At 37.0% G+C, this 72,089-nt stretch overlaps 3 protein-coding genes and 1 long non-coding RNA gene across 5 annotated transcripts; 2 read left to right on the top strand and 2 right to left on the bottom strand.

The window, feature by feature from the left end:
- Positions 1-36,892: 36,892 nt before the first annotated feature.
- On the bottom strand, positions 36,893-42,244 carry LOC130243599 (receptor tyrosine-protein kinase let-23). Of its 2 annotated transcripts, XM_056475828.1 has the most exons (4): positions 41,945-42,244; positions 41,566-41,821; positions 41,340-41,462; positions 36,893-38,063 (listed from the first exon to the last, which is right to left on the bottom strand). In XM_056475828.1, exons 2-4 carry the CDS (start codon positions 41,624-41,626, stop codon positions 37,960-37,962), a joined length of 288 nt encoding a protein of 95 aa, XP_056331803.1. In that variant the 5' UTR covers positions 41,627-41,821; positions 41,945-42,244; the 3' UTR covers positions 36,893-37,959. The 2 variants fall into 2 exon arrangements, with proteins under 2 accessions (XP_056331803.1, XP_056331801.1); XM_056475826.1 differs by having other exon boundaries at positions 41,566-42,244.
- A 580-nt stretch (positions 42,245-42,824) lies between these two features.
- LOC130243998 (uncharacterized) lies at positions 42,825-54,703 on the bottom strand. The gene is made up of 4 exons (XR_008839183.1): positions 54,479-54,703; positions 53,605-53,734; positions 42,969-43,057; positions 42,825-42,866 (listed from the first exon to the last, which is right to left on the bottom strand). It is a non-coding gene; the product is annotated as an uncharacterized LOC130243998 (long non-coding RNA).
- A 3,595-nt stretch (positions 54,704-58,298) lies between these two features.
- LOC130243032 (uncharacterized) lies at positions 58,299-61,085 on the top strand. Its single transcript, XM_056475068.1, has 5 exons — positions 58,299-58,440; positions 58,821-58,973; positions 60,033-60,176; positions 60,316-60,468; positions 60,898-61,085. Exons 1-5 carry the CDS (start codon positions 58,299-58,301, stop codon positions 61,083-61,085), a joined length of 780 nt encoding a protein of 259 aa, XP_056331043.1.
- Positions 61,086-62,095: 1,010 nt separating this feature from the next.
- Positions 62,096-69,160, top strand: LOC130243030 (serine/threonine-protein kinase pim-2-like). Its single transcript, XM_056475054.1, has 7 exons — positions 62,096-62,147; positions 62,818-62,964; positions 63,627-63,721; positions 63,873-63,923; positions 66,038-66,419; positions 67,129-67,293; positions 69,063-69,160. The coding sequence occupies exons 1-7, from the start codon at positions 62,096-62,098 to the stop codon at positions 69,158-69,160; spliced, it is 990 nt and encodes a 329-aa protein (XP_056331029.1).
- Positions 69,161-72,089: the final 2,929 nt, after the last annotated feature.

Below are 72,089 nucleotides of genomic sequence, written 5' to 3'. Positions count from 1 at the left end.
ACAATAAACTCTTAATCTAAATCAAGATTTTTATTGTCATTAATTCATATCAGAATTCAATTGAAAATCTAATCGTTCAAAATCCAAACATTGGGAAAATCACCTTTTAAATTGTCAAATTAAGTTCTTAGCAATGCATATTATAAATATCAAACACTGACTTTTTATAAATTTACAGTAGCAAGCCAGTTTATAATCTTAATGAAACATGAACATAATATTCTCATGTTTTTGTGTCAAATTTCATGCCTGTAGCCGGGGACGGGGTGGGGGTGTCCTATACATGAGCTCATTTGTCTTATTTTGACTGCTACACCATCATAAATTGTAAAAAAATAACCCATTAAAAATGCTTCAAGACCAAGCCGAATCATCTGTTGACCGTCACATCAGTGTGACTTCAGATAATCAGAGCAAACTATTATTTTTCATGAGTCCAACATCCAGCTGTGCTAAACACATTTACAAGTAACTTTTATTCTGAATCTTGGACCTTATTCTTGAAACAAAACATGACCAATAAAAAGGTGTGAAGCACCAAAAGTGGCCCATATTCAAATTCATTCGAATACTAATTTGGGTTTTGTTCTTATCCATGAATCTTCAATTAAATGTACAAGAAAGGCTAGAAAAATCATGAAGCTCTTATTGTTATTATGTTTAATAACAATATTATTGTTATTATGATTTCCTTTTTTATTATTGAAATGGCTGAATTCTGACTGAGGAAAGTTGAAGATGCTGGCCAGTTTGTTATTTGCCTAATAAATGACAATAGGCCACAGTTTTTAATTTAAAACTTTAACAGATTCATATTTTTAATGATATATGATGTAATAACTTTAAAAAATAAGTATTTATTTATATTGCTTTAATCTAAATCTTTAGGAAATATTTTGGTTCATTGAAATATGTAGTTATGATGACCATCCGACAAGCCAACCCAGCTTAAAATGTCACTTAAACGCAGTGTTTAAGCCTCATAATTAAATAATGAGGCAAATAACAGCAAAAAGGTCCACAACCAGCCCTTTCACCAGGCTGGCTACGGGCCTGCATTTATCATTTTTGTTTGTTTGCACAATTGAATTACCATTCATTATTAGTACAGTACAGCCGTCCGTGTATTAAAATGAACATGTCTAAAACGATTGTCGAACGGGTTTTTAGCTGTGTAATATTGCATGGTCGTAAGTATGAGTACAAAATAAGTACCCAAGTTATTTCTAGGGTGTAAAAATAGAGTTTTAGTATCAAAAATCTAATATATAAAACAGGTGAAACGTGTTCTTAGTGTCTAGACTTACCCGTCAAGGTCCAAAAACTCTTTATTTCTGCTAAAAACTCGACAGGTCGTGAAGACATCGTCTGAAATCGCTCAACTGTATTACTCGATGTGTTTATCGATCGACCGGGAGCAACTTTCACAAACAACCTTTAATTACCGTTCCTGAAGCTGAGTTTGGAGCGTTAGAACGCGTTCTGCTGTTGCCAAGCAACGCGTCTTCGAGGAGGGTTTTATGTGACCTTTCACCCTATAAAGCAGCACGTGTCATATTTAATACACAAGTTTATAAGATCTGTATTATAGGTATTATATCAACCTGATCATTCTTTGGCTTGAAAACCTGTTGTATATAGTTTGATACCTGTATTTTGCCCTCTTGTGGATTTTCATGACACTAAAGGCAGTTGAAGGGCTTTATTGACCTTTTTAAAATGGCCGCTCTCATTGAATTACTCCCAAGCTTTTGAGCTGGAAACTTTTCGTTAATTTAAAGTTGTTACAGTAAGAATACAATTTAGAATGTTAATAGTTTTATTAAATAAAGGTTTTCTTGATTAAAACGAAGCATAATTACTTAATAATTCCATCTTTATGTTACAAATATAAACAAAGAATGGGGGGGGGGGGTGTACTTTTAGACGGCACACTTTAACATACATCACAAACTACTTAAGCAATTATTCAGTCTATTTTTGTCATGCATCCCTCTGCAGTCTTCATAAACAAGCTAATTAAATAACAAAATAATCTTCCATGTTAATTAATTTGACAAGTAACTTTGTATTGTAGGATAACTCATTTTTAACATTCAAGTACACCAAGGCACATTTTTGCACCCGCACTGTAAAATATTATTTGTTAGACTTAAAAAAGTAAGTTACCTGGTTGCCTTAAAATTTTGAGTTTAGCATTAAAATTAGGCATTTGAAATGTTTCTTCATCTATTCAACATTTTAAAATCATAACATTTTATTATGAAAACTGTTTACAACTGATTTTGTTCTCCCGTGCTGAAAATTATATTCTATGCTTTGCAAAAGTTCATGGAGTAAGAAACAAACTCTTAAGTGTTTAGTGGATTTGCTTACCCATGCTTAAACTGACTGATATATTCATGTTGTTCATTTAACTTTAAGGACTAAATCTCAAACCAGTGTAATAATAAGAGTTATAACGTTTATGTTTTCAAATCTTCCATTTATGTCTAAAATACTAGAAAAAGTTGTTTCTGCTCAATTATGCTCCTTTCTGCAGATGAACAATGTTTTTGAAGTGTTTCAGTCAGGTTTCAGAGCTCATCACAGTACAGAAACTGCATTAGTGAAACCAACGATTTACTCTTAGCTGCTGACCAAGGGTGCATCTCGTTATTATTTCTACTCGATCTTAGTGCAGCATTTGACACCATTGATCATGGTATCCTCATTAATCACTTAAAGTCTACAGGTGTCCAGGGACATGCCCTACAATGGTTTAAGTCATACTTATCTGACCGGTACCAGTTTGTGAATATTAATGGACAGCCTTCAAAAGTCAGCCCAGTAAAATACGGGGTGCCTCAAGGATCAGTTTTAGGCCCTTTGCTGTTTACAATATACATGCTACCCCTGGGAGACATTATTAGAAGACATGGGATCAGCTTTCACTGCTATGCAGATGATACTCAATTATATATTTCAACTAAACCTGACGAGACGTCTAATCTGTCCAAGCTAACTGAGTGTATTAAAGATGTTAAAGACTGGATGACCAACAATTATCTTCTCTTAAACTCAGACAAAACAGAATTATTACTTATTGGGCCTAAATCCTGTACACAGCAGATCTCGCAACTCGACCTACAATTAGAGGGATACAAAGTTAGCGTTAGCTCTACTATAAAAGATCTGGGTGTCATATTAGACAGCAATTTAACTTTTAAAAATCATATATCCCATGTCACAAAAACTGCTTTCTTTCATCTCAGATGCAGAAAAGCTAGTCCATGCTTTTATGACTTCTAGGCTGGACTACTGTAATGCACTGTTTGCTGGCTGCCCAGCATCCTCTATTAACAAACTTCAATTAGTACAAAATGCAGCTGCCAGAGTTCTAACCAGGTCTAGAAAATTTGATCACATCACCCCAATTTTATCCTCCTTACACTGGCTGCCTGTTAAGTTTCGTATTGAATTTAAAATATTGCTTCTTACATATAAAGCTTTAAATAATCTAGCTCCTGTTTATCTAACCAATCTTCTGTCTCGCTACAATCCAACTCGCTCTTTAAGGTCTCAAAACTCAGGCTTCTGGTAGTACCTAGAATAGCAAAGTCGAGTAAAGGAGGTTGAGCCTTCGCATTTATAGCTCCTAAACTCTGGAATAGCCTTCCTGATAACGTCCGAGGCTCAGACACACTCTCCCAATTCAAAACTAGATTAAAGACCTATCTGTTTAGTAAAGAATACACTCAGTGCATCACTTAGCGGGTTTCCACACAAGTTCTGCATCTTGTTTATATACACTATGAACAGCAGCTACGCTAATTATTTTCTTCATTCTCCATTTCCACCTTGGGATAGTCTTCCCGAGGTCCTCAGACTATGCAGAGTCACTGATTCGATCCAAGACCAACGACAAGATGATTCCAAAGTTTCCATATCCTGGACCAGGCCGAATCCTGAGCAGCTACTGTGATGGTCATGGAGGAGTGGAGAACATGAGACTGATTCCTGTGACGCTCCAGAGACAGACGAGTCTTCGCTGAGGCCAGCTTCCAGCCTCCGTCACTGAGACTACAGCTCTGCACAAGACGTTTGGCCAGCGGAGAAATTAAAATGGTCGTGCCCAACTGAGCCTGGTTTCTCTCAAGGTTTTTTTTCTTCACTTCCGCCATTAGTGAAGTTTTTCCCTCTCCGCTGTCGCCACTGGCTTGCATGGTTCGGGATCTGTAGAGCTGCGCATCGTTGGATTTGCTCTTCAGTGTTTGGACTCTCAGTAGTGATTATTAAACCACACTGAACTGAGCTAAACTGAACTGAACTTAAACACTACAAACTGAACTACACTGTTCCTATTTACTGTGACCTTTTATGTGAAGCTGCTTTGACACAATCTACATTGTAAAAGTGCTATACAAATAAAGGTCAATTGAATTGAATTAATAAGTTGCTTACCCTTAATGAGAAGGAGAAAATTTGTTTGATGATAAGCAACCTTAATGTAAGCGATTGTTTTTCTTGTTCTCGCATAACACTTCATATTACACAATTAACATCACTCTCATTGAGTTAGATATAAAAACAGTCCGCTAGAATTGCAGTTTAACACAACCTGAGTTTGTTTATAATGTCTGTAAAAGAATGTATATTTGAATATGTTGCAGAACAGTTGTAAACACTTTTTATTATAAAATGTTATGAATATCAGTCAGTTTGAGCATGGGTGAGCAAAATCCACAAAACACTTAAGAGTTTGATTCTTACTCTGTGAACTTTTGCAGAGCATGCTTTGCCACCAATTTTCAGGATCTCTTTAGAGGATGTCAAATGTATACTTGATTTCCTTGAGATAAGTGATATTCAGGGCATGAAGAATCCCAATTGGCACAGCAAAGACATTTGACATCCCTAAGGCCATCGTACAACCTCTTCCTCTTACACCACAGCCACATTCATTAATTCTTTTGGAAGAAAATTAGAGGTGTTCTCCTCTATGACTATCAATAGTCCAACATTTATCACTGCCTCTTCTGCCTCATTCAGACTAGCAGCAACTTTGTAGCTGCCTGTCGCTCTGAATGGCGACCTGCTTCAAACGCAGGTCTGTGTAGGTCTATGCAGCATGAATACAACCAGCCTCTGAGCGAACTGAGAGAGGTTCATGTAAGCTCTACTGGTGCTCCTATTGGCTGTCGCTCAAAAGTTGCTCTTGATTTGCATGAAATTGAAGCATTCTCAACTTTGTTGCGTCGCTCGACATGCCTATCTAGTCACCAACAGTTGCTGTCGCTCGCATAGGTGGAGGTTGCCGGAAGTCACTCACTCTCCATTGAACTGAACGGTCGATTGTCGCTTTGCCGCTGCGAGTCACTTGTAGTGTGAATGAGCCTTTGCTCATCAGTTGTCTAACAGAAAAAACAACAACTATGAATTAGAAAAAATAAATAAATAAATAATTCACAAAATGTACACAGCATGTCAGTCAAAAATGAATCAGTTTTAAACAGAGGTGTGCCCACATCAGAAAGCGTGTATGTGAATAACTCAGTTTCATTAAAGGTAAATGTATTTTAAAGAGACAATTTGCTCATCCTCCATATGTTCCAAACCAGTTTCCTTTCTCTGTTGAACACAAAGTTAGAAAACAGCCACTGACTTCCATAGTATTTTTGTTCCTACTATAGAAGTCAATGGCTGTTTATTTTTCAACATTCTTTAAAGAATGTTATTTTTTGTTCAACAGAATTTTTTTTTTTTATAAAAGTTTAGAAGTACTTGAATGTGAATAAATAAAAATGTAAATGTTTAGGTGAACTCTCTCTTTAATGTTTTAATTACTTAAATAAATAGTTCTTTAAATTAAAGACATAACATTTAAAAACAGTATAAAAGTTATTTTAGTTATTATAGTTTTCAGTTATTTCAAAGATCTTTACAGACTAGACACCTTCTCCTTGGGGAAAAAAAACATTAAAGGGCACCTATGGTGAAAAATCTACTTTTCAAGCTGTTTGGACAGACGTGTGTAGGTATGGTGTATAGACCATCATATTGGGGTGAAATAGACACACCCAGTCCTTTTTTTTTCAATTTAGCAACATAAAAACAGTGGACCAATTGGTGCGGTTTTGAGACTGACTGCAAATAGGCCTTTTTCACACTTCCTGGTTCCGGTAAGCGAAACGGCTTATCACAACATCTGGTTCCAATGCAACGGAGTATGATAGAATGGCAGAGTCGTTTCGACTCAAAAACTCAAACAGGTTTGGAACAAGCGAAGGGAGAATAATTTTTTTATTTGTGGGTGAAATAAAATTATATACATGTCTAGATATGCAAGGTTCCCTTTATGAAGTCCTATTACCAGCAATGTGATGTCAAAGTCACAGAAAAATCATCATGATCCTGAGTAAAAAAAAATGTTTTTTTTTTTAAATACTTACCCTAAACTTTCCTTCTGCAGAATATTTGTTGGTCCTTTTTGTTATTGTGTAATCTGCATCATTTTGGCAAACAGCTTCATAAGTCTGAAATGTCACATTAAAGGATTAGTTTCAATAACATTGCTGTAACAATTCAATGGGCGATATGCTGTTTGTTGTCAAAAGACTACAACCATGTTCCACATTTAGTTTTCTTATCAACTTTGTGAATCTTGACACACATTGATCATTACTGCTAACGTTATACTGATAACATGTTAGGCTTCTGAATAATCACACTGTCTGTGTTTAATTAGAATGGCGTTAAAATGCAGATGTTAATACATGAGCACGGGCTTTTGAATTACTGCTCATGTCCAGTAGAAAAAAAAAAACTAATGATTTGATTTACATGAAACGTTAGTGTGTCGATTCTCTGTGTATGCAATAATGACCTACCTGACGCCATCTCTCCGCATGCTCGTGCTCCTGTTTGTTTACAGTGGGCGTGACCCGTGCCTGGTTTGGACAGAACCGGTTGGAGTGACTGAAGCTGCCCTCATCATTGGCTAAAAAGCTTGTCACACAATGAGAACAGTCACACATTTGCACTGTTACGGAGTTTCACCTAAATTTATATCGTAGCCTTTATTTTGCCTTTACTATAAGAGACCTCACCCCTCCCAATTGTTTTTACAGATTTGCTCAGTTCATGTGATTCACATAACATTATTTCAGAATGAAAACGGAAAAAAAATAAAATAAATATATATATATATAATTTTTTTTTTATTAATAGTTAATTTGTTTGTATTACTATTTGTTGCAACTATAATTACCACAAATCACCAGTACTTTATGGTTTAAAAACACTATATATAACAATATAAAAACAATATATGACTTACTATGAATTACTATATTTAATGTGGGAAATCATTAATAAAAAAAAGTTTTAAAAATTAAGCCAATAAAATACTATCAAACCACTGGACATTTATTAAATATTTCCATGTGGTCATGTCATTGGTCCATGAACATTTCCTGCTTGCTATCAGACTACTTCATAACTGTAACAAGAGGCAACTCAATCATAACTTAATGTTATAACAGCAATCATAACGTTATTTATTAATATGTTGCTCTTTTTGGATTCTCGGAAGCTTTAGAAATTAAAACTGTGAAACAGGAAATTTGTTAGGACCATTGTTTTTGTTTACAGGCCTCAAAATGGTCTATACATATTACCTTGCTATTATTTCCTTCATCATAACGAATCCATTATATTTAAAATTATTCTGTCCAATTAAGATCGTTTATATATCTCTGAAAAATGTTTTAGCAATGTCAGCAAATGAGTATCTGCTATTGACTCTGTCAGATAAAAATCACTGATTATCTATGATGACTGATAGAAAAATGTTCAGTCTATTATTAATGTTCCCCATTCGCCCGTCTCGATTGCCATATTTATGAAATAGTTTAATATTATTGTGTATTACGCCATTTGTAGATAATACATGTAAAAATGTATTGATGACAATGTCTGAGATGATGTTAATAACGTTACCATCTGTCGTAACCATATATAGTTTGCCTAGATCGTGTGTGCCTGAAACGTGTGTGGTTCTGCGGACCTGCAGCTGGATATTACTGTTGGTCCCTTGCTTATGGTGGGCGTTGAGGCTGGGAAAGCACTTTCTCGTGTGACGGCGCTAAGTTAGGTGTGAGTGGTGTCATATAATGGCAGGTTTCAACGCTCAAAGATTAAAATAACACGTAAAAATTATTTTAACAATTTTTTCAGCAACATCGGACGCTTCACAGGCTTATTAAATGATATATGCAGGCCCGTAGCCAGCCTGGTGAAAGGGGTGGTTCTTTTTTCTCAAAAAGTGGACCTTTTTGCAGTTATACGCCTCAGTTTCTATTTAAATATGAGATTTAAATTCTGCATTTTAGCAACTTTTTTTGCTGGATTACTGAACACTACATATATCATTAGGAAAAAATAGAAATCTGTTAAAGTTTTGAAGTAAAAAAAAATAGCCTACTGTCATTTATTAGACAATAAACTAACTGGCCAGCACAATCAACTGTCCTCAGTCACAATTTGGCCATTGCAATAAAAAAAATTATTAAAACATAATAATAATAATAATAATAATAATAATACTTTAGAAATGTTCCGAATTTTTCTAGCCTTGTTCTTTTTCAGAAATAAGGTCCAAGATTTAGAATAAAGTTACAAATTCTGGACCTTTGTCAGTGAGGGCCTGAAGAGTTAGAACACGCATTATGCTTATAGTAAACAGGTTTTTTTTTTTTTAATTAGAATTTTGGCTGTAAAAGCGCACCTACCTGTACAGGTGTTTCAGGCGCAGGTCAGATTTTCTCCAGGTCATATTTTATTTTTGTTTATATTAATTTTGTCTAAAAAAATGATTAGACCTGTCCAGTTTCATCTGGAATGCATCCCAGATCACCTTCTGAAGTGGTTTGAGCGATCGCATTTATATTCGATCAGAATAAATCGAATAAAGTGACCAAACACCCTCAAAAACACAGACGTGACGGGATTAGTGCCTTTTGCTGTGAAGTGACATCTGACGGCTGAGGACTCAGCTTGCCATTAAAGCCTTCGTCGGACAGTTATTTGAAAAAAATAATGTCAAAAATAGGCAAAGGGAGGTCATGTACTGGACAAGTCAAAAATTATACAGGACGTCCCGGCTAATCCGGCCAGTTAGGCTATAACCTCATATAGGGGCAGATTTTTATTTGTTAGGAAGTAATTTTTGCCTTACCCTGTTTGGCAGTCTTTTTGAACATGTTCAATTTTTTGCGATAAAGACACCGCTGCCTGCCTTTTCTTCCTTCTTGCTCTATTCGACCCACAGCGTTACTCAGTATGGATGTCGCATTAAAGATTCCAATGTTATCACTCAGTAAGTGGGTTGTCACGTGACTCGCGTCACATTATTGTGGCTTTGGGGCTCTATGTATGGAACAAAATCAATGCCAAAAGTATTGAATTAAAAAGCTTGTTGAATAGCACAAACTGAAAAAAATAATACACCGTATTAACAAGTTCTTGCATTTTAATGACTTAAATTGCAGGGTTTGTATTTTTAGGTCCTGAAATTTAACATAGCTGTTTATTTAAGCTGTGAATAGTTCAACTAAAAATATTTCAAACATGTTTTCGTACTTATAAATTCAATAATTCATTTTCAATTTCCAGGATTCACTTACAAAATATTCAATACCCTTTAAAAATACGATGTATAATATTCAAAAGGTAATTTTCACTTCATTTTATTTCAGTTCAAATATTCGCTTCCATAAATTCAGTGGCTCAAATTCGACTGTTAAAATTCAACATTAGATCCGGGAACTGCAGGAAAAGCAGTAGATTGCAGATTGAAGATCGCCAGCTGCTTTTCCACCAGCAGGTGGAGATGGAATAATTTAAGATTTTTTACCCAGTAAATAGACGAGAAAAAAGCTAATAAAGAGACAAAAGTAGCATTTAATATTAATATCAGTGTCTTGGACATTATAAGTAATGAAATGAGTATGAGTAAAATAAGTAAATGATCTTCTGGTCATTTATATTTGCCCTTATGTAACAGAAGCCAGTTGGTGATCGCGTAAACCTCACTCCTCGGATTCAGCGACAGACGTGCCATGCACAGACTCTTAAATGGGCAGGTGCTCATTTACGCTACGTGGTAGGGATGTGACGGTCGCGTGATTCTCTGGGGGGGGGGGGTGTTGGGGGGGTGGGGGGGGGGGGGGGGGGTTTAATAGGTATGATTAATATAATAATGGAAACACTCTTGTGTTGTCATGCTTGGCCAAATGTCACGACTTTCACTTTTCACATTCATAACTATGCACAGGCCCAGATATCATCTGAAACTTCAGAGGTGTTCCCATCAAATATTGGCAGCCATCCAGCATCTCTCAACCAGTATTTGACGTGCGGTGCTGGCTCTGACCGGCCACCAGAGCTCGCGGCCACTCGTTTGCGTTTGCCGCGTACAAGCCGCACAGGTATAAAAAAACGCCAAATATTTCATTCATTCATCAATTCATTCATTCTCCTTCGGCTTAGTCTATATTTTAGAGCTCGTCAATCATTTTAAATAATAAAGTAAAAAAAAATATATGTATATATATTTTTCGTTCATAATATAAAAATAAAGGCGTGCAGTAAGCCTAGGCTACTACATAACAATAATAACAATTAATCTGGACAAACTAAAGACACCATGGCAGAACCCCAAAAATTAGAAAAATGAAAGGCAGGCAGTGTTAAAAAGAAATACTAATTTAGAACCAAGGATGACTTATTCAAGCGCAGTAGCCTAAATAAATGTTATAAAATAATAATAATAATAATAAAATAATAATAACAACAACAATAATAATTTAAATAATGAATAGCCTACCCCAATCCTGAAAAAAAGCTGCGTTTAAACAGCACAAACACTTCTAATAACCCCAATGCTTATGCCATATATTAGAGGGTTCTGTATTAATAACTGAAGACGCTCCTTTAATGCATTTGCTCGCTATGTTAAATTATTTTAAATTACACGTCCCATCCATACCCAACCCTAAATCGTACCTGAACACTGTCTTTATCTAACACTATCTGTCCAACAGTTGCAAGTAAACTGTTTTGTGTGACATTCTCATAAAATCTCTCTGGTTTTGAATTTTGTATGATTATTTTATTTCCTTTCTCTTACGTTTATATTCTTTAGCAGCCAGTCAATATTACACTTTACATCTATGGAAGAATGAGTTAATAAAGATAGAGAATGTAACATCATATTTATCAAAAGACGGTTTATGTGCATTAGAGATGCGCGGATCGGGCGGATGACGTGACGAAAAATAATATTTTAATTAAATTCGGGCGGGTGGCGGGCGGTTGTACCAATCAAATAAAAAAAATATGTATAAATTGTTAAGTATGATCTGACCATACCTACATCCAAAAAATCGAGCACACTTTGAAATAGTCAATTTTTCATCAGGTAGTAATATGTCTAGTCGAGTCTATGAGCAACAAGTGCTGTGAGCGAGCGCTCCTTCAGTGCAGCAGGGCGCGTTATAGAGGCCAGGCGCTCTCGTCTGAATCCTGACACTGTAGATGCTATTTTATTCCTGCATAGTGCCAAGAAAATTCAAACTAGACCTAAGGTCAGACATATTAAACCAATTAGCCTATGTTATCTAGACTACACATAGCCCATGTTTAATATAAACTTTTGAGTTCGGTCAGCTGATAATTTTACGTTCATATTGGTTTAGCCTGTTCTATTCTAGACATGTTGTGTATTAGTTATTTGGCCTCGCTTTTACGTTCTGAGGCTTAAGGTTATTTTGCCAGAATTTCTTTGTCGCAAGCGTAGTATTTCATTATGCTTCAAGTTTGTGGGGATGATCGTAAGTTCATGGGTTATTGGGGCATAGACTTGTCATACAGGCAATTTAGCCTGGTCAGACTTCATGTTCGCTCAAAGAGGGATGGTATATATATATATATATTTGTTAATTGAATTTCTAATTGTGGGGGTGACTGAGCCTATAAGGCTTAACTACGATATGACGTTTTTATTTTTATTTATTTTTCAAACGTTTGCCAAAGCATGCGACTATAGCCTATGCCTACATTAAGATATTTATTTTAATATTTTTTTACTGCCTGTTGTTTCTTTTGGCATATAAAATAGGCATTGTCTGATAGAGATATCAATAGAGGTTCATCTGTGTCGCAGAATTGGTGTTGTTTCCGATTTCTACAAGCTCAATAACTTCCACAGCAAAAAAATAAATAAAAAATAAATAAATTAAAAAAAATGTAGAAAAACTGTGCCCATTAATTAGATGTGCAAGGCAAGCAGATAAGTTTTTGGGGTTGCTATGGACAACTACAAATGTGAACATTATTAGGCTATAATGTAAATGACTTATTATTCTATTTGCTAAAAATAAAGTGAAATAGGCATTTAGTAGTAGGCTAAATAGCAGCATGTTGAAATGATGTGTCAAAATGCGTTTTCTATTAGGCTACTATAAAAAAATGTACGGTACAGTGCGTTTAATTTAGACTATTTATTTTTGTCCCTGTGCGCCGATCGGAGACGGAGTTCACTGCTGATATTCGTGTTGGATATTCTGAGAGCTTTATAGGGTGCTTCTCATTTCTTATTTGTGCATCCTCGTTTCCTTTCCTTGCTTTCTTTCCTCGTGTCTTAGCTCCACACCTCCGGGATGCGAGGGAAGGACGCAAGGAAAAGACTCGAGGACCAAAGACACGTCCTCGTATCGTTTAGCGTCACTTCAAAGCGTCGTCAATTAATGCTGGATTTGGCTTGCACGTTTGGATTAACTACATGTCTACATTAAAGTCATTCTCTATTCTCTAATAATCAATAAAGAAACATTCATTTAATAATAAAAATGAATAAGCCATTCAAATAAAGAGCCCTATCAGCAGATGGCGGGCGGGTGCGGTTTTAAAAATTGGTCAGAAATATTGGTGCGGATGGATGGCGGACGGATGATGAGTTTTGTGATGCGGTTGCGGATGAAATAAAAGCCCATCCGCGCATCTCTAATGTGCATGTAACGCCACTGGTCCGAGCAGGGCGCGAGCTGGCGATACCGGTATGGGAGACAAATGCTGTGAGGAGATTAAAGATAGTAAAGTCTAGATCAGATATGTTGCCAGCCGGAAGTGCGATATGCACATTAATAAAGCAGCATTTTTTAATGAAACTGTGTAACACTAATTAATATTTTTACAGTACTGTGATGGTTGGGTTTAGGGTTGGGGTGGAGGTAGACGTTAATAAAATACAATAAATGGGAAATTTTATAAATAATAGAAATAATTGTCATTAACTTCTGGCTGCAAACGTATCCGATCTAGCAACAACCGGCTAAATATTGCAGAACAACATCTGTCGCTGAATCCGAGGAGTGTGGTTTACGCGATCACCAACTGGCTTCTGTTACATAAGGACAAATATAAATGACCAGAAGATCATTTACTTATTTTACTCATACTCATTTCATTACTTATAATGTCCAAGACACTGATATTAATATTAAATGCTACTTTTGTCTCTTTATTAGCTTTTTTCTCGTCTATTTACTGGGTAAAAAATCTTAAATTATTCCATCTCCACCTGCTGGTGGAAAAGCAGCTGGCGATCTTCAATCTGCAATCTACTGCTTTTCCTGCAGTTCCCGGATCTAATGTTGAATTTTAACAGTCGAATTTGAGCCACTGAATTTATGGAAGCGAATATTTGAACTGAAATAAAATGAAGTGAAAATTACCTTTTGAATATTATACATCGTATTTTTAAAGGGTATTGAATATTTTGTAAGTGAATCCTGGAAATTGAAAATGAATTATTGAATTTATAAGTACGAAAACATGTTTGAAATATTTTTAGTTGAACTATTCACAGCTTAAATAAACAGCTATGTTAAATTTCAGGACCTAAAAATACAAACCCTGCAATTCAAGTCATTAAAATGCAAGAACTTGTTAATACGGTGTATTATTTTTTTCAGTTTGTGCTATTCAACAAGCTTTTTAATTCAATACTTTTGGCATTGATTTTGTTCCATATCTATGGGACTCGAATTACTGGCCATAGTTATTTAAATGACACTTTATTACAACATATATTAAATATAAGTATATGTTAGTAATTATATAATAATATAAAAATCATATAATAATATAATACATAAATTACATAAAATAATTAAAAGGACAAGTTCTGGACCTTTTGGACGTGGGGGGTGATTTGTTCGAACCACCCGAACCCCCCCTGGCTACGGGCATGTATACGTAACGTTCAGTCTCAAAATGTTATAAGTTAAAAAAGCCTCAGAGGAAACCATAACCGAGGCCGTTAATTACTTTTTTTAATCCACTATTTGAGGCAAAATTATAATAGAGTTCGATTATTGACTACTGCTAACTTTATCTGCAATACTTCAAATCACTAAGACAACCCAGACAATAAAAACATTGATTTTTTAAAAGGACTTACCATAAAACTTGCTCGTCTTTGCTCGCCTCTGAAGAGAAGAAAATGGCGCCTTCTTCAAATGCCTTCTGTGTTGACTCCGGAGCATGTGCAGGGTAAACAAAGACTCATGAGTCTAGTGAACAATCTATTAGTTAAATCAACCAAATTTTTATGTTAAATCAGTGTGTTACCACCATGCTATTATTTTAATCAACATAAACTAAAAATCTTTTGTTATCTCAACTACATTAGTGAATCTAAATTGACTTGATAAAAGAAAATACACTGTAATAACAAATCATGGAAATATTTTTTTATGGAAATCATGGAAATACAGTGTGTAAACTTTAACAAATACAGCTGAAGTATTTTATTTTATTTTTTTGCCTTCCTGTCAATTTAAAATAATTTTTCACAAGTGGTCTTTAACAAACCAAGCCTATTTTCACAGTATTATTTCCTATAAAACAAAAATAATTCCTCTGGAGTCATGATAAGTCTGATTTCTTATAGTTTGTCTTGAATAAAAGATTTTTTTTTTTTTTAATAAATAAAGGTCAGTTTTATTAAGCGTATTTATATTTTTTGATTATCTACACAACAAACCAGTTTTACAATAACTTGACTAATTATTCTGACTTTGTTAATCTAGTTAATTACACTTTAATCTGAATAAAACTATCTTGCAAAATTACTAGTAAAATGTTTTGCACCGACTGTCACCTTGGGAAACACAAAAGTAGTTATTAGAAATTAGTTAGTTAAACTATGTTTAAAAAAGTGCTGTAAATAAATCATGTGTTTAAAGACTTGAGCTTCATGTCACGACTGAAAACAAAAATGAATGAAGACAAAACTAAACGGGTTGAATATGACTTTTACACGAGTGTTACTGAAAACTGGATATTATTAATGTGTTACATCTGTTCTCCGGTACTTGCAGACTGTTTGTAAATTCAAGACTGCATTTCTTAACATAAAACTATGTACACTCAATTTCTGATTAATAATAACCTCTGCATAGCCGAAGACTTCCTGTATATTAAAAGTTTAAAAATTGCTATTGGAAACAAACGTCTAATATAATTAACAGTGGACATTTGATAGTTTTTCACAACATGAGAATGACTGAAGCGGAGTCTTTTTTATTACCCGTGTCAATTTGGGCCTTAACTTCTGATGAATATGGGAAACTGATGCGCGCAGCACCATCATTAGCAATGTTTCCATCCAAAAATGCTAATTAAATTTATGCACAAAACTGGAATTTCGCGTAAAAGATGTGCGAACGTTGGCACAGCCCTTTTCGTGTATGATAACAGGTAAATAATCTCAAATTACACAGAGGTTAATAATATACTTCTCTTCTCGGTTTACTGTTAAACCGGAGTGCATTTATTTACTTACGCTCTTAAATGGAATGCAGGTAACACATGACATAGGCAGTGTGACCGAGAGCGGGTGAGAGAGGCCTCAGTCATATTTCCGTCTGCCACCAATGGCTAATCTCTCTTCTCCAAGGCGTTTTAGTTGTGACACAAAAATACAAGTCCACAAGCCCCCACCCCAGTGAAAAGAACCCCCTTACTGAACATCAGTACACCATCTTAAGGTGGTTTTTATTTTATTTATGAACTTCCTCTACATTTCCACCTGCTGTAGAACTGAGGCTGAGTAGGATGCTGTAGGCTCCATATTCCTGTTTTTGATTCCATCTCATTTCCTAAGCAAAGATGCTGATGGATTGTACACTGTACTGCCACTGCACTGCCATTACATATTACTAGAGGATTGTGCAGTATACTATTTTCAATGATTGTGGAATTACTCCCAAATATACATAATAATGCATAATTTCCATCCATACTCCAAGCATTGACCACTTTCTTCAATATTAATACATTTTCAGGTCTAATTTCAAGCAATCCTAGGCAAATAACAGAGAAAGCACCAATGAGAGGCCACATTTTTACGTCATGTAGATTTCTTACTAAGTATTTTACAGTATTTCAAAAATACAAAACACTTAAGTATTTTGATACCAAATATTCACCCATTTTCATAAACCCTGTAAAATACCAATAACAAAATACAATTTTGTATTTGAAATATATTTTTTTAAAACACTTGTATCATAGATACTGCTCATCCCTGGATACAACAACCCAAAACAGTGTTTAAGGTGATTTAGTGAATTGGGGAAAATAGATTGGTAAACGGAAAGTAATAATTAAATCTAATCCCGCTCATTCTTGTTAGCTTTACACAGTTTAAGCTTTTTTGTGCGAATTAAATTAATTATATTTAACACGTAAACGCGATAAGTCATCTAGTGTAAACAGTCACTGAACATCGGAGTAGGAGAATTGTTTACATCGATCAGCGCAAAAGCAACGCGGAAGGATGCTTTCTTGCCCTCCTCGCGTGCCCTCCACAGCTTGTCTCGCGCTGCCCAGTCATCTAGTGACGAGGCTCCGATAGACTCAGTCTGTTTTCAGAAATCTGCACCCCAGGTAATGTCACGAACGCGGCGCAGTATGAGGAGGATTATGACCATCAGCGCGTTTGGGACCCACACGGTGAGCAACATCAACACTGTCCTGAAGAGCATCTGGAACGACCTTTCCTAATATGTTGATAGCTACATATCGGACATTTTCTCCATGTTTTTTGGTAACACCATGTAGTTTTAAACAGCACTTCCACCTGTAGCGCTTACAATCTTGTACACTTGCGTTCAGCTATTAGTTTTCCTCTCTCAGCGCGCCGATCTCTTCTTCACATGACTAAGAGCCTCTCTGTGCTCACTGACATGCAGAAGAAGCTGTCGCGCCGTCGCTGTCAAACTTTTCATTTGTCTGGAGGTCGTTTCTGAGAGCTCAGCTACAACAACCTCGTTTTTAAAGTTCGGACAAGTGTCAAAGCATTGTGATTCCGTATCACATTTTAAATTCAGTCCAGAGCAACAGGCCGATGCAGAGTCATCAAATTAATCAGCCGTGTTGGACGCGCCAAAAAACACTCATGCCAGGCCTTGCCTGATTAACTTTATTCTTGCTTCGTTTCCCCAGGCACAAAGATGTCAAAAGAGTAATATAATGTCCACACGTATTTTATAATGTCATCACCAGTGTTAATCAGTAGGTTAAGATACTATGGCGTCCGGAATGGGTCAATAACCTGACGCTGCAACGTGCACTCGTCTCACTGAACGTGACGTCAGCGTCTGCCGAACGTGACGTCAGCGTCTGCCGAACGTGACGTCTGCGTCTGCCGAAAGTGACGTCTGCGTCTGCCACTTTAATGTTCCGCTGCCTGAACGTGACGTCTGCGTGTCGTCTGCCACTTTACTGTTCCGCTGCTTATTCCAGCTTTATTTTACCTATTAGTTCTCTATTATTGTTTTCACTTATATCCTCAGTTATGTTTAATTTGCAATTGAGTTATTTTTACCATTTTTATTCACAGCTTTTTATTTCAACTGGTATATATTTATAAATATTTATACAAATGATATAAACATTTTGGTATGCCATAATTAAATGTCAATTTAAATAACATAAACAATATTCGTACAGTTATAATTTTATGTAGTTGTACAGTTTGTCAAGTTTTGACTGACAGGTGTTCTGACATAATTATACAAAAAAATTACACCTCAAAAGTCAAGAGCATGCTCACTTTATTATTATTATTATTATTATTATTATTATTATTATTATTATTATTATTATTATTATGTACTTTTATAGCCTAAATGTTTTTGCAGGTACATACAAACTTTGTATTAACAGGTACAGAAAACATGGAAGGGAATCGACATTTTAGAGTCAAGGTTTCTCTTAATTCTCCCATATCATCACATATCAAGTGTGTTTAGCACCTGCAGGAAAAGCAGAAAATCAGCCCCTGATGTACTGACAAAGGCCCCTGATCTTTTGGAATGTGTTGCACTTAAATATGTTGTATCACATTTATTTTATCTAAGTAACGTTACTGAAAATTACCCCATACATCACAAACATTCCGCGTTTGTGTCGGGTAATTAAATCGTCAGCTGTTCAGCAGTACCTGTTTCTACCGGCAGGTGGGAGTGGCACTGTTGTCACATGGTTTTAAAAAACTCCGCTACTGCACTTTATTTATTCATTGTTTTAAGGAGCTAAAGTTGATGAGGTAATAATATTTTTTTCTCTTTTGCGAAAGTGAATAGTTCTAACTACTGATGAAGCTTAATATTTGTTTCCACAGTATAAAATGTGTGTAGTTTTGTTGAAATAAAATAACTGTAATCAATCATACCAATGTAAATACATGCGAATTAGTCAGTAAAATCTAAATTGTACTAGCTTTCTAGATATGAAGTAGATATCTAGGCATAGTTATCGAGATATGATATGGCCAGTCACTTCTGTTTCTGTAATTAAATCACAGTGAATTAATGGATCTAGCTTATTATTTTTATAGCTACATTCTACTGTAACATGCTATGTCAGTTAGCAGGGGATTATAAATCGACTTTCTTATTAAAATACCTAAAATGGCTGTAAGAACACATAGTTGAACTAAGAATTATTAGCCCCCCCCCCCCCCCCCCCCCCCGCCCCTTACCCCTAATTTTTTCCCCTAATTTCTGTTTAACAGAGATTTTTTTCAACACATTTCTAAACATAATGGTTTCAATAACTAATTTCTAATAACTGAATCATTTTATCTTTACCATTATAACTGTAAGTCATATTTGACTAGACATTTTTAAGACTATACAGCTTAAAGTGACATTTACAGGCTTTAAATGCAGGGTAGGTAGGCAAGTTATTGAATAGTGATGGTTTGTTCTGTAGACTATCGGAAAAAAATAGCTTAAAGGGGCTAATCATTTTGACTTAAAAATGTTTTTTTAAATGCAAAATTGCTTTTATTCTAGCTGAAATAAAACAAATCAGACTTTCTCCAGAAGAAAAAATATTATCAGACATACTGTGGAAATTTCCTTGCTCTGTTAAACATAATTTGGGAAATATTTAAAAAAGAAAAGAAAATTCAAAGGGGGATAATAATTCTGTATAAAACATTCATTGTCGCAGTCGTGTAAATGATCAAAGTTTTGTCATGTTTATTCAGATCTTATTTTTATTCAACTACAGCAATAGCTGATGCCTTCATCCATATTAGGGATTTCCTGGACTGTTCATCTTCTTTGTGAGGCATATATAATTTCTGCTCAAGTATGAATGAAACGGGCATTACATGAATTTAAAGTGCTACAATGCCCACATACACCATTTTGAGGAAAACTGAAAAAAAAATCCCTCTAAAGTAATTTGTAGTAAACATATTTTTAGCATATATAGTGACATTCTGCCACCTACTGGCGATTTTACTTTAACATTTAAAGCACGTTTTCACACACACACACACACACAAAAATAAATAATAAAAAATAATAATAATATAATAATAATAATATATATAAAAATATATATATTTCAAATAATAGTAGGCTAACGTTTTAGGATTATACACTGTTTTGGTTATTTATTTTTTATTAAATGGTCGGGGTTTGGTTAATAGAAAATATTATTACAATTTAAAATAATTATTTTCTAGTTTAATATACTTTGTTTATTTATGTGATGCAAAGTTTAATTTTTAACATTTTTATGTCGCCTGATAATTCAATGGATTAACGTTGTGCTATTACATAAGTTTTTCAATGATATTTTTACAGGATTGATTGATTGATTTGAATCCTGGCAAATTATTATCAAAAAAATAAATACTATCAACATAACATTATTGCTGAATAAAATATTAATTTTCTTTCTAAAAAAAAAAGAATAAAATAAGTTGTTTTTTTCTTCAAAGAATCCTATTCCGTTTTAAACGTAAAATGAAGACAGGTGCTTTAAAAATAACACAATAATGGTTAACGTAATTTTCTATTTTTCTAATATTTTTACAGCAAAAGTATCAGATCTAACAGGCGATTGCGATCGATGAGTTGGTCATCACTAATATGCTGTAGGCTACATTAAACATGTAAAAAAATAAAACACAATAAGACTCAAATGTAAAACGAATTTAAAAAGGATTTTATAAAACTAAATGACATGATTATACTAATAAACAACCTAAACTTTACTTCCGGAGACATTTGTTATTTATCTTATACATTTATATTCGTTTTTATGCTATCTTGAAAACAAATATCATTATATATTAATATATTTATGTTTAATTTGCAGAACATTATTGTATATTGTATAAGTTATACACTAAAACTGCTCAAAAATATATATTTAAAAAAAAAAGGTAGACGCAGACGTCATGTAACAAGTCAGACGCTGATGTCACGTCCATTGAGAGGAGTGTATGAAGGGCAAGAAAATTGTGCACTGGCTCACACACTGCACTGAGCCGTGTGAGCAGCGTGTTATGATACGTGTTAGCGAAAAAATAAATAAATAACTTCACTGCTACACGTGAATCACGCGTAACGTCTGGCTTGACACTTCACTGCCACACGTGATTTACGTGACGTCTACATGACGTCAACGTGACGTCAACGTCACGTCTGCGTCTTAAATTGCATGGATTTAATAGCAAAAAAAATATTTTTTTAAGACGTCAGTGAGACGTTCAGTGAGACGTTCGGTGAGACGAGTGCACGTTGCAGCGTCAGGTTATTGACCCATTCCGGACGCCATAAGATACCACTTCACCTTTTACACCCTGAAGAATAAACGCGAATACCTGTACCTACGGCGCCGCCATCTTGGTCTTTCTCTACGCTACGTCATCTGATGAAATAGAACGCGTTCTGAGCTGCGAATGTCATAATTATCCAGACGCCTGACAGAGCAGACAGACTTTGAGAAGCTCCGCATTTGGACACTCAGACAAGGCGAACGGATTTACAATCAGAGAATTAATTGCAGTAAATTGATTCATATACTTAAGAGAAAGTTATCTACTGATAAGAATATGGAACAAAGTATGTTTCATGTTGCTGGTCCTTCGGGACGAAGCAGGCCATCTTCTACGCAGAGAATAGGGCCTTCTATTGGTTCTGGTACATATTACATTTTAATGCATTTTTATTGAGTGTCTGTTCAGGGATAACAAGAACCTGTCTCAAATTAACATGTTGGTTTTTTATCTTTCAGTGCAAGAAAAGTATGATGTGAGAGAAAAAATAGGAGAGGGCAGCTACGGCCAGGTCTATATTGGATACCGAAAATCGGACAGAAAACGGGTAAGTCTAATCTCCCTAGTCCAGTTTAGATGATATCAACTTCGAAAAAATCATGTTTAATTGCTCACTCATGTTTGATTCTCCTTTTCATCCACAGTTTGCCATCAAGGAGACTGATTCCAATATTGACAGCGATGTGGTAAGTCTATAAAGATCATCCGTGATTCATATTTGAAGCTTCACAAATACACTTAATAGATGAGTCTGTTTACGGCTGTGGTAATATGTACAAACTTTATACAAATATGTCAATTATTTAGTGATTCACTGCTGTTTTCTGTTTATGTACGGTTATGATGGGAGTTTTATCTGTGCTCTGCCGAGTTTTGATGCTGAAAATTCAACTCTGCAGTTTAACAGTGACTTTATTAATGGCCTTTATATTTCTATATTTAACAGAAAAAGTACTGGCAGTTTATTTCCAGTAATCATACATATCAAAATAAAGAACATGCACAATATTGTTGCATCCAACATGCCATGAATAATTATTATGTCCACTTTTAGCGTGTCTTTAAGAATATTCAGATTGTTGAAGACTTAATAGGCTATTTATTTTTAAACATGAAGATTTTCTCATGTTAATCTGGGCTACGACATTGAAAATTCAGTGACTATTTTTTAGCCTTGTGTTTGTTAACTCTGCACAATAAGGTCCTTGTTTACATCAGCTAATTTAATTAAAGTAGTTTAGTTTATACTTAATTTTAGTGTTAACTATTGTACTTTTTGCATGTATTTAATAAGCAATACACGTTATACCTGTTAAAGTAATCTGTTTCACTGCTTAGCTCAATATCTTGATAATACCAAAGCTTTCGCAATTGATCACAACATGAAAATCTTATACCGTCAGAAGCCTAATTACCAGGTTTTTACAGCACAATTGACAAGACCAGTACAGGTAATATATATCAAGCTCCCATAATGCAATTCAAAAGCATAAACACACACAAAAAACATGAATCACAAAATACAGAAAACTGCTGATTTAAAGATTTTCTTTTACCGTTATATTAAGAAACAGGATTATATGTTGTTGATATGCAGCTAATGTGCACTTTATCTTTAGCCTGGCTATCCTGGAGAGCTACCAAAGGAAGTGGCGATGATGACCATTTTGAGAGATTCCCCCAGCCCGCTGCTCGTCAAACTCGAGGAGTGGTTTTTGGTGAAAGAGCAGAAATTGCCTAATGGGGTAAGTCTATTGATTCAGTACATTTCATGCACGATGCACTGCAAGAGGGTTTGTCTTGTTTCTTATTGTTGTCTTGATTTTGTAACTAAAAATTCTTAAATCCAGAAGCGTTTCTGGACAAGAACATAACTTTTGTCTTGTTTTCAGAAAAGCACATGGGTTAATAATATGCCGGTGCGGTAAGCGAAATAAACTCGTTTCTACTTTAAAATCTATCCTGAATGTAACTGGAAGCCAGTGTAAAGACTGACCTGAGGACTGCTGTCATGTGCTTGATTTTAATTGATTGCATTTGCTTTCAGGGAATGCAGAAGACAATAGCGTTGGTGATAGAGCATCCCAGCCTGTGCAGAACACTAGCGAATTTCCTGCAGGAGCACAAATACCTGGAGGAGAGAGACGCTCGCACACTGATCCAGCAGATTGTGAAAGCGGCTCAAGCGTGCACGAGGCAGGAAATTTGTCATTATGATATTCATAATCGTAATATCCTGGTCATGGGCCCACCTCTGCACATTAAGCTGATAGATTTTGGATGTGGGATGCACATCTTCCATGGTAAGTCTGATTATTTCAGGAGGAAACGGTAAACTTTCATTAGTCTCTAATAATCAGTTGAATGGGGTTTTAGCTGATCCGTTTGCTCATCTCTTCCTGACAGATCCAGAGAATCACCCACGGCCAGATATAAGGATATCTCCAGAGAGAGCAGAAAAAATGACGGTGAATCAGCTGGTTGACATCGTGCAGGATATAGCAAGACATTGTTCCAGCATACCTACAGGTAAGAAGATGACTCTAACTAACACTGTTCAACCCTCCTGTTGACTTTGGGGTCAGAAATGACCCAGGCCCCATTTTAATAGCAGAAAAAAACCCTTTTTGAAAATACCGGTAAATTCATTCTGGCAGTTTTCCGGAAAGAGAAGATGTAACATTACCGGTAATTTGCCAGAATACTGTGCTGTGTGAACGCAAAAGGAAAATTGCTGGAAAGAGCACGTTCCCGCTTGGAACACGCTGACGTGAGACGTCTACTCCAGCCAATCAGAACACTCAGACGCATTCACATCCAAGCTGTTTATCAAAATAAAAGCCTTTGAATATTTTTCCAGACACATTTAGCTGCTAGATGGTAGTCAGATCACGTTTCTATGTTCCTTCTTAATGGCAACTGTGGAAATAATTATCAATAAGATGCTTATGATAAACCGTTGTCAGCCAATGAGCGCCAACACACACACTTATTATGTACCATCAACAAAAGCCAGACACCTTCTGTGTTTACAAATACAAGCACAGCCGTTTAGAGCTCATTTATGGTTGATGTCAGAATTTACCGGTATTTTGGAATGAATGTGTAAACGGTCTTTTCCAGAAAAAATCCAGAACATCTGTGCCTGTGTGAACAGCGCTCTTTTGAATTTACCAGTAAGAGGTTCTAAAAAAGGGGGCTAATGTTTTTCTTGATCTTGAGGTTTGGTGACATTTCTAAAATGAGGCAGACATTAGAAAAAAACAATAATTTTCTACTTTTATATTTTCTTGAAGGCTGAACACATTTAAGGCACAACGGGGGTCATTGGGGTCAAATTTAAGCTGTGAAAAGCATTTTTACACAACAAAAACTACTGACACACACACACACATATAATAAGAGTCTGCTGCTTTATCTTTTATGAATACTGTCTTGCTAAACACTGTTTACACTCCTGAAGGTTCATTTATCATGATAAAAATCCCCCTTTACTGTAGTTAGAGTCGAGTGTTGTTCACTGAGTGAATACTACTGTAATACTGCACACTAATAAGGGAAAACCTGAACATTCTTAGAGTGTGTGTGTTTGTGATGAAGATCAGCTTGTTTCTTTGTGCTAAATAGATTTGAGGTTTAAAATTAAACTGATCTGCTTTATTTTAGAGGTTTAGAGACAACAGAACGGTTAAGTCCTCTGTGTGTGTGTCATGTTTTCACACATGTCAGTTGTGTGTCCACGATTAACCAAACTTCTCTCTTTACTTGTTACAGAATTCATGGCATTTATGGGTACCTGCTGGTCCCCTTTGAATGCTGAAGGAGAGATCCAGCATACAGTGGAGGAGATTCTGGATCAGCCGTGGCTAAGAGACTAATGAAAATAAAGACAATTCATGAACATGAGGAGTTTATGCTTTCTACCCTGACACAGGACCTGTTTTAGAGGAGATTATAGAGCACAAGTGGTTCAGCATGAAGTAGAGCCCATCAGCAGCAGGAAACAGGGTTTCAGACTTCCATTTATGTCAAATTGTTTTGCTGTTTTCCACTTCTGCTTCTCAGATTCTGCACTTCCTCCTGTGAGTGTTGCAGTCAGAGCTGCATGTAAATGAGGGCCGGTTGAAGCGTCCCCATTGGTCCACCGACAGCTCCTCCTCCAGCCAATCAGACGAGGAGGAAAGTTAATGTCACTCTAATGGCTTACCATGAATCATATTTTGTTAGAATGTGGAAGTTTGAATACTATTAGACACATTTTTTATAAGGAGACTACTTTGATGGACATTTTTAAAAAGGTACCATCAGGAAGAATCTTCAATTATTTTTAAATCTTATTAAATCTTAAATTTTATTTATTTCTATCCTATATATTTGTATAAGTAACTTTTTATTGTAATACAAATTTTTGTATTTTACAAATAGTTTTTATCATGTAATATTTTTATGTATATCCATTTTGCCATGAAATAGCCATAAGCTGCTGATGTGGCAATAAATAAATAATAAATCACTCTAACGGCGGCCGATGCGCACAGGCGATGCCGGAGATTGAGTGTTAGTTGCTAATGTTCAGCTGGGGTAGAATCTGTCTGCGGCAGGACAGCATTAATTGTTTCAAATAACTAAGTTATAGTTATTGAGTAAGTTAGTGATAGTTACAGGTTTGATAGGTAAACATGTTCGTTAATGAATTATAATCAGTCAGGGTTAGGGTTTAGGGTTAGACATACAGAAAATAGAGGAATAATCTTTCAGTAATGAGGCCAAATCTCACCTCTTTCTTTCCTTTTCTGCTTTCCCAGTTCCTTGTAAACATTTTTAGGGTTAGGGTGTTTGTTAGGGATAGGTTAGGATTAGGCCTTTGTTTATAGGGTTGTTTTAAACAACTTTTATCTATTGTTTTGCTTTATGTCTGGTTTCTTTAGTTTCTCCTGTCTGTCCTCTTCTCCATCACTGTTGTGTGTTCACTGCACAGATTGTTATTTAAGAGAAATTAATTATTATACACTTCTCTGTCCTCGCCTGTGCACATCGGCCGCCATTAGAGTGACGTCAGCTTCCCTCCTCGCCTGATTGGCTGGAGGAGGAGCTGTCAATCTAGAGCTAATGGACCAATGGGGATGCTTTAGCCTGCCCTCATTTGCATGCAGCTCTGACTTCGACACTCACAGGAGGAAGTACAGAATCTGAGCAGCAGAAGCGGAAAACAGCATAATCTCAGAAATCAATGGAAGTCTGAATTCCTGATGATTTTATTTGGTCACTGACCACATGTGTGCTGCTCTTCCTATCATTTCTGTGAAATTGAGAGCGGCCTACGAACCCCATGGAGTGTGTTGAAGTTGTTTTCTGCTGATCAAACTGTAAACTATTGTCTTCAATAAAGTGTATCTCTGACTCCTGGTCTTTGTTCATCACACCGGCTCCTTGCATTAACATAACTGAAATCAGTCAGCGTAGTGATACAGGACTGTAATGCACTTAAAACATGCCTGAACTACTACAATTTAGCCTTTCTACAACAATATTTAAGCATCATGAAATGTTTAAAGCACATTGCCTTGCCATTTGTAGGATAATGTGAAATATAAGAGTGTGTTGACTGTGATTTGAGTTACTGTAATTTCTACTAAACTACCGTCAGGAGTTTTTCAATGTCTTATCACCAAATGTTGAGGTTAGAATGGAAATGCCTTCATTTCACAACAGATTTTAACAACATTTGGAAAATATTGTAAGTTTTGAAGAAAATTGTAATGGAAACACACTTATGCTTCAGTTTGTGCTAGTATTACAATGAATACTCTGCCATCCTTTACTCAAGTGAAGATATTTTAAGGATTGCTGCTAGCTGCACTCATTGACATCTACAGTATTTTCTTCGCTACTAGAAGTCGACGGGTGCCAGCTAGTAGCATTCTTCAAAATATCTTCACTTGTGTTCAAAATACTTGAGTAAACGAGGTAAATTTAGTTATTGGTGAATTGTCCTTCAACCTTCAGGACGTTCACGGCTCAGTTTCATACTTTGTTAGCGATAGTAGAACCACATATTACAAAGAAGACCAACAATTTAGATCTGGCCTACTACTTTACACCACGCTTGTTGACGCTGCAGGGAATTGTGAACTTCAGCATCTGGCTGTACCAGCAGGTTTTTGGGTTGTGGGTAGTTCTTGAGCGCGTTACGTCTAGGAACGACTCCATTTTTGCATCATCAATCTTCTCCATCAATCCATCATAGTTATTTGATTTGTTTTTACCAGCAAAGCTCACAATGACAGTCACAAAGCTTAAGTGGTAAAATGTAATAATGCAATATACAATTACAATAAAATAATGAGCTAAAATTAATCATAAATGGGGGTGAGTTGTGCCAACTTAACCCAGCCCCTTTAGCACAATTCACCACAGCCTGATAATGAAAGACTAGCATGATCCAGCAGTTTAGAACATCCTGCTAACTGTATAGACTTACTGTGTAGCCTACTAAAGTACTAAAACTTGCATGAGATATTCTCAAACTTGTCTATAAATGTTTAGACACAACAATTAAATAAACTTGATCATAAAATTTGCTTTGAAAGGCAAAAAAACTGTTTTCAGAGCTCAAATGTAATGATGGCAACACCCACACTCTCTGAAGAGTTTAGATGCAAAAACCTCTAAAAGATATTTGATATTTTCTTCTAAAATTAGCATTTTTCTCTGACTCCTGTGTGTAGGCTCAGTAATTTCACTTTTATAGTGCTGAATAAGTTCTTTTCATTGCCTTTCAAGTGAAATAACTGAACATAAACATAAAAAAAGCTGATTTTAGGAGAACATTTCCAACAGCATTTAGAGGTTTTTGCATCTGAACTCTTCATCTATTTTCAGGTTAGTACTTATTTTTTAGATATCAGTATCTTTTTTTCATTAAGCGTGCAAGACGCTCCAGCCAGTGTACACAACGGTTACTGGCCCGATCAAGCCAGTGCTGCCCTGTCACAAAAGTTTGGCTGTGACTGTCTGTCAATTGCGTGCAAAAACAATCATAGGGTGCTTTCACACATAGACGTTTGTTTCGGAAGCTGTCTCGTTTCCCCACGGTTAGCGCGATTTGTTTGGCATATGAGAGTCCAGCATATGAGGATCCACACCAAATCAATCAATAAAACATTACTAGTGAATTCTTTTTTTTTTTTTTTTTTTACTAGTAACATGTACTGTATTATTTAATAAATGTGTACTGGTATCTTTTAAATAAGTTGTAGTATCTATTTCATCAGTTCTAGTATCTAATGAATAAGTACTAGTACCTAATGAATAAGGACTAGTATCTAATACATGACTACTAGTATCTATTTGTAGGTACTAGTATCTAATTATTAACTACTAGTACATAACAATATACATAACAATATGTACTAGTCCCAGCTGGAATACACACTCTCATATATAAAGGCACGCGAGCTGTCACTGAGGTACCTTTTCAAAAGGTATAAATTTGTACCTTAACAGTCCATATTAAAACCTCAAGGGTACATATATTAGTATCTAAAAAGTACAAAAGTTTTCCTCTGAAAATGTTTAGGTACTAATATATACTTTTGAGGTACCAATATGGACCCTATAAGTACAACCCAGTGACCGCTCGTGTACCTTTATTTCTGAGAGTGCATATACTCAAAACTCAATAGTTGATATCTCAATTACTGAGCCCAAAGAAATCAATGGAAATATTTTTAAATTTATTACTAGTAACAACAGAATAGTTACTAGTCACTATTACAATAAGTTCTAGTATCTAATAAATAAAAACTAGTATTAATTCATAAGAGACTAGTATCTAATGAATATGTACTAGTATCTATTGAATAAGTACTAGTATTTGTTTAAAATGTTTTATGCAGCAGATGCCCTTCCAGCTGCAACCCATCACTGGGAAACACTCATACACACCCATTCACACACATACACTATGGAAAATTTAGCTTACCCAATTCACCTGACCCGCATGTCTTTGGACTTGAGCACCAGGAGGAAACCCACACGAACACGGGGAGAACATGCAAACTCCACACAGAAACACCAACTGAGCCAGCCGAGGCTCGAACCAGCGATCTTCTTGCAGTGAGGCCACCACCACCCTGCAGCCCAAAATAAGTACTAGTAACAAGAAAATAGATATCAGTGCGGGTTATAGAGTAAATGTTAAAACGGCTTTCCATATAAGTACCAGAACCTATTAAAATAAAAACTACTATCTAATGAATAAGCACTAGTACATTTTTATAAAGCGCTAGTATCTAATGAATAAGCACTAGTATATTTTTATAAAGCGCTAGCATCTAATGAATAAGCACTAGTATATTTTTATAAAGCGCTAGTATCTAATGAATAAGCACTAGTATATTTTTATAAAGCACTAGTATCTAATGAATAAGCACTAGTATATTTTTATACAGCGCTAGTATCTAATGAATAAGTACTAGTATATTTTTATAAAGCGCTAGTATCTAATGAATAAGTACTAGTATATTTTTATAAAGCGCTAGTATCTAATGAATAAGCACTAGTATATTTTTATAAAGCGCTAGTATCTAATGAATAAGTACTAGTACTTAATGGAATAAAGATACTAGTATTTAAATAAACAAGTACTTGTAAACATAATGGATACTAGTGTGGGTTATAGATTAAAGGTCAAAACGGCTTGCCATAGTGTCTCTCTTCTTTGGAGGATGGATGGGTAAAATGGAGGGCTCTTCAAAAGTATGTGGTCACATAACCAATTTCTTCTATGGTTTTCTAGAAACAAAGGGTGGAACAATAAATTTCTTCTGACATAAATCATCACCCTCTCCCCTGTGTTTAATTAAAAAGAGCTTACCTGTTGTCGAGACGGATGACCGGAAGTTCCGGAAGATAAAGGTGGAGGAACGGAATCTGTGATGCAGCTTTGAGGAATAGACATTTCACTGTCCGTTGTGTACGAGAGAACTGTGTGAAGAGACATGTTGAGTCAATGATCGCAGAAATGTCCTCTTGGAGTATCAAAGGCGTTATTGACCGCCATTGAGAATCTCGCGAGTTGTGAACAGCTACCGTCACCGCGGATTGTGGCCATTATTACGGTAAAGTAAGAGAAAGACACGTTCCAGATAAGGTAAAACCTAACATTATTATACGACGCCACAAGAGTCTGAACTTTCTTAAAGAAACCGTATTTTTGAGTGTGTAACGCAAGCTTTGTGACAAACTACCGTTATTCCTCTTTAACGGACCGTTATGTTGCCTAGTTACGAGTCCTGTCAATCATCTCCTCAGGTCATTCTCGGCAGCAGGATAATTATGCATTCAGAAATTAAAACGCGTCTTTTTAGAAGTTCACATTGCTGTTTCCTGATCAAATATATCGCGGAAAACGTTGTTTAAACATTTTTCCAGTGTACAAACATCTTTGAACTTGAAGCCTTTCTACTTGAGCGCGAGTCCGCCATCTTTGTAGTTTACCATCTTACCTGCGTTTGTAGTTTATATGGGGCGTCTGTAGACTTGGATCCAGGCTGATTCCTGGGGTTCCTGACGCGTCCAGTAGGGGGGGATGAAATATACATGGCCAAATAATACATTTGTAGCAAAGTGCATAGAATCACCAAGAGGCGCCACTCTGTTGCTATTTTGAAAACAGCCACTAGATGACGTTAGTGTCACGCTGCGGTCATTTTGAAAGGAAACTTCCAATAAAACAACAGCACGGATAACTAACACTAGACAGAATGAATTAAAATATTGAGTTAAATATGAGTTAAAACATTATAATGCATGCTCTCAGCATAAATGAGTACACCCCCTTTAACATTTTAAATAATATCTCAATGAAAACAGACAATTTCCAAAATGTTGACAAGACTATGTTTACTATATCTGGTATATCTAAAATATCTTTTTCACTTATGACGTAAAAGTAAGTTTAATAAAATAACTTAAATTAAAGTGATGCAACAATGAGTATACCCCACAACAACTGGAATAAAAAAATGATGAATTTATGTTGGCGCCAATAGCCTAGTGGTTAGTGCGTTGACATATAGCACCCAGGTGCTTGCGGCAACCCGAGTTCGATTCCCGGCACAAGGTCCTTTGCCGATCCTTCCCCTATCTCTGCTCCCTATACTTTCCCGTCTGTAAATCTCCACTGTCCTGTCAATAAAGGTGAAAACCCCTAAAAAATTATTATATTAAAAAAATAAATGATGAATTTATGTGTCAGAATTCAATCATTTTGGACAAAGGGGCTTTTTAAAGCTTTATTAGTCTGTTTTTAACAGACCACACTGGACATTTTTTATATACTATTATAACATATAGGTCTAATAATGCAACAAAAACGTCAGTCTGTTATTAAAACATGTTTAAAGTCATGTTAATTTAATTTAACATGTCAGTATTAATTTGTATTATACCAGTGCTTAAACTATTAAAGTAATTTCACCTAAAAATGACTGTTTAAAACAGGGATGTCCAGACTCGGTCCTGGAGGGCCGGTGTCCTGCAAAGTTTAGTTCCAACGCCAATCAGAAACACCTGGGCTAGCTAATTAAGCTCTTACTAGGCCTTCTAGAAATATCCTTGCAGGTGTGTTGAAGCAAGTTGGAGCTAAAATCTGCAGGGCGCCGGGCCTCCAGGACCGAGTTTGGACACCCCTGGTTTAAAAAACCCCCAAAACAAATATGGTTAAAAAATAATAAACAAGTCAGTAAATGAACTATTAAAAGTGCTGATAATCACCAGTCTTTGATTGTAAGTGTTGTATTGTCATCTTTCAGGTTGTATTTCAGCTTTAACGCGCTTTTAAATTAAATTAATGAAAAACAAAGCAGCTGCTTGCCATCGCGACAGCAGTAAGAGCCAAAGGACGGCCGATCGCTTTCACTCCAAAATGGTGGAATCGCGGGGCTGTTGCTGTGCGCTGCTGTGGAGCGTTCTATTGAGTGTCGCCTCTTGGTGATTCAAAGCTCTTTGTTTGAAGTAAACACTTCCACATTATTAAATGTCCTATTCATAGATATACTGTTTTAATTTTTTTAGCTAAATAGAAAAGCCAAATTAATGTATCAGAAAGTGAGTTTAAATATACACACGATACACTCTATACCAGGGGTTTTCAAACTTTTAGGACACACGCCCCACCAAGTTTGTCCAATTTCACTCGCGCACCCCTCCCTCAAGCCAAAGTTATAATGCTCGCGCAAACATCATTCACATATTACTTGCTGCGTTTAAAGTGCGTAGAATTAATTACATTAAAACATAAATATACAGCTTATTTGATTCAGTGTGATGGCTGAGCCTGTTTCTGTGTGGACAACATGCTAATCTGTGGTCAGATTCCTGACACGACTAACCCTCAATCATCTTCCACTGTCAATAAGCGTGAGCCATAGCATACTTGCTTTTGATGTACATACAAACAGAAAATGCTGCTTACAGAGCCCTGACGGTGTGATTGAGTCCAACATTGAGTGAGTTAACATGGGCAACAATACTTTAATACGATTAATACAATACTCTGATTAAGAGTCTACCATGTAAACAGCGATTTCTGATGACCTTAATCTGACTAAAGTCATAACTGAACTAAACAGAAATGGAATTAAGACATGTGGAGTGCAGATATTAGTGACATTACTGAAGTAAACACTGCAATCTAACTATTACCATCATGTAGGACTTTTCGCTGTATCCACACACACACACACACACACACACACACACACACACACACACACACACACACACCACGAAATGCGGAAGTTTCTTTTCTTTCCATTCGATGTGCGGTATCAATAAGAGCAACACTCTTCCACCAGTCCTTCATATTCACGTCTAATACCCCAGTTTGTCATGGGGGCATGAATAAAATGTTCATGAGTGAAAGTTAAACTGCCGAACTGCAGTTAAAGTCGAGAAATTGAAGATGAAACACCCAAAATTACACAAGACTCTGCAGGAAATGTGAATAGCCTGGTGACGCAACTCAAAAAGTAATTCACGTAATTATATTATTGTCTTATTCAGATTAAGGCAAATAACAATTACTGATGTCCATGTAAGCGTAGTCAGTCGTGTCTTCAAAGAAAGTGAAAGATCCAGAAGGGCATCCTGCTGATTTGATTCTGTTTTGTCAGACGGCTCACTGGTTTGACTTTTATTCACCGCCATTAGTTTTAAAAAGTACCATACAGGTCTATCTCTACAGGTGCCTGATAGTAACGTTAATCATATTATTCCCTCTAGTGAACGCATAAAAATCTGCATCATAATTTACTCGAGTGCCCCCTTAATAGGTGCTCTAAAAAGCCAGCTCCATGATGTTTAATTATGGGTGGGTCGTGTGTGTGTATAAGTTCAATCATTGGTTATACAGACCTTTAACTACTTTGCCTAAAACATTAAAATGTTCAAACGCTTTAATTAAACTAAAGTGAAACTGACTGATCAATGGATGTTTGTCATAAATATAGGCTGTATAGATAATATAGGCTGCTCCTTTATTTTTGATTATACAGTTAACAAAGACACATTATTAAAACTGAATATTTCACTTTTATTTATATTACGATTGTATTTAACAGACCAGTTTGTGTTTGGCTGCGGCATATAGCAGACCCTGAGACACATCGCTTCACCTCAAAGTTTATTAGTTATTCTTGTTTATTTTGTAGATAACTGACCCACAAAAACTAAGATACAAATTGTACAAAAGGAAATTATTTCCAAAAATATTTTTCTTCCAACAAAAATATATGAAGTGTACATTTTTGTGCGTCCCGATCTGCTACACAACTGTGTAGTGTTTGTGTAGCTCCACGTGAAAAGAAGGATTTAATTAATGCTCCATTGTAATTGCTGCTACACAAACCCCTGTGATATAGTGGCTACATTTTCTATAAACTTCTTTATACAACATTATTATATGCTATAGCCTATAGCCAGTGGGGGAAAGAGTACTGAAAAAATCATACTGGACAAAAATTTGTGGATGTGTGTAAACGTAACATTCTGTAGTGCATCTAGTTATTGTCCAGCAGGCACACAATGACATAAGACGTTAATATTAGGTTAGATTTAGGTTGTCACGTCAGGTGACCAAAATTCATCATCTAAGTACATTATTTTGATGTCCAATAATGACGTCAAAAGATGTTGATTTTGGTCGATTTTAGGTTGTTAGAAATTGACCAATTCAACGTCGACCCAACATCTAAAACCAACGTCATATTGACGTCAAATACTGACATTTATTCATCTGGTATGGCAACCAAAATCCAACGTCTGATAGACGTCATAGTGGTAACGTTCACACAACGTCAAGCTGTAACATCATTAGACGTTGATATTTGGTTGGTTTTAGGTTGGACATTGACATCGGCCTGATGTTGAGTTCTGACTTCAACTCGATTTTCATTTCCAAACAAAATACAACGTCCCCATGATGTTAGGGTACAACATCAATCTGACATTATGATGAGGTCTTGTGCCTGCTGGCTGTTTAAGGCCATTTCAGTCATCATACAGTAAACATCCGTCATCTTCTTATCAGTGACATGCATCTAAACAGTGTCTGGGTCAATGAGTGTAAAGATTTTGGACATCTTCTTGGGCACTTTTAACACTTCCAAACAGTTTGCTGTAATTATAAAGCGCACATGTCTTGAGGTAGTTCATGTTGATGTGATTTACCTTCTATGTGTGATTTGATTGGACAGGAATTACAGGACTGATTTGTCTAATCCCCATAGACAAGAATAAATAAAGTAGTGACTGCAGATTGAAGGACAGTAGTGGAGTAAAAGTACAGATGCTGCACTAAACATGTACTCAAAGGAAAGTAAAAGTACACATTATTAAAACTACTTAGTAAATTACAATTCCTGAGAAAAACTACTCAATTACAGTAATCTGAGAATTTGTAATTAGTTAATTTACACCACTGCCTACAGCCTACTTTAAATAAGTCAACATATATGCGATTGTTGCCTCATCACTGCTGTCACAGCATGTGCGTCTGTTTATAGCTCCTGTAAAAAAATGACCTACATTTGACCAGCCTTTTAGCAAACTCTATATTAATATACTGATATCCCTGTGCCAGTTTGACACTGTACATTAAACTGAGGAGAGTTTAACTACTTCACAACACTCCGTCACCTGAACTCAGCGCGCGAGAGAGGAGAAAAGTGCAGCGCTGAGGTAAAATCATATTCTCAAGTCATAATCTTTGAAATAATGACTTGTATTAAACATGTTGATAAAGGGTTTATGATATAGGAATAACAGCGGAGCATTCAAAATGCTTATTCTCAGAGGAGCGATTGATTTGAGTTAGTAGACTTTATTAAAATGAATAAGGCTAAAATAAAAACAGCCTATGCTGGTTATTAGAAAGGAGTCAGTGTTTTCATTTTGTAATCTAAATTTGTAATTTAAGTGGAAAATATTCAGGGCAGGCCTTTTATTTAGTTTATTCTGTTTATTCTGCAATCCTGGAAGATTTACGAGCAAAAATAAATAATAAACTAAAAATGGCGTCTCATTATGGCGATGATGCGGTAATCGTCACAACCCTAGTATGCAGTTTTAACTGATCTGGGATGGACGCTTCAGAGACCAATATCTGATGGTTCTACAACTACATCTGCCAAATTCATACAAGCCGATAACTCTCTGTAACAAGCTGTTGAAAGATTCTGGAAACTGGACGATCCAGTGCATGTAAACAATATCTCTATAGTCGACTAACAAGTGGTGGAGCTGTGGAAAAAACAAGCGGTCAAAGAGAACGGCCATTATACACTTCCCATACCTTTCAAAGAACACTCACCTCGACTTCCATGCAACTATGCATTCGCTAAACATCGGCTGAACCTTCTGGGAAGGAGGTTAAAGGATCCAAATCTGCAACAAAAGTACATAGATGGTATCTGTGACTCTCTGCGTAAAGGCTATGCGGAGGTTGTTGACATCAACAGAGATGATAGGTGTGTGTGTGTGGTACCTTCCACATCATCCAGTGCTACATCCACGAAAGATTAGGATTGTCTGTGACTGTGCTGCACGATACCAAGGTGCTTCAGTAAATGACTGCATTCACCAGGGCCCAGACCTTACTAACAAGCTGCTAGCTGTTCTTCTAAAGTTTAGACCAGATCCCATTGCTTTAAATGCTGATATTGAGAGCATGTATTACCAAGTTAAGGTCCCACCTCAGGAAAGAGATGTGCTTCGTTTCCTGTGGTGGGAAGATAATGATCCAGACAAGCCACCTAAACACTATCAAATGTAAAGTAGAAAGTTACAGAAGACAATTGTGAAAGGTTTTCTGATGATGCCTTGAAAACTGAAACGAAATTTCTGTCGATGACTGTCTGAAGTCAGTATCAACTGTGAATGACGCCATTAAACTCACTTCTGAACTCTAAAAGATATTCTGTGTATTGTTTTGTGTTCACACTTATTGTCAGATAAACACACAGATAAAGTAGTTCAGGCATGTTTTGAGTGCATTACAGTCCTGTATCACTACGCTGACTGATTTCAGTTATGTTAATGCAAGGAGCCGGTGTGATGAACAAAGACAAAGACCAGGAGTCAGAGATACACTTTATTGAAGACAATAGTTTACAGTTTGATCAGCAGAAAACAGCTTCAACACACTCCATGGGGTTCGTAGGCCGCTCTCAATTTCACAGAAATGATAGGAAGAGCAGCACACATGTGGTCAGTGACCAAATAAAATCATCAGGAATTCAGACTTCCATTGATTTCTGAGATTCTGCTGTTTTCCGCTTCTGCTTCTCAGATTCTGCACTTCCTCCTGCGAGTGTCGCAGTCAGAGCTGCATGCAAATGAGGGCCGGCTAAAGCGTCCCCATTGGTCCATTAGCTCTAGATTGACAGCACCTCCTCCAGCCAATCAGGCGAGGAGGGAAGCTGACGTCACTCTAATGGCGGCTGATGCGCACAGGTGAGGACAGAGAAGTGTATAATAATTAATTTCTCTTAAATAACAATCTGTGCAGTGAACACACAACAGTGATGGAGAAGTCGTCATGTCTAACCCTAAACCCTAACACATTTAACTATCAAACCTTCAGTTTTCTCCAAACAAGCACAGGATCTCCACAACATTATCAATAAGATTATTAATGTCAATCAAATCTATTAAAGTCATACTCTAAAATACATTTGTGCCCATAAACACTGTCTAAATCCCCCAGTCTTTACTAAAATGCTGTTATTTAGCAAACCCTGCTGTTCAAAATGTTTCCATTAAACTACTTGAACTACTTGTTTATGTTAAAGCTCATCTGCAGAAATCCAGCGCTCGCTTGTAGAACAAGTGAAAAGAAGAAGAAAGCAGAAAGGTGTGAGCAGCAGCACTAGAAATAATCCTCATCAGATCTGAGAAATCCACACCTGGGGTCAAATATGTCTGTGGCAGGAGGCTCTTATTTCTAGCTTATTGGCCCATATAATCCTGCCCCGTCAGCGCCATCTACACCATCCTATCCTATCTCTGTTAAAGAGAAAAAGCCTTAAAACCGGCCCACGACAACAATTTGACATAAATGGAAGTCTGAAAACCTGTTTCCTGCTGCTGATGGGGTCTACTTCATGCTGAACCACTTGTGCTCTATAATCTCCTCTAAAACAGGTCCTGTGTCAGGGTGGAAAGCATAAACTCCACATGTTCATGAATTGTCTTTATTTTCATTAGTCTCTTAGCCACGGCTGATCCAGAATCTCCTCCACTGTACGCTGGATCTCTCCTTCAGCATTAAAAGGGGACCAGCAGGTACCCATAAATGCCATGAATTCTGTAACAATTTAAGAGAGAAGGTTGGTTAATCGTGGACACACAACTGACATGTGTGGGAACATCACACACACACACACACTCTATGAATGTTTGGGTTTTCCCTCATTAGTGTGCAGTATTACAGTAGTATTCACTCAGTAGACAACACTCAACTCTGACTACAGTAAAGGGGATTTTATCATGATAATCCTGCAGGAGTGTAAAGAGTGTTTAGCAAGACAGTATTCATAAAACCGCAGTGTGTGTGTGTGTGTGTGTGTAGTCAGTAGTTTTTGTTGTGTAAAAATGCTTTCATAGCTGGCAGCTCAAATTTGACCCCAATGACCCCCGATGTGTTCGGCCTTCAAGAAAATATAAAATGGGGCCTGCGTCATTTCTGACCCGTAAGTCAACAGGAGGGTTGAACACTGTTAGTTATGGCCTGTTTACACTGACTGGTATGGTACGGGTCAGTACAGGTCACCTTTATCAGGCTTGCATTTCCACTAGTAAGGGTACTCTTTTGGTGGGTGTGTCTATGACAGAGTTTCAGTCGACGTCATTCTCGCTTGAGGAAATGTCCACAGTAAAGCTGTAGGGTCTTGCACTTCTCACAACACAGATGCTTTACACTCATAAACACTGTATAAATGTTTATTACTAATCTTTCTATGAACGCGAGTTGATTATAACTGCAGATCAGTGTGAAATAGCCTTCTGTAACGTCTGCAGTTATATAAAATAAATAAATAAATGAACATATATGAACACATACAGACCCTTAAGAGAGTCGCACACCAGAAGTGCCGCGCCACACAGCGTCATGCATTACAGAATTCTAAACATAGGTTTCTATCAGGGTACACACACCGGCGCGCATGTCGGCGGCTGTCCGCAGCACCCAGCCACGACTCTGTTCATATTTCTGCCGCACCACAGAGTGCCATCTGATTAGTTTCATTTTCAATAGCATGCGAATGTGCGTCTCTGGTGTGCAATACCGTCAGCTGTCATGTGAGCGCTGTGTCGCGGCGCTGAGTGGCGCATCCGGTGTGTGATGCCCTTTACAGCCTCCGATATGTTACCAATTACAGATAAACTACACACAGCAGACATTTAGTCCTTATTTGGGTTCAAAATCAACATGCAACATATAGCCTACAGTCAGTGCAAACCTCTCATCTGTAATCTTCAGCAGCACATGTAGCCTCTGAGAGAGTAATTCTGTCATTATGAGTTCATAATAGTCCTGAAGGTGATAATAAACACGACAGTTTGTTCATGATTCAGGTTGCTGAAACTATTTGCTCCTGTGTTTTGTCGGGTTTCTCCTTTGTTTGCGCTTCACTCTTGCGTTTGTCCTTTTCTTTCTGAAAGGATCAGACGTTGAAGATACTTCAATAATCATGTGCACGTTATTATCATCAGCTCAAGAAGTTTGTTATATCAAATATAGACGCGATCGCGAGCTCCCGGAAGCAAAAACCCCTCGCACTTTTAGATGGCCTCGTAAAACAACACCAGGACACGGCAGATTTTGTTTTCCTTGGCTTTGTGTCTGTACATCAAGACTATGACAAGGTTTGTTTGAGCTTGGGTCATCCATGACGTGTTATTATATGCATATAGTATTACAGTGTAATGTCTCGGCTGTGTATAAAAACATGGCGGTTCCTTTGTTTTTATTCTGGCTAGCTCCACACGAGCTTGTGACGTATCTCTGTAACCAATCAGCATTCAGCTGCGCGAGTAGCTCCACCTTTTGGTACCCTTTCTTGTGTTTGGTACCCTTTCGAAAGGGTGCCGAAAAAGTGGTACGGTACGGTTCGGTCAGGGTTGGCAAAAAAAGAAATTTAAAAAAATCTAGGTTTTTTTATAAAGTTTGACCAATTTACGATTTAGATTTTTTTTTTATTGTGTAACTAGTCAACTTAAAACATTACAACAGCATGACTGAAGTAACATTTCCTTTATAAGCAACTTGAAAAACCATCTGATTAAGGAACATTGTATTTTTAATGGCCATGCCATACATAAATTGGTCAACAAGGTGTAAATAAATGTAAAACAAATTCACGAGTTAAATATCATCGCAGAAAAAAAATAAAAAATAATAAATGAAAATAAAAAATTATACACATACACACACATGTATATGTATGTGTGCGTGTAAATATTGCAGTTGCAGGAATACAGAGGTATTTTTTGCAAGTTTTGCTGAGCCTAGGAAAGATTGGCTGTCAGCTCGGCTTTGACTTCGTCTTCTTCTGATTGAATGACAGGTTGTAATGCTGCTGCCATTTTCTTAAAAAGATACAGTGGAAGTAAAGGACTGAACATGGAAACTGTAATTTAACCTAATGCGTGAAGTTGTGGACGTATAGCAGGAGCAAATAGCACCAGATGTGTGTCTAATATAAAATAATATATTTATTCTATTTTTCTTTTTCCTCCCTTTTAAATACCGATCATTTGATGCGCTTTGCACCACTCTCTGTATTATGCTGCCTGACTGGGTTTCAACTAGGTCCGCTACAGGACGTCCTGGGGGCGGGTACTTTTACTTTTCATTGTTACAGCTGCTCACCTCTGCTCGTGTTCAAACCAAACTAAGATCAGCGCGGTTTAAACCAAGATCGGTGCGGTTTTTCAAATGGCAGGTTTTTACATCCTTCATACATGTTGAGAGATCGAGTTGATCGACTTGATAAGGGAACATGTCTTGACAATCCACACAGACATGACTTAGTAAAGCGTAAAGTCATGAAGGATTTGACTTGTTGCATTAGTCTGACTGTAAATCCCCTCGTCAGGCAGCGCTGAAGCAGTGTGAGAGAGTGGACCAAATGCAAAGGTATTAACAAAAGAAAAATACACAACTTAAGACACTTAAATGCTTGTATTTGTTGTATTTGCACCAGCTCTGTGATGCATGCTCAAAACTTCATGCATTGGGTTAAATTAGGCTGTCCAGTCTCTGTTCAGTCCGTCACTACCATGATTGAAACCCAGACAGGCGGTCAGGCAGAGTAATACAGAGAGTGAACCAAAGCGTATTGGTGCAATTATAATGCATCTAATATTTTTATTTATTTGTTTTTTTAATCGCGATACCTCGATTTAATATAAAATTAAATCGTCTTAAAACGTAAATTCGAATTAATCGTAAAAATAAATAAATAAATCGCCCAGCCCTAGGTTCGGTACATCTTTTGACAGTGGAAACGGTAATAAAAGCGTACCGCACTGTACCGTACAACTCAGTGGAAACAGGCCATTAGAGTCATCTTCTTACCTGTAGGTATGCTGGAACAATGTCTTGCTATATCCTCCACGATGTCAACCAGCTGATTCACCGTCCTTTTTTCCGCTCTCTCTGGAGATATCCTTATATCTGGCCGTGGGTGATTCTCTGGATCTGTCAGGAAGAGTTGAGCAAACAGATCAGCAAAAACCCCATTCAACTGATTATTAGAGACTAATGAAAGTTTACTGTTTCCTCCTGAAATAATCAGACTTACCATGGAAGATGTGCATCCCACATCCAAAATCTATCAGCTTAATGTGCAGAGGTGGGCCCATGACCAGGATATTACGATTATGAATATCATGATGACAAATTTCCTGCCTCGTGCACGCTTGAGCCGCTTTCACAATCTGCTGGATCAGTGTGCGAGCGTCTCTCCTCTCCAGGTGTTGGTGCTCCTGCAGGAAATCTGCTAGTGTTCTGCATGGGCCGGGATGCTCTATCACCAACGCTATTGTCTTCTGCACTTCCTGAAAGCAAATGCAGTCAATTAAAATCAAGCACATGACAGCAGTCCTCAGGTCAGTCTTTACACTGGCTTCCAGTTACATTCAGGATAGATTTTAATGTAGAAACGAGTTTATTTCGCTTACCGCACTGGCATATTATTAACCCACGTGCTTTTCTGAAAACAAGACAAAAGTTATGTTCTTGTCCAGAAACGCTTCTGGATTTAAGACTTTTTAGTTACAAAATCAAGACAACAATAAGAAACAAGACAAATCCTCTTGCAGTGCATCGTGCATGAAATGTGCTGAATAAATAGACTTACCCCATTAGGCAATTTCGTCTCTTTCACCAAAAACCACTCCTCGAGTTTGATGAGCAGCGGGCTGGGGGAATCTCTCAAAATGGTCATCATCGCCACTTCCTTTGGTAGCTCTCCAGGATAGCCAGGCTAAAGATAAAGTGCACATTAGCTGCATATCAACAACATATAATCCTGTTTCCCAATGTAACAGTAAAAAAATAAAATTTCACAAGGCTTACAAATAGTCACTGAATTTTCAATGTCGTAGCCCAGATTAACATGAGAAAATCTTCATGTTTGAAAATAAATAGCCTATTAAGTCTTCAACAATCTGAATATTCTTAAAGACACGCTAAAAGTGGACATAATAATTATTCATGGCATGTTGGATGCAACAATATTGTGCATGTTCTTTATTATGATATGTATGATTACTGGAAATAAACTGCCAGTACTTTTTCTGTTAAATATAGAAATATAAAGGCCATTAATAAAGTCACTGTTAAACTGCAGAGTTGAATTTTCAGCATCAAAACTCGGCAGAGCACAGATAAAACTCCCATTATAACCGTCAACAAACAGAAAACAGCAGTGAATCACTAAATAATTGACAGATATTTGTATAAAGTTTGTACATATTACCACAGCTGTAAACAGACTCATCTATTAAGTGTATTTGTGAAGCTTCAAATATGAATCACGGATGATCTTTATAGACTTACCACACCGCTTTTATCTCCATAATCAGTCACCTTGATGGCAAACTGTGGAATAAAAAAAAACGAACCAAACATGAGTAAGCAATCAAACATGATTTCTTCAATTTGTTGTTGTCATCTAAACTGGACTAGGGAGATTAGACTTACCTGTTTTCTGTCCCATTTTCTGATACCGATATAGACCTCGCCGAAGCATCCCTCTCCTATTTTTTCTCTCACATCATACTTTGTTTTCACTGAAAGATAAAAAAACAACATGTTAATTTGAGACAGTTTCTTGTTATGCCAGTACAGACAGAATAAAGTAATTTAACCCTTGTTCAATATGACTACCTTTTTATTATGCTTATGGCTGTTTTTGCCATGTTCTGAGAGCTGAGGGGATTATTTTGATTTTCACAGACACATCAAGGTAAGCATGCAAAAGTCTCTCCCTCACACACACACACACACACACACACACACACACACACACACACACACACACACACACACACACACACACACACACACACAATACTCCATATAAAAGCCATTAACTCAGCTTGTTTTGTACTGCAACTGATAATCAACAGCAAAAATTACAAATGTTACCTCTTCGCAACAGGGAGCATAATGAAAATGGTGTCAATTTGCCCTGATTTATTTTTATTTTTTTTTACTTTTTTTGAAAATTTTCAAAACATTTTCCCAAAATATGTGTCAAAATAAAATTTGTCATCAAAAATCATTCCATTTGCTAAAACAGAGCAAGTTGATGCCAAATTAAGCCTCAAAAGAACTCCTGAGTGGATGAAAACAACCCAACAGCAAACGAAGGGTTAAACATCAAACGTCACAATAAATACAATCCGAAAACTACAGGACTATACAAAAAATACATTAAATTGTAAAGTTACCAGATCCAGGAGAAGGCCCTATTCTCTGCCTGCTTCGTCCCGAAGGACCAGCAACATGAAACATACTTTGTTCCATATTCTTATCAGTAGATAACTTTCTGTTAAGTATATGAATCAATTTACTGCAATTAATTCTCTGATTGTAAATCCGTTCGCCTTGTCTGAGTGTCCAAATGCGGAGCTTCTCAAAGTCTGTCTGCTCTGTCAGGCGTCTGGATAATTATGACATTCGCAGCTCAGAACGCGTTCTATTACATCAGATGACGTAGCGTAGAGAAAGACCAAGATGGCGGCGCCGTAGGTACAGGTATTCGCGTTTATTCTTCAGGGTGTAAAAGGTGAAGTGGTATCTTAACCTACTGATTAACACTGGTGATGACATTATAAAATACGTGTGGACATTATATTACTCTTTTGACATCTTTGTGCATGGGGAAACGAGGCAAGAATAAAGTTAATCAGGCAAGGCCTGGCATGAGTGTTTTTGGCGCGTCCAACACGGCTGATTAATTTGATGAGTCTGCATCGGCCTGTAGCTCTGAACCGAATTTCCAATGTGATACGGAATCACAATGCTTTGACACTTGTCCGAACTTTAAAAACGAGGTTGTTGTAGCTGAGCTCTCAGAAACGACCTCCAGACAAATGAAAAGTTTGACAGCGACGGCGCGACAGCTTCTTCTGCATGTCAGTGAGCACAGAGAGGCTCTTAGTCATGTGAAGAAGAGATCGGCGCGCTGAGAGAGGAAAACTAATCGCTGAACGCAAGTGTACAAGATTGTAGGCGCTACAGGTGGAGGTGCTGTTTAAAGCTACATGGTGTTACCAAAAACATGGAGAAAATGTCCGATATGTAGCTATCAACAAATTAGGAAAGGTCGTTCCAGATGCTCTTCAGGACAGTGTTGATATTGCTCACCGTGTGGGTCCCAAACGCGCTGATGGTCATAATCCTCCTCATACTGCGCCGCGTTCGTGACATTACCTGGGGTGCAGATTTCTGAAAACAGACTGAGTCTATCGGAGCCTCGTCACTAGATGACTGGGCAGCGCGAGACAAGCTGTGGAGGGCACGCGAGGAGGGCAAGAAGGCATCCTTCCGCAGCACTTTTGCGCTGATCGATGTAAAAAATTCTCCTACTCCGATGTTCAGTGACTGTTTACACTAGATGACTTATCATCGCGTTTACGTGTTAAATATAATTAATTTAATTCGCACAAAAAAAGCTAAAGCTGTGTAAAGCTAACAAGAATGAGCTGGATTAGATTTAATTATTACTTTCCGTTTACCAATCTGTTTTCCCCAATTCACTGAATCACCTTAAACACAGTTTTGGGTTGTTATATTCACCTCTCCCTTCACACTTAGAAGGTAAGAAGTCTAATCAAAGGCTATATTCTCTCTTTGTTTTTCCTCGTATGGATCTTAAAGGACATTAAAATAGAAAGCAGAAACGTACATTATCTGTCCCTGAAATAAAGACATAAATACAGTGAAGAAAAAGTATTTCATCCCAGAACATGTCTAAAATGGACTGATGGTTGATTTCTGTGAGTTACTAAATATAATTTGGTTAAACTCAACTCAAATAAATAGTTTGCAACAGCCATAATTTATTTTTCATTAAAAAAATCTTTTTTTATGTTTTTTGTTGTTAATGTCGATGCTTATTTTATTATAGTAGGATATTTTACTGATTGTGCAAATGACTGTAAGGATAGAGAAACCCCTCTAGAATTGATGGTGTGGTGAATAATGATTTAATTTTCCCCCTTTGCCCAGATCTCTCCCTGACTGATGCATGGCGGCGGACCTTTAACCCTTCCAACAAATTTTACATGGTCAAATAAAACTCTGTCTTTTAGGTCTTGGATGGATTTATTTCTTCATCCATCCTTAATTACATCAATAATATTTCACAGCGTAATGCCCGTCTATCATTCATTTATAATAATCAAAGACTAAGAGGCTACTGGAAATTTAATAACTCGACAAAAGACAAAAAAATTCATGATAGTATAATTAATCTTGGAGTGGCGCAGTAGGTAGTGCTGTTGCCTCATAGCAGGAAGATCGCTGGTTCGAGCCTCGGCTGGGTCAGTTGGCATTTCTGTGTGGAGTTTGCATGTTCTCCCAGTGTTGGCGTGGGTTTCCCCCTCAAGTCCAAAGACATGCGGTACAGGTAAACTGGGTAAGCCCAATTGTCCATAGAGTATGAGTGTGTGCCAATGAGTGTGTATGGGTTTCCCAGTGATGGGTTGCAGCTGGAAGTGAATCCGCTGCGTAAAACATGTGCTGGATAAGTTGGCGGTTCATTCCATTGTGGCGACCCCGGATTAATAAAGGGACTAAGCTGAAAAGAAAATGAATGAATGAACAATTAATCTTAGCAAAGACTTCTTTGATAATTGAAATGAAGATTATAAAAACACTTGGGAATTCTTCAAATGTAAAGTTAGACATTTTGCAGTTAAAAATGAAATTCCTGCTATTTTCTAGAATCATTTGAAGAATCAAATAATCAATTTAATAATTTAATAATTAAAATATGTATAAATCAATCACAATTTAAATGGACAAATAAATAGATGTATTCATTTATTGATGTTCTTTTCGGCTTAGTCCCTTTTATAATCGGGTCGCCACAGTGGAATGAACCACCAACTTATCCAGAATATGTTTTAGAGAGTATGCCCTTCCAGCTGCAACCCATCACTGGGAAACATCCATATACACTCATTCACACACACACTCGTACACTATGGACAATTTTAGCTTACTCAATTCACCTATACTACATGTGTTTGGACTGTGGGGGAAACTGGAGCACCCAGAGGAAACCCACACCAACATGGGGAGAACATGCAAACTCCACACATAAATGACAACTAACCTAGTCGAGGCTTGAACCAGTGACCTTCTTGCTGTGAGGCTATCGTGCTACCCACTGCGCCACCGTGCAGCCCAATAGACATATTTAAATAGTGTTTTAAAAGAGATTTAATAAAGCAATAAATCAATGCGTTAAAAAATAACGTTTAAATGTATAAATCAATAAATAGACAATTTTTATAAATGTTTAATTAATTCACGCTTTAAAACGTTGATTAATCAAACAATAAAAGCGTATATTTATAGATCATTTAAATACACAATTTAAATAGTTTTTTAAAAAGGGATTTGACAGGTGCTTTTCTCTCTTTATTTGCCACTTGCTTTTCCTTTTGCTGTTCTCAAGTTGAAAATAAATCGAGTTCAAAATGCCATTGGACAGTGCACATGTGGTCCAATCAACCAATCAACTTTCACCTCAAGTCAAGCTCAGCAGCAGTTGTAACATGAAGTGACACGACATCTGACGTACAGATGCCACTGGCACATGCCACTGAGTGTAGTGACACTTCTGGTGGCATGTCCGGTTTTCATTGTCATGCATGTCTCGCTGCAGTGACATCGACACCCGGCGAAGCTTAAAGACACTAATCAACACAAAACAATATTTAATCATTATGCGGCTGTTAACATGATTTATTGTGTTGCAAGTTGTCGGATATGCAGGACTACTCCATGATGGATAAGTCTCAATTTAATTTATTCGTAGTTCTGCTTCTGGTATTTATTGCTACTATACATAATATTTAGTCATTTGACAATACATGTCAGTGGATATCAAACTTATTGTGACATGTTACTAATCACCAGTTGTGTCAGTTTACACTAATGGCTTGAATTCACCCCTTTTTTTCCTTTAGCGTGGGACACGACAGAGCTGTCCCCTTTCCACCTTACTTTTTAACCTTGCTATAGAGCCTCTAGCTCAGGGGTGTCCAAACTACGGCCCGCGGGCCATCTGCGGCCTACAATCAGTTTTGTGGCTTTTTATTAATATTAATAGAATCTGGCCCGCTATACAAAAATGAACGTAACTTAATAAATAACCACCGGGTGTCGCTTTGACATGCCTTCAATTAGGCAGCAGTTCCTGTTGTGAAGTAAAATGAACCGAACAAACTGAAGGAAACATAATAGGCCTTTTTCACACTTCCTGGTTCCTGTAAGCGAAACGGCGTATCACAACATCCGGTTCCAATGCAACAGAGTAAGATAGAATGGCAGAGTCGTCTCGTCGCTGTTATTGCAGCGTTCCCGGCTGCTCCAGCTTAAAAAAAACGACATCCTTACCTCAATTTCCACGAAAAGACACAGGACAGAGGAAATCATGGGTGAAATTAATTAGACGGAATGAATGTCCTTCGTTTTGTTACATGCCAGAGTATGCTCATGTGCAGTATGAACTTCAAAGCGGAGATCATTATTACTGTCTATCCTTATCAAGAGGAAAATTATTTTTATTTAATTTAGTTTTATTGTTAACAAAATTGTACATTCATAAATGTAAATTTACTAATAAGCAACCAAATCAAGTCAAACGTATTGATCACTGAACTATGCTTGTATATTACCAGCATCAAAGACTCTTTAATCAAGGAAGCCTACCCACTTTAAAAAACTGTGACCTCTATAATGTATTTATTTAATATGTACATTTAGTATATTTGTATTTGATTTATAATTACCCCCTGGCATGTATATTTTTGTGTTGTAAAATGTTATTTGCTGTTCTTTAAATAAATAATAAAAACTTAATAAAAAGCAGATGAACAAACTGAACTGGAACATGAACTAACTTTACCCTGAAGATTCAGAAACACAGCCTATACGCTACAGACGGACTGTTTTGAAGATATCTGCTTTAGTATTGAGTAATTAGTGTTAAACTGAAGTACTTTAATAGAATCGTATTCAAACACTGAACACAACAACAATCATCTTTATATTTCCGGTGAGTTGAAGCTAAATGATGTTTCCAGACTGGAGTAAACCTTACGAGCGTTAAGCAACCTGTCATTATGGGGCTCCTCGTTCTTTCGCATTGACCGATAGCAACTCGCCCGTATCTGACCCTGAATACAAAGGAAGGAGGGGGTTAGCACAGCTTACGGACAACTACTAACATAAAACTAATCCTGCTGGATGTTAAATAGTTATTTTTGCTAACGAATGGCTTGAGTTAGCAGATCTTATGCTGTTGGCTGTGCACCTTACTGTAACCTAACGTTGCAAACGCTTTGTGTAAGACACATTTTCTGCTCTAATTCCTTTTAAATGCTGATTTATTTAGGCTACGTCAGTTTTACACATTAACCAAGCAAACAACCTGTTCATGTCCAAATTACGGTAAAGTCGACAGTGAAAATGTCATCCGATGTCCTGAGGCTGTCATGTTTCTGCGACTGCTAGCGAAACCGGAAAAAGCGAAACATTGCTTCAGAGGGCGCTTCCGGTATTCAGTTCCGCTGTGAAAAAGACCTATTGATAATCACGATATTGGCAAGCCATGGCACAACCAAGAAAAAGGAAAATCAACAGTAAGTGCAGGAAATTTCAGTCACGTTGGGGCAGAGAATATTTCTTCACAGAGGTCAGCAGGACCTGTTTCATTGTGTCTGTTTCATTTGTCAGGAATCAGTTGCAGTAATGAAGGAATATAATATTAAAAGACATTATGAAACAACATCAGGCCTTCAGCTCTTACACTGGTGCAGAACGAGATCATAAAGTAAAACAATTAGCAGCTGCGCTATCTGCTCAACAACAAAATTCAGCGCTGGCTAGTTATGAGGTAGCTCAGCTAATCGCACAGCACGTGAAACCCTTCACTAAAGGACAATTTATAAAAGAGTGTCTGATGAGTGCTGCATCTGTAATTTACTCAGAGAAGATTCAAGATTTTAAAAACAGAAGTCTTTCTAGAAACACAGTTGGACTACGAAATAAAATAATTCCATAATATACAAACACACACACACACACACACACACACACACACACACACACACACACACACACACATATATATATGCGTGTCTGTGTGGTGTATGTAAAATTTGGCCCAGGACAACAGTTTCTTTTTTTTTTTTTTTTTTTTTTTTGCATCTGACCCTCGGCCCAAAAAGTTTGGACACCCCTGCTCTAGCTACATGGCTGCGTAGCCATAATGGTTTTGAGGGAATATCACGATATGGCTTAGTCTTATTCTATGCTGACGATCTGTTACTTTACATTTCTAATCCAGTCACCTCCCTACCAATGATTTTGGACATTCTAGATAAATTCAGTCATCTCTCAGGTTATAAAATAAATGTACAGAAAAGTGAACTATTTTTGGTCAACTCTGAAGCGAGTAAGATCTCATATTCACACTTTCCTTTTAGAATAGCTACAAGTGGGTTCAAGTACCTTGGCATTTTCTTCACCAACTCATTCAATAACTTATTTATTAATGATTTCCAACTAGTGGTTGATAAAATCAAATCACAGTTTTCTAAATGCTCATCACTTCCATATTAATTTAGTAAAAATGGTTATTCTACCTTAATGTCTTTATCTTTTTCAACATGTTCTAATTTTCATTATTAAATCTTTTTTTACTAATTTGGATGTATTTTACGTTTATTTATCTGGGGCAACAAGCCTGCATGCCTTAAGAAATCAGTTCTCCAACTTCCTAAATGCAAAGTAGGACTTGCGCTTCCTAACTTCCAACAATATTACTGGGCTTGTAATATTAATAAGATTCTCTACTGGAAGAATCCTCCTCAAGCTGACAACTGTGCCCCCTGGGTTCACTCAGAGATAGTGTCAACAAAGGGCACTCTGCACTCTCTTATCAGCTCCCAGCTTCCATTAATTATCAGCGGAATTTCATATAACTTGGTAGTCATTAACACTATTCAAATTTGGGTTCAATTCAGAAAGCATTACGGCTTGCATAAAACATCTATCCATACACCTATTTTGAACAATTCATTCAATTCATTTGTCGCCATCTTGTTTTGATAACACTTTGATAACACTTTTCGCATTTGGGCAGCTTATGGACTCAATGAGGTAAAGGATTTATATGAAGACGGGGTATTCGCATCTGTTTAATTTCTATTTACTAAATACGATCTCCCCAACAGTCATTTGTTTTGTTTCATTCAGGTCAGACACTTGCTTCAGAAATTGTTTCCCCACTTTCCTAACCGCCCTCCTGAACACCATCTTGACTATTTTTTCGGTTTAGATATTGGACAGAAACATTTAATATCAGCAATTTATAGTTTATTAAGTACACTAAATGAAAATCCTATAGTTTCTCTCAAAGAATCTTGGGAAAAATTACCTTTGTGTTGATATCGTGGAAGAATAATGGGTGGATATTTTAAAGACGGTCCACTCCTCCTCTACATGCATCAGACATGGCCTAATGCAATGTAAGGTGCTCCATAGAGTTCATTTAACAAATGCCAAATTAGCCAAATTTCCCCTGATAGAAGAGATGTCTATCATCGTTGTAAGCAGTCTCCTGCTAATAAATCTATGAACATAAATCTAGACCCCTTGACAGCCCTTTTTGGTATTTCAGAGAGAGTTGACTTGACTGTTGCATCTTGACTTGACTGTTAGCCCTTTTTCAGATTTAATATAAGTGTTTTGCGCCTCCAGAATGTGTCTGTAAAGTTTCAGCTCAAAACACCCATCACATTTTTCATTATACCTTTTGCAAGATTCTATTTGATACATTTTTTCACTAGGGGGCTGTTTTGTCATACTGCGCCTTTAAGGCTAGTCCTCCCCACCCACCTTTTCTACGTGCCTTTCTGCGTGCCTTAATCTCCTCCCTCGGCTGCGTCAGACAACAGACAGACATAAAGGAAGCAGATCTCACGTAGCGTTTCTGAGAAATACAACAGTGAGAACTTTACCAATCAGTATTTGTTGTGCAGTTGAATCGATGAGTCACACAAAGTTCACGCGCACACACACACACACACAGAGATACACACCCGCACACACACAGACAGACAGAGCGCCGGTTTAGCTTTGCACTCTTTTTACACGCAAATGTGTCAGGACAGGTTAATCTCCACTGCTGTATGAATATCTGTTATGTTAATGTACAAAATAAACCTGATTTAACGTCCACAAACTGGGACTGAAGCGTCTTCCTTTATAATTGTTCTGACACGCGGCTGTGCTGATGAAGTAAAGCTAAGCTAAATCGCTGTACTTCATTACACACATGCTCTGTTTTAAAACATTTTAAACATGTGAAACTCACTCTTGATCACGTTTGATGATGATTGATGATCCTAGCGAACTGAACACCTTTTATTCCCGGCTGCTTTGCGCACGTCCTTACTTGTTGATATGATTATACACGTGACTACCGGGACATGTTAATACGCGCAGCTGTCAATCATTTTGGTGGGCGGGGGGACCGCACTCCTACGTCAAGTTGCCGGTTGTCGGTCTGAAAACCGCTCCAATTGGTCCAGCGTTTTTATGTTGTTAAATTGAAAGAAAAAGGACTGGGTGTGTTTATATCACCCCAATATGACGGTCTATACACCATACATGCACATATGTCTGTCCAAACAGCTTGAAAAGTAGATTTTTCACCATAGGTGCCCTTTAAGATGTTTACTTGCAGGATCTCTCAAGCCTTTTTACAAGACCTGGAACCCTGATTTAGACTATATCAAAGGCTTACCCTGTTCAGTTGATATCAGATCTAATAATACACAGTAATTAATTGGAAAGAGGAAATATTGACTCCTTAATGTGAACTTTAAAAACAAAAGTTTGCTCTTTTATTGCAAACTTGCTCATTTATTATTTTTTTAAAGAATTTCTTTTATTTTTTCTTTTATTTTTTATTTATTATTATTTTTTTCTCTCAGAGGATATTTTTGTTTATAATTCATACATTTTATTTTATTTTGAGGAGATAGTGGGAAGAAAGTCTGTCATTTTTCCTATGTTGTATTGTATACCATGATGTATTGTCTTGTTGAACACCACTGAAAATAAATAAATGAACTTACTGTGACATGCTGATCTGTTGTGTTGTATATTATAGCATCGTGGCGGTTCCTTTGTTGGCTACAATATGGACTTCTCTGAGTTTGTTAATTAATTCATTGATTTATTTTCATTTTAAGGTCTTGTAAATAATATGCTTTATAAAGTTATATTAAAATAAAGTAATATTATAATGCATGTTCTAAATACATAACATACATGCATATATGAGAATAGGTGTCATTTGCCTGATCATTTTTAAACATTAAAGTAAAGTGAAACTTATAACATTAATGTGCTTATAACATGAGCTTATACTGACACCTACTGGCACATGTCACATGATCACTGGCATGTAGGCCTACTGACATTAGTGGCGTCTGGATTATCACTGTATAGAAGTTGTACAGTTGAGGGGTAACTTCAGGGCCGCTGCTGGCCAAAAGGGTGCCCTAAGCGGAATTTTACTTGGTGCTCCCACAGATGGAAAACAACACACAAACATATACAGTTGAGGTCAGAATTATTTGGACCCCCTGAATTATTAGCCCCCGTTTATTTTTTCCCCAATTTCTGTTTAACAGAGAGCAGATTTCTTCAACACATTACTAATCATAATAGTTTTAATAACTCATCTCTAATAACTGATTTATTTTCTCTTTGCCATGAATTATCAGACATACTGTGAACATTTCCTGAATCTGTTCAACATCATTTGGGAAATATTTAAAAAAGAACAAAAAAAAAAATCAAAGGGGGGCGATTAATTCTGACTTCAACTGTATATTTAAATATATATTTATTATTTTAAACATATAAATATGCATATAAACAATGAGAATTAAACTTAAACAATAAAATCTTTACATTATATAATAATAGTTGACATCAAAATCAACACTGACATGTCTTCTGCAGAAACATCCCCAATTTCAAACATTTGCAAAAGGTAAGGAATAAACTCTCTCTGTACCTGTAGAGATGGACGGTCCTCAGTGCTGCATCCTGTGTCTGTAGCTGTGCAGCTGCTGGTGTCTCTGGAGCAGTGCTGGATCAGGACACCTCAACTTCTTTTGTGACAAATTTCAGCATTGAACCTCCGTCTACAATGCAGGAGAAATTGGTCATTTAAGAAATACCTCATGACACACTATTAAGACAGCGGGATAATCATAATGTTTCTAAACTTTAATCAAAATGTGGATTTAACTTGCACTATAATCTATAGTAACAAAAACTGACCCTTGCTGTCAGTATGAAGCAGATTTTTTTTTTTCTTTAAGAAATAAGTGTACTTTTAAACAAACAGTTATTGTTACCATTCAGACAAATGTGAACATAAAAATGGTTTAAAAATGGTTTATGGTCTGTAGCTTAGTAATTTGACTCGTTTTATACTATTGAGCTCTCAGAAATCACAGAATGTTAGTCAGTTTTGTTATTTCATATAGTAATGTACAAAACTGAATAACTGGCCTATTAAAAACACACCAATCTACGAATGTAAAGACTAAAGTGACTGTCGTTGTAGTGGAACAGTGAAATAAACTCTCAGAGAGAACAGCAGCAATAAGAAATATAGAAATAGACGACACAATAAAATACAATAACTGCACTGAATTATAATAAATAATACATACAGTGAAATAACTGCAGCACATGTTTGTGTAGCTGGTGCAGAATGATCAAATATTGCACAAGTTATTAATATTAACGGCTTGGTTTATTACGGAAAGCCATAAAACGTCCTATCATAGTTCAAAACACATAGCTGCAAAGCAAGAAAACAAATGTAAAAAGGCATATTTGGTGGAACTGTGGCGAAGGTAAATATTAATTAGCCTCACTAATTTACTTGAACGGGGCTGCACGGTGGCGCAGTGGGTAGCACGTTCGCCTCACAGCAAGAAGGTTGCTGGTTCGAGCTTCATCTGGGTCAGTTGATGTTTCTGCATGGGTTTCCTCCGGATGCTCTGGTTTCCCCCACAGTCTGAACACATGTGGTACAGGTGAATTGGGTAGGCTAAATTGTCCATAGTATATGAGTGTGAATGATTGTGTGTAGTAGATGTTTCCCTGTGATGGGTTGCAGCTGGAAGAGCATCTGCTGCCTAAAACATATGCTGGATAAGTTGGTGGTTCATCCCACTGTGGCGACCCCAGATTAACAAAGGGATGAAGCTGAAAAGAAAATTAATGAATGAATGAATTTACTTGAACAACAAAAATAAAATGGTTTTATAGACATAAGTTACTGTACCTGAAAGGGACGCATAAAATTCATCTTGTGCTTTTTTCCTCATGTTAGCACCAGACTCCTGTTGATTTTCCTGTTGATTCTATATATATATATATATATATATATATATATATATATATATATATATATATATATATATATTCAGTTTATGTAACAATTACTAAACAAATACTAATAAACAACAACATTTTTGAGCAACCGAGATGGTGCTTTCCTTCCTGCGGTCATGCGAGCTAAGTCAAGGCACCCGGTCTTTCTAGCCAACGTTAACTTTTCTTTTAGTCGCCCATAAACAGCACCAAAGACATAGACCAATACCAATACCGCGAACACATTTTGTCATTATATATCACAGCCACACACTGTCTGACAATGAAATATAAAAAATAACGATACAAATAACAAAGGAAAGCCCCAAAGTAACGGGATTTTCGGGTCCGGTTTATTCGTAATTACAAAGTAAGAGCCCCTAATACAGAAAGCACTGTGAGACCTGACAAATAAAAAATAGGCCAAAAAATCCTCCTCATCTTCCTCTAACCGCTCTATGGCACTTTAATTGCCATCCATTAATATGTTGATGATGTTTTCAAGACACTTTATTTTGCTAATTTCCTCCTCTATTCTTTTTGACACCTAAAATACACATAAATTGATCAATATAGTTTTCCGGTTAGGAATTATTGTAAAAGTATCCGCAGTGTAATTTTAAGATGCCATTTCAGTCACTAATAAGATTTTTTTACCCAAATACTGTGTGTTTGCATTGTAGTAGGTATGATATAGATTACATTACACAAATCTGACTGTTCGGGAATGAATAATTCACCATTTATACCTGTTGTGTCAAATTTGATTTATTTTCAACACAATTTATTTATAACATAAAAAATAAGCAGTAAGTATTAAGTAATTATGCTTCGTTTCAATCAAGAAAACTTTTACTGCAACAACTTGAAATCAGCTTGAAATTCAATGAGAACGGCCATTTTGAAAAGGTCATAAAAAGCCCTTCCACTGCCTACAGTGTCATGAAAATTTACAAGAGGGCAAAATACAAGTATACAATCAAACTATATATAACAGGGTTTCGAGCAAAAGAATAATCAGGGTGATATTTTACAGATCTTATAAACTGGTGTATCAAACATCATACGCGCTGCTTTAAAGGGTAAAGGTCACCTTCGCGGAAGACGACGCGTTGCTTGGCAACAGCAGAACGCGTTCTAACGGTTCTACAGGGTCTGCAGACACGCGTAAACTCAGCTTCAGTAATCTGCAGGAACGGTAATTGAAGGTTGTTTGTGAAAGTTGATCGATTAACGCATCGAGGAAAACAGTTGAGCGATTTTAAACGATGTTTACAAGACCTTCCGAGTCTCTAGCAGAAACGAACAGTTTGTGGACCTTGATGGGTAAGTCCAGATAGTAAGAACACGCGTGTTTCGTATTTGCCTGTTTTATATATTATTAGTCTATTTAATACAAAAACACCAGAGTAAAATCCAGATAACCCACTAAGTCGTACTTGAGGGCAAGTCACCGCGGTAAAGTTAGTAATGAATCCATGTTTTCTTTTGGTTGAATATCCTGTAAACACTTATATGCATTTAACTTCACATCATTTGAGATAAAATATTCAAATCAACTCTAAAAAATTTCTAAATATTACTCTTTATGATGCACAAGCTTTGTTTTTTTACAGTTATGCCTTTGTTGATTTTATATACAGTAATGAATCCATATTTTCAGTATATCAGATACACTGTAAACAATTAAATAAATTAAACCCTGACATCATTTGAGATAAAAGCATCAAATCAACTCTAAAATTGTCTAAATATTATTCTCTATGATGCACAAGCTTTGTTTTTTACAGTTACTGTATGCCTTTGTTGATTTTATATACAGTAATGAATCCATATTTTCAGTATATCAGATACATTGCAAACACTTGTTTTCTTGCACATCTGGATGTTGAACTCATATAAAATAATTGTTTGAATTCATTGGAAGTCTTTTTTGATGGGTTATTTTCACATTATATGATGGCATAGCAAAAATAAAATAGGACAAATGAGCTCATGTTTGGGACAATTCTGGACTTTTATCAGTGGTGGGTGGGTGTGGACCACCCGAACGCCCCCTGGCTATGGGTCTGATTTATAATGTATAATGATGAAAATGTTCATTTTAATACACGGACAGCTGTACTAATAATAAATGATGGATTCAATTATGCAAAACTGTGACTCAGGACCCAGGTCTTATGTTGGCAACAGCCAAACTACATGACAAATACAGGCCCATAGCCAGCCTGGTGAAAGGGCTGGTTCTTTTTTCTCAAAATGTGGAGCTTTTTTGCAGTTATTTGCCTCATTATTTAATTATGAGGCTTAAACACTGCGTTTAAGTGACATTTTAAGCTGGATTAGCTTGTCGGATGGTCATTATAACCACACTTTTCGATGTACCAAAATATTTCCTAAAGATTTAGATTAAAGCAATATAAATAAATACTTATTTTTTAAAGTTATTACATCATATGTCATTAAAAATATGAATCTGTTAAAGTTTAAATTAAAAACTGTGGCCTATTATCATTTATTAGGCAAATAACAAACTGGCCAGCATCTTCAACTTTCCTCAGTCAGAATTCAGCCATTTCAATAATAAAAAAGGAAATCATAATAACAATAATATTGTTATTAAACATAATAACAATAAGAGCTTCATGATTTTTCTAGCCTTTCTTGTACATTTAGTTGAAGATTCATGGATAAGAACAAAACCCAAATTAGTATTCGAATGAATTTGAATATGGGCCACTTTTGGTGCTTCACACCTTTTTATTGGTCATGTTTTGATTCAAGAATAAGGTCCAAGATTCAGAATAAAAGTTACTTGTAAATGTGTTTAGCACAGCTGGATGTTGGACTCATGAAAAATAATAGTTTGCTCTGATTATCTGAAGTCACACTGATGTGACGGTCAACAGAAGATTCGGCTTGGTCTTGAAGCATTTTTAATGGGTTATTTTTTTACAATTTATGATGGTGTAGCAGTCAAAATAAGACAAATGAGCTCATGTATAGGACATCCCCACCCCGTCCCCAGCTACAGGCATGAAATTTGACACAAAAACATGAGAATATTATGTTCATGGTTCATTAAGATTATAAACTGGCTTGCTACTGTAAATTTATAAAAACTCAGTGTTTGATATTTATAATATGCATTGCTAAGAACTTAATTTGACAATTTAAAAGGTGATTTTCCCAATGTTTGGATTTTGAACTCTCAGATTTTCAATTGAATTCTGATATGAATTAATGACATTAAAAATCTTGATTTAGATTAAGAGTTTATTGTTTGTTGTGTTGTAATCCACATTAGGAGGAAGAGGAATGAAGCGGAAAGCGGAGGATACATTTCATAGCGCTTCTGACGGAAGCAAACTATCTGCTCAGCGGAAACGCATCAAAGTTTCAGAGCTGGAGAACACAAGAGACACAGAGATGACCAGCTACGAGGAGAAAACCAGCTCAGGTGTGTCTCCTGCCACAGATCAACACTTCTACAGCTTCAGCACCATACATTTATTACCAATTAAAATTCAGATTTTTTTTTTGCCAATAGGCAAAAATACATTATATTACTGTATTATACATTATATTATTGATTTATCTATTATGCCCAAAATCAGTAAAATATTATATTATGATCAAGTTCCATGAAGTTCAACACTTTCTACTGTAAACATGTCAGAACTCAATTGTTGATTTGAACTTAATTTGGCCCCTTTAAAGGTGATTTTCTCAATCTTCATATTATTTGAGACAGAAATCTGGAATGAAATAATGACAATTAAACAAACATGATTGATTAGATTAAGAGTCTATTGTTTGTTGTGTTGTAACTCACATTAGGAGGAAGAGGAGTGAAGCGGAAAGCGGAGGTTGCTTTTCAGTGTGTTTCTGACAGAGGCAAACCATATGCTCTGCGGAAACGCATCAAAGTTTCAGAGCTGGAGAACACAAGAGACACAGAGATGACCAGCTATCAAGAGAAAACCAGCTCAGGTGTGTCTCCTGCCACAGATCAACACTTCTACAGCTTCATCACCATACATTTATTACCACTTAAAATTCTGAAACATGAAGCAGCAGGGTTCATATGGTCATGGAAAACCTGGAAAAGTCATGGAATTTTGTCACGGCATTTTCCAGGCCCACAAAAAACCCACAAGGTTTTGGAAAAGTCATGGAGTTTTGTCATGGCATTTTCCAGGCCTGGAAAAGTTTTGGAAAAACTGAAAAACCCACAAGGTTTTGGAAAAGTCATGGAAATTACATTTATATTTAGTCGTTTAGCAGACATTTTTGTCCAAAGCGACCTAGGCTGCAGTCACACTAGAGCTTGTGCTTGTAAAATTCTGTTGTTCAGCGCTGCAAAAAGGGGCTGCTTTAAACAATATGATTAGACATAAATAAAAGTGAACGATTGCTCCATATTTTACATTTCTTATTTTAAATTATCTTCTATTGGTCTTACGCAATCACCTGATGTAAATTCACAGGTAAGAACTTGAACTTTCGTATGCAGTGAAATGCGAAACACGCGCTTGCGTTTCTGGTCTGCCGCATTCACATGCCTATGAAGTGAAGTCTATGGAGCGATAAGTGCAGTGTGATCGCGGCTTTACAATAGAAGTAGTTTCACCTACTATTACTAGATTAACAGACTATTAAGATTATCTAAAATTAGTTTGACATATGTTTGTATATTGGAATGAAGGTTATTTGTTTTTATTTCTTTTCTTTGCCAGAAACACGCTCTCACATTATCAGTGCTGTGTAAGCATCATCTATTTTACATAGATATAAAAATAAATTGAAACTATTGCGTGTTTTATAATATGCTGTAATAAATGTAAACGTTTCTTATTATTTACCACATATACTGTATGTAGACATTACATGAAACGTTAGGTCATGAAAATTGACTTGAAAGTCCTGGAAAAGTCCTGGAATTTTTGTAGTAAAAATGTGCATGTATGAACCCTGAAGCAGGGTGCAAAGTGTTTTACATGTTTGATTAATTTAAGTGTCTATTGTTTGTTGTGTTGTAATCCACATTAGGAGGAAGAGGAATGAAGCGGAAAGCGGATGATGCTTTTCAGAGTGTTTCTGGTGGAGGCAAACCATCTGCCCACCAGAAACGCATCAAAGTTTCAGAGCTGGAGAACACAAGAGAAGACGCCGACACAGAGACGTCCAGCTCAGGTCAGTCCACTCTTTATGACTGGAAAATGCTGGAAAACTATTAGCACTGTTGCCAGATGTTAAATCCCAGAGTAAAATAAAGCCAATTAATGAAATAACTGATTATTAATAATTCATTATTTACTATAATCCACATTAGGAGGAAGAGGAGTGAAGCGGAAAGCGGATGATGATTTTCAGAGTGTTTCTGACAGAGGCAAACCATATGCTCTGCGGAAACGCATCAAAGTTTCAGAGCTGGAGAACACAAGAGACACAGAGATGACCAGCTATGAGGAGAAAACCAGCTCAGGTGTGTCTCCTGCCACAGATCAACACTTCTACAGCTTCATCACCATAACTTTATTTCCACTTAAAATTCTGAAACATGAAGCAGGGTGCAAAGTGTTTTACTCAGTTAGCTGGTAAATCCAGTGAGCATGGGGATATTTTGGCCAATAGACAAAAATACATTGTCTGGATCAAAATGATTGATTTATCTATTATGCCTAAAATCATTCAAATATTATATTATGATCAAGTTCCATGAAGTTCAACACTTTCTACTGTAAACATGTCAGAACTCAATTGTTGATTTGAACTTAATTTGGCCCCTTTAAAGGTGATTTTCTCAATCTTCATATTATTTGAGACAGAAATCTGGAATGAAATAATGACAATTAAACAAACATGATTGATTAATTTAAGTGTCTATTGTTTGTTGTGTTGTAACTCACATTAGGAGGAAGAGGAGTGAAGCGGAAAGCAGATGATGCTTTTCAGAGTGTTTCTGGTGGAGGCAAACCATCTGCCCACCAGAAACGCATCAAAGTTTCAGAGCTGGAGAACACAAGAGCAGACGCCGACACAGAGACGTCCAGCTCAGGTCAGTCCACTCTTTATGACTGGAAAATGCTGGAAAACTATTAGCACTGTTGCCAGATGTTAAATCCCAGAGTAAATAAATGCCAATTAATGAAATAACTGATTATTAATGATTAATTATTTACTATAATCCACATTAGGAGGAAGAGGAGTGAAGCGGAAAGCGGATGATGATTTTCAGAGTGTTTCTGACAGAGGCAAACCATATGCTCTGCGGAAACGCATCAAAGCTGCAGAGACGTCCAGCGATGAGAACAGCCGCTCAGGTCAGTTTTCAGTCACACTTTTCTGCACTTTTATGACCTTAAATTTGGCAGATTAAAGGCACAGTGCACACCGACACAAAGCAGCAGAGCTTTTATTACGCCACAGTCCACCGCGTCTGGTTCTTCAGCTCGTGATCACGTGTGCTGTTTTATCAGGCTAAATACATTTTGGGCTTCTGTTATAATGCTGCTCTGTGCAGTCAAATAAAACACAAACATATTAAACCCTCGCTAGACAAACAGAGCAGAAAATGGAGGATGTGTGACGTCATTAGCATGAACACACACACTGGCTGTGTCCAAAATCCTTAATACTAAATATAACATTAAAAACAGTATGTGAGCCGAGTAGTATGTCTGACTTCACAGTATTTGAAAAACAGCATGCGAAAAGTACCCGGATGACCTACTAAGATTCTCAAGTGCTCATCCAGTGGATGCTACGCTATCCCATAATGCACCGTGAGAGAATTTCTGAATGGGAGTGAGTTTATAATCACTCTTCTAGTGGTTTTTGGAGATTTCAATAAGAAAAGTCTCACAAAATGTGCCTTTAAAACTGTGAACTATGCAGTATTGTGCTAAGTATTTCTATTTAGTTTTTATGACAAAACGTCTCCAAATACAATCAATGCCAATTAATGAAAAAACTGCTCATTAATAATTATTATTGACTGAAATCCACATCAGCTCCAAGAGGACAGAAGAGAAAGGCTGGATGTCTAGATCAGGACAGCAGCAGTCAGGACACAGTGGCTGCCAAACGAGTGAAAACAGCACAGATCCAACATGGCGGCAGCAGCAGTGGGAAAACTGCAGCAGAAAACATCAGCTCAGGTCAGTGTGCATTATAAAGCTGTAGGGGCGCTATATAGACCGTTTTGAGGGACGTAAACAAAAACAATGGTCCTAACGTACTTCCTGTTTTACATTTTTAATTTCTGTAGCTTCTGAGAATCCAAAAAGAGCAACATATTGATAATTAATGTTACGATAGCTGTTTTAGCATTAAGTTATGATTGAATTGCCTTTTGTTACAGTTATGCAATAGTTTGATAATAAGCAGGAAATGTTCTGGGGCTAATGACATGACCACATCTAAATGGTCTATAGAAATATAGGATAATATCACAATATTTTAAGGAAAATCCTGATTCATGATTTGATCAACTCTTTTGTGATGTTGGTTTTATTTTCATTTTTAAAGCGGTCATATTATCTGTACATTTGTTTTGAGTTATTTTTGTGAAAATAGTTTGAGTTATTTCAGTCACGTGACTGAAAACTATGAATGTGCATGCTCTGATCCGCTAATTCAATCAATTATTTAGTTTACTTTTTATTGTTTCAATGATCTTTTATCCTCTTACATGTGTTTTTCTCAATATTTAGATTTTTGAACCCTCAGATTTCAGATATTCAACAGAAATCTGGAATGAAGTAATGGCAATAAAAAACATGATGGTTTTCATTTAAGAGGTTATTGTTTATTGTGTTGTAATCCACATTAGGAGGAAGAGGAGAGAAGCGGAAAGCAGAGGATGATGCTTTTCAGAGTGTTTCTGATGGGGGCAAACCATATGCTCTGCGGAAACGCATCAAAGTTTCAGAGATGAAGAACACAAGAGAAGACACCGACACAGAGACGTCCAGCTCAGGTCAGTCCACTCTTTATGACTTGAAAAATACTGGAAAAGTAGTAGCATTGCTGCCATTTGAGCCGATAGTTAAATCCCAGAGTAAAATAACGCCAATTAATAAAATAACTGCTCATTAATAATTCATTATTCACTGAAATCCACATCAGCTTCAAGAGGACAGAAGAGAAAGGTTGGATGTCTAGATCAGGACTGCAGAAATGAGGACACAGTGGCTGCCAAACGAACGAAAACAACACCGATCCAACATGGCGGCAGCAGCGACGGGAAAAATGCTGCAGAAAACAGCAGCTCAGCTGAAAACAGCAGCTCAGCTGAAAACAGCAGCCCAGCTGAAAACAGCAGCCCAGCTGAAAACAGCAGCTCAGCTGAAAACAGCAGCCCAGCTGAAAACAGCAGCTCAGCTGAAAACAGCAGCTCAGCTGAAAACAGCAGCCCAGCTGAAAACAGCAGCTCAGCTGAAAACAGCAGCTCAGCTGAAAACAGCAGCTCAGCTGAAAACAGCAGCCCAGCTGAAAACAGCAGCTCAGCTGAAAGCAGCAGCTCAGGTCTGTCTCCTGTCATAATGTTTTCTGTCTAATCTGCAGTCGGTTTTGGATTATTTTTCAGAGTTTTACAGAAATATCTCAGGATTGTCATAAATGTGATTTACTTTTCTCCAGGATCTATACTTGACAAATATGTGCTTGGAAAGAAGCTGGGACAGGGAAACGGTGGCATTGTCTATGTGGCTACACGGAAATCTGATGGCCAGAAGGTAACGTTCACTTCAAATGTACAGTGGTTTTTGTGTGTGTGTGTGTGTGTGTGTGTGTGTGTGATATGCATGTTGTCAGAAACACAGTTTATGCAGTTCAGATCAGACATCTCTCTGACTTAAATAAATTTTGACTTTGTTTTCTTTGCAGGTTGCTATAAAAGTTGTGAATAAGAAGCGTTACCCAGTGTTGTGCAACGTGGTAAGTATGCAAACTCTACTGAAAATATACGAAGAGAACAGATGAACTCCATGTTTAGTCATGTTTTTATGTTGTGCATTAAAGGGTACAAATGCAAACAACAGGCTTTATGGAAATGACTGAGACTGGACGTGTTTAGTCATTTGCAGAAATCATGTTTTTACTGAGAATATTAAAGAGTTTCTGGAAATGTCTAAAACTGGGGTTATCTGTTCCTGCAGATGAACTGTGGAGCACAAAACCAGTCATAATGTCTGGAAACTGAGATTTGTGGATCAGCTGAAAGATCAATAAAGAAACTTTTCAATAATGTTTGGTTTGTTAGAACAATATTTGATGGAGATACGACTGTTTGACAATCTGGAACATGAAGAAAATCTGAATAATGGGAAAATCTGCTTTAAAGTTACGAACTTCAACTAAATTCTGAATATTTCCATGTAAACTACATATGATAATAATATCACATCAATAAGAAATGCACAAATTATATACTGAAACTAAATCTTTACGTAATTAAAGTTAAATATTTGACTTTTCCCAAAAATAACATGACAAGAGACTGGTTTTGTTGTCCAGGGTCACATGTAGTGTTGAATTTGAGTTAATATGTGAAAATAGCTCTGTTTCCATCCACCTGTTTTCATGCGGATTTCGGATTATCACATGAACAAAGCTTTATGAAAATGCCAAGATGCACATACATGTTCTCATGCATGTAGTTTACTAGAATAAACTTTTTATTCCAGAGGAAATAATATGTATGAACTAGGTTAGAAGCATTTTTACCAAATAAATTCCAGCATGCACATTAAAGAGCCATGAAACCCCCCACTCTCAGTTCAAGTCTACCTCAGAATTAAAATGCATCATAATGGGCGTGGTGCTCTGCAAGCAGAGGCAGGAGTGGGCCTAGCCATCAGAGCAGGGGAAAAAGAGGTGAGCGAACAACTGTTGTCAGTCGGCTCACAAAATGAGACACAAACTGTGAGGAGATGCATGATTTTATAGTTTACAAAGATAAAATGCAAAGAAACAAACAGTAATTTAATGCCCTGCTACATTTGTTATTCGTAACTTCATACACAGACAACCACAATTTATATCATTATAAAGATAATCACGTTCATATAAACACTCTAAATGAGGACTTCTTCCTCAATCCCCGGGTCTGAATGCAGACTGCCCTGCCTATTTTAACCATTAGCTGCTGGTAATCTGGAGGATTTAGGCGAACACAGCAGCACAGCGATGTGTCTAAATGTGATTGAACACAACTGATAAAAGATAAAGTCCGCCATTCTCCAATTCTTGTACAGCTCTCCTGACAAAAATGCTTGCTGCACACACAGCTTTGCTGTATCGGGCATGACAGGATCACGGGGAAAAACATGCAACAAACCCCGTGGATCATTGGAATAAACACATACGACCTTTCATGATCGGCTAAATACTGTGTGCCGTGGCTCTGTGGACGGCTCTCTGGCTCTCTAGGGTCTTACAGCTTGGCACTGGTAGGTCTGTCTTGCCTTCGGAAAGTATGCGCAGTCATGAATAATTAAGAAGCAGGCTCTTCTCATAGAATAAGAAAACTCCGCTATGAATAAAAATGAGAAACTGACGCGTCATCCCTTCACTTGCAGTTTTGCGCTACGTCACAGATTTTGATCCTGCCTCAAAAATCAGATCTGAAATGTTGTTCTGATGATTGTAAAAGGCCTCAGCCCTCCGTCAGTCTGTCATCACAGCGCTTCAGTATTATTATTCTTCTATTATTATTCCCTCCAGAATTGTCTTGAGCATCTGTCATCTGTCTCTCATCTCCAAAAGCCACCACATTCACCGCGTTCATTTCGTTTCGTCTTGATCTTCTAGAGCGAAACTCATTTTTCTGACTGATATTTGCTGCCAGTTTATAAGGCAGTGATGATTTTGTTCTCTTAGACTCATTGATGGAAACGCTGCTTTATTCACAAATCTTTATATGATATTCCAGTTCTGTGCATAAATGTAATTAGCATCTTTGGATGGAAACACTGCTAGTGACACATTATAATGTCATTTATACATGAGACACTCATATCTAACCTTTTCCTGACTTTATTTTTCTCTAGGTTGGATTTAAAACGAATGTGATCCCTGAAGCACGTAATATGATGATCCTCAAGAGACCTCCGCTCTGCCCGCACATCATAGAGCTCTATGAGTACGCCATGGAGGGAAGGAATAACTACCTAGTCATTGAGTACGCATCGTCGTACATAACCTTGGCCAAATTCATGAAGAAGAACCATGGCCGCCTGAGTGAGAGTGTTGCGCGGCTGCTGATCATGCAGCTCATTATTGCAACACAGCGCTGCCTTGAGCATGGCATAGAACATGAGTCCATACATAGCGAAAACATCCTGGTCAATCCAAAGACCCTGCAGCTCAAGCTGATTGATTTTGGCCACAGTTATTGTGTTAGAAGAGGCTACAGGAGAGACCCCACTCTTGGTGAGTTGCCTTTTTAGTGCTGCTTATTAAAGGAATAGTTAAATGAAGACAGTTTTATTAATGAATAACTCTCATGTCGTCCCGGACCCCTGAGACCCCTGAACACAAATGAAGATATTTAAGATGAATACTGAGAGCTCTAGAGAGCAAGGGTCTATAAAAGGACCCCAAAGCATCCTCAGAACAGACCATATGCCTTCAGTGGTTCAATCAGAGCATTATCAGACTCTGAGAACACTTTTATTTCCACATAAAGCTAAAATAACGACTTTATTGAACAGATTCTCATCCTCAGTGTCAGTATATTGCGCATGTTCAGGAGAGCTCTGAGGTCTTCACGCATGTTGCTCTCAGTTGCACTGCTGTTGTATTATCTCGGTGTACGCCACTGCACAGAGCTCTCCTGAGTGTGCTCAGTATACTGACACTGAGGACAAGAAACTGTTCAATAAAGTCGTGATTTTCAGTTGAACCACTGAAGGCATATATGGTCAGAGAGCTCTCGTGTTTCTTCTAAAATATCTTCATTTGTGTTCAGAAGCTGAATGAAGGTCTCTGGGGTTTAGGATGACATGAGGCTGAGTAATTAATAACAGAATTACATGTTTGGGTGAACTGACCCTTCATCTGTAACCTCCTGTTTATGTATGGTGATGTCAGGAGGGAGAAGATATTATGAATTACTGACATGAAAATCTCTCGTTTGCAGGAGTAACGAGATACCGTCAACAGGAGCGGGAACCCTACAGAGAAATTCTTTTTGCTGTTGGATCATATGTCACAGATGTTAGACGACTGCTGTCCTTTATGGTCAGTGGATATCCCTGTTTCTCCAAATATGGACGTCCACGATTTCACCCCAGTTTGTCAGCAGGTGAGAAAACAACACTACACATGGTGCAGTTCATGGCTGCCACTAGGCCACTTATTTTCGCTCAGCCCCCCTAAAGGTTTTGGGATTAGCTCATGAATGGTCCACTAGTATATTATCGCCTCAGTCCCCTTTAAATTGATATGAAAATGGCATTTAAAGTAATGCATTACAATATTGAGGTACTCCTATTTGCGTTACTTAGTTACTTTTTAAAGGTAAGAAATGGGTTACGTTACTTTTGAGTTACAGATGTTATCTGAGAACTTCCTGGCCCCAGAGCTCTACATGCTGTATATACAGATTACTGAAGGTTTAAAGCAATGTGTTTGCTAATTTTGTACTATTTGTCTTAAGTAAAGTCACTGTCCATTTAAACTATAATCCCCTTTTCCTTTTCTTCGATGACTTTAAAATAATAAACACATTCTCTCATCGACTGCACGATTCATTGTGAATACTTTAACTTTAATTCAGCAATTCATTTTATTAAAAGCTTGTTAACTAAACTAAAAAAGTAACTCAAATATTATTACTTATTTTTTTAAAGTAATTTATTTCTTTACTCGTTATTTAGAAAAGTAATATTATTACGTAACTCGCGTTACTTGAAATGCGTTACCCCAACACTTCCCCAATGTCATAGAGGAGCAATCGGGTTTCCCATCTATCTACAGTTTCCCCAGCCCTCCTCTCATCATCACAGCTGTTTCCTCCAGCGAACATGTAACTCTTAACAAACATTTCACTATGTTATTTCAAAATTAACTCTGAATATAAAACACATTACAGTGCATGTGGCATTAACTATAGCATACCTTCATGCACAGAACCACTCATGAATGCACTCATTTTAATATTGAGTGACATCAGAGTAAAACATCATATGTTGTATCGTATTAAACATTATTTCTTATTTCGACTTATATTATGGTTGTAAAATATGTAAATTAGCCTTTAATATTTTTATATGTTTATATTTAGGCCATATTGAATGAGAAAAGTGGCGTTTTATTCATTTAATACATGGAAAAATGTACTTAAGTATAGAAAGTGGTTTGTACCACAGTAAACAAGTGTGTTGAGCCTATTTCACTCATTCAGAACTCAAACAGCTATGACTGTCTATGAAATACAGTGGAATACTGCTAGTTTAGTATACAACCCTGCCATTCTTTTTTACTGTAATTTTCCATAAAATTCATAAATAATATTCTTTTAAAAACAAATATATGCACAATTAAAAAGCAATTGTCATACAAGTAGTGTATAGTCAGTAGATTGTCGCATGCTAAAGGATTTTAAATGCAGAGGCAAAAGCACTCAGTAATCCATTGATAATCCCACTTATTTCATGGTCATTTTCCAAGTTAAGGTAGTATTGCAGCACAATATTTGACTGATTCTCTGTCAGTTACGACTCGGTCGTGTGTTTGATATTATAGCTCATAGTAACATGTGTTAGCTACCTCATCTCGTCTGATTCTGAGCATATTTGTGAGTTGGTTGATCCCTATTGGCTCCAGATGAAGCACATGTCCAAAGAAAGCTTCAGCAATGGTCACCGAGTTGGTTACTGCTAATGTTTGAGCGTGGCGCATTCATCTGGAACTGTGATTATAACTGACTGAAACTGTGTATTTAATGATTTTATTGGACAACTTCCAGCCAATCAGAATCAAGAATTTCACCAGACCATTGAATAAATCTCTGTGTTGTATCGTCATCAGAGCATCCATGACTAACATGTTCTCTCTTTAATATTTCTGCAGAATGCCGGGACCTGTTATGGTGGTTAATCGGTTTCTACCCTCGAACAGGACCTGTTTTAGAGGAGATTTTAGAGCACAAGTGGTTCAGCATGAAGTAGAGCCCATCAGCAGCAGGAAACAGGTTTTCATACTTCCATTTGTCAAATTGTTGTGCTGTTTTCCACTTCTGCTTCTCAGATTCTGCACTTCCTCCTGTGAGTGTTGCAGTCAGAGCTGCATGTAAATGAGGGCCGGTTGAAGCATCCCTATTGGTCCACCAACTCTAGACCGACTGCTCCTCCTCCAGCCAATCAGGCGAGTAGGGAAGCTGATGTCACTCTAATGGCGGCCGATGCGCACAGGCGACGCCGGAGATTGAGTGTTAGCCGCTAATCCTCAGCTGAGGTAGAATCTGTCTGCGGCAGGACAGCATTAATTAACATTAAATAACTAAAGGAAAGCAGGTTCATTCACGTTTAGACAGGACGTCGTGTTTTTATATCAACTGGGTTAGCACTGACTGTAGAGTAATATTAAGGGAAATAGTCACAGATTAATCAATGAAACTGCTGGAAAGGGGGATTTATTTGCATACTGGTGTGCTTTATTTCTATAGCTGTAGGATTAATAGTAAAAGATAAAGTCAGCATATTATTACTGTAGTGCGTCAATACTTTTAGAAAGACAGAAAGCCTAGTTTAGACAGTCGTCGTAGCTCTAGCGGGACTTTAGGCAGGTTTAAGTGAGATCAGCGCATTATAACAGGGGCGTCGTGGGCCGGTTTTAAGGCTTTTTCTCTTTAACAGAGATAGGATAGGATGGTGTAGAGAGCGCTGACGGGGCAGGATTATATGGGCCAATAAGCTAGAAATAAGAGCCTCCTGCCACAGACATATTTGACCCCAGGTGTGGATTTCTCAGATCTGATGAGGATTATTTGTAGTGCTGCTGCTCACACCTTTCTGCTTTCTTCTTCTTTTCACTTGTTCTACAAGCGAGCGCTGGATTTCTGCAGATGAGCTTTAACATAAACAAGTAGTTCAAGTAGTTTAATGGAAACATTTTGAACAGCAGGGTTTGCTAAATAACAGCATTTTAGTAAAGACTGGGGGATTTAGACAGTGTTTATGGACACAAATGTATTTTAGAGTATGACTTTAATAGATTTGATTGATATTAATAATCTTATTGATAATGTTGTGGAGATCCTGTGCTTGTTTGGAGAAAATCATTGGTCCTCATTGATGAAACATCTGTAAATATTGGAGGAAGTTAGTGATAGTTACAGGTTTGATAGTTAAACATGTTCGTTAATGAATTATAATCAGTCAAGGTTAGGGTTTAGGGTTAGACATACAGAACATAGAGGAATAATCATCTTTCAGTAATGAGGCCAAATCTCACCTCTTTCTTTCTTTTTCTGCTTTCCCAGTTCCTTGTAAACATTTTGTTTTAGGATTCGGGTGTTTGTTAGGAATAGAATTAGGATAGGGTTAGGGTGTTTGTTAGGGTTAGAATTAGGATAGGGTTAGGGTGTTTGTTAGGGATAGAATTAGGATAGGGTTAGGTGTTTGTTAGGGTTAGAATTAGGATAGGGTTAGGGTGTTTGTTAGGGTTAGAATTAGGATAGGGTTAGGGTGTTTGTTAGGGTTAGAATTAGGATAGGGTTAGGGTGTTAGTTAGGGTTAGAATTAGGATAGGGTTAGGGTGTTTGTTAGGGTTAGAATTAGGATAGGGTTAGGGTGTTTGTTAGGGTTAGAATTAGGATAGGGTTAGGGTGTTTGTTAGGGTTAGAATTAGGATAGGGTTAGGGTGTTTGTTAGGGTTAGAATTAGGATAGGGTTAGGGTGTTAGTTAGGGTTAGAATTAGGATAGGGTTAGGGTGTTTGTTAGGGTTAGAATTAGGATAGGGTTAGGGTGTTTGTTAGGGTTAGAATTAGGATAGGGTTAGGGTGTTTGTTAGGGATAGGGTAAGGGTTGGGTTAGGCCTTTATTTTTTTAAAGGTTAGGGTTTGGGTGTTTTTTAGGGTCAGGTTAGGGTTTGGTTAGGTTAGGGTTAGGCTTTTGTTTTTAGGTTTAGCTATTCATTGTTTTGCTTTATGTCTGGTTCCTTTAGTTTCTGCCTGTCCTCTTCTCCATCACTGTTGTGTGTTCACTGCACAGATTGTTATTTAAGAGAAATTAATTATTATACACTTCTCTGTCCTCGCCTGTGCGCATCAGCCGCCATTAGAGTGACGTCAGCTTCCCTCCTCGCCTGATTGGCTGGAGGAGGAGCTGTCAATCTAGAGCTAATGGACCAATGGGGGCGCTTTAGCCGGCCCTCATTTGCATGCAGCTCTGACTGCGACACTCGCAGGAGGAAGTGCAGAATCTGAGAAGCAGAAGCGGAAAACAGCATAATCTCAGAAATCAATGGAAGTCTGAATTCCTGATGATTTTATTTGGTCACTGACCACATGTGTGCTGCTCTTCCTATCATTTCTGTGAAATTGAGAGCGGCCTACGAACCCCATGGAGTGTGTTGAAACTGTTTTCTGCTGATCAAACTGTAAACTATTGTCTTCAATAAAGTGTATCTCTGACTCCTGGTCTTTGTCTTTGTTCATCACACCGGCTCCTTGCATTAACATAAGTGAAATCAGTCAGCGTAGTGATACAGGACTGTAATGCACTGAACATGCCTGAACTACTTTATCTGTGTGTTTATCTGACGATAAGTGTGAACACAAAACAAAACATAGAATATCTTTTTACAAACTGCAGACTCAATTTAGCCTTTTTATAACAATATTTAAGCATCATGTAATGTTTAAAGAACTTTGCCTTGCCATTTGTAGGATAATGTGAAATGTAAGAGTGTGTTGACTGTGGTTTGAGTAAACCTACTCTAATATCTACTGAACTATCGTCAGGGCTTTTTCAATGTCTTACCACCAAATGTTGAGGTTTACTCACATAACAATGGTTAAAATGGCACTCATTGACATCTACAGTATTTTCTTCGCTACTAGAAGGCGATGGGTGCCAGCTAGCAGCATTCTTCAA

The sequence above is a fragment of the Danio aesculapii genome, chromosome 16 (assembly GCF_903798145.1).
Source record: "Danio aesculapii chromosome 16, fDanAes4.1, whole genome shotgun sequence".
In the NCBI taxonomy this organism is placed as follows: Eukaryota; Metazoa; Chordata; class Actinopteri; order Cypriniformes; family Danionidae; genus Danio; species Danio aesculapii.
The sequence above is the reverse complement of the archived record's forward strand: the minus strand, read 5'-3'. Positions and strand labels throughout refer to the sequence as shown.

Bases quoted from the DNA above. Each gene is read 5' to 3' on its own strand.
- LOC130243599 (XM_056475826.1), bottom strand. From the start codon at position 41,857: ATGTGCTTGATTTTAATTGACTGCATTTGCTTTCAGGAAGTGCAGAAG. The intron at 41,463-41,565 runs GTAAGTCTGATT...TCTTCCTGACAG, and splicing joins TGGGATGCACATCTTCCATG to ATCCAGAGAATCACCCACGG. The intron at 38,064-41,339 runs GTAAGAAGATGA...AAATTGTTACAG, and splicing joins TTGTTCCAGCATACCTACAG to AATTCATGGCATTTATGGGT.
- LOC130243032 (XM_056475068.1), top strand. From the start codon at position 58,299: ATGAAGCGGAAAGCGGAGGATACATTTCATAGCGCTTCTGACGGAAGC. The intron at 60,177-60,315 runs GTCAGTCCACTC...AATCCACATTAG, and splicing joins CACAGAGACGTCCAGCTCAG to GAGGAAGAGGAGTGAAGCGG. The intron at 60,469-60,897 runs GTGTGTCTCCTG...AACTCACATTAG, and splicing joins TGAGGAGAAAACCAGCTCAG to GAGGAAGAGGAGTGAAGCGG.
- LOC130243030 (XM_056475054.1), top strand. From the start codon at position 62,096: ATGGCGGCAGCAGCAGTGGGAAAACTGCAGCAGAAAACATCAGCTCAG. The intron at 62,148-62,817 runs GTGTGCATTATA...AATCCACATTAG, and splicing joins GAAAACATCAGCTCAGGTCA to GAGGAAGAGGAGAGAAGCGG. The intron at 62,965-63,626 runs GTCAGTCCACTC...ACTTTTCTCCAG, and splicing joins CACAGAGACGTCCAGCTCAG to GATCTATACTTGACAAATAT.